General features: G+C 45.4%; 4 protein-coding genes across 4 annotated transcripts; all 4 read right to left on the bottom strand.

Annotated features, from left to right (window-relative positions):
- Positions 1–329: 329 nt before the first annotated feature.
- LOC142837171 (uncharacterized protein C2orf78 homolog) lies at positions 330–6,200 on the bottom strand. The gene is made up of 4 exons (XM_075952133.1): positions 6,194–6,200; positions 3,448–4,209; positions 1,857–2,197; positions 330–1,520 (listed from the first exon to the last, which is right to left on the bottom strand). Exons 1-4 carry the CDS (start codon positions 6,198–6,200, stop codon positions 330–332), a joined length of 2,301 nt encoding a protein of 766 aa, XP_075808248.1.
- Positions 6,201–18,182: 11,982 nt separating this feature from the next.
- On the bottom strand, positions 18,183–24,041 carry LOC142837170 (uncharacterized protein C2orf78 homolog). Its single transcript, XM_075952132.1, has 3 exons — positions 24,035–24,041; positions 21,774–22,049; positions 18,183–20,050 (listed from the first exon to the last, which is right to left on the bottom strand). Exons 1-3 carry the CDS (start codon positions 24,039–24,041, stop codon positions 18,183–18,185), a joined length of 2,151 nt encoding a protein of 716 aa, XP_075808247.1.
- Positions 24,042–36,040: 11,999 nt separating this feature from the next.
- Positions 36,041–41,904, bottom strand: LOC142837169 (uncharacterized protein C2orf78 homolog). The gene is made up of 3 exons (XM_075952131.1): positions 41,898–41,904; positions 39,637–39,912; positions 36,041–37,908 (listed from the first exon to the last, which is right to left on the bottom strand). The coding sequence occupies exons 1-3, from the start codon at positions 41,902–41,904 to the stop codon at positions 36,041–36,043; spliced, it is 2,151 nt and encodes a 716-aa protein (XP_075808246.1).
- Positions 41,905–53,849: 11,945 nt separating this feature from the next.
- LOC142837168 (uncharacterized protein C2orf78 homolog) lies at positions 53,850–59,711 on the bottom strand. Its single transcript, XM_075952130.1, has 3 exons — positions 59,705–59,711; positions 57,446–57,721; positions 53,850–55,717 (listed from the first exon to the last, which is right to left on the bottom strand). Exons 1-3 carry the CDS (start codon positions 59,709–59,711, stop codon positions 53,850–53,852), a joined length of 2,151 nt encoding a protein of 716 aa, XP_075808245.1.
- Between the last annotated feature and the right edge of the window lie 1,237 nt (positions 59,712–60,948).

Raw genomic sequence — 60,948 nt, 5'->3', positions numbered from 1 at the left:
TTATTACATAACTAGGAAACATAAATTAATAATAGTAAAGTTCTAAGGAAGACATCAAAGCCCTCTCTATATACTCATGGATAAAATCACAGTCTTAAGTTTCTACAGTCAATTATAGTGTCTTCAAATATTTATAAATTTATAAACTATGTCTTTCCATTCATATATATGCATATATCTAAATATTATTCTGCATTACTATGTATGTATCTACATATCTACACATTAGGCTAAGCCTCTAAGCTTCATGTATGCATGAATATCTATGTGTATCTACATCTTACCTGTGTATGATGAACAGCGTTGTGTCCCAAAGGTTTGGGCAGCACTTACACTGCATAGCCATAATATCTCGAAATTTCCATATCTTTCTCCCTCTGAAGGAAAAGCTGTGGTTTTCCCAGGGAGGTACACTTGGCAGCATTCTCTCGCTCCTGTTGAGCCCGCCTCTTCATGGCCTCCCTCTCTGGCCTCTGCTCTTCAGTGATGGGCTGTGAGATGACTGGCCCTGGAATGTCCACTTTCCTCCATGGGATGGGTTGGCAACTGAAGTCTAGCAGCAGGTATTGGGTTTTAGCTTTGGGAGATGAGAGGGCCTTGTTGCTGGCAGCAGAAAGAGGCTCCCTGTGGAGTGAAGTGTGAGATGATGCTCTGTAGGGTGCAGGCAAAGAGGCAGCCGGCTGAGGCCCAGGGCAAGACTGGATGGGCTTGGTTATGTTGGCTCGTGTGGCACTGGTGCCGTTTGGCAGAGCTGGCTTGTCAGAGGCCATCAGTGATGTGCTGGCAGGAGCTGGTTGGGATGGCTTGAGCGTGGGAGGCTGAGCTGAGTGGGAGTGAGGCCTCACTGGGTAAGCCACAGTGGGCCTGCGTGAAGCCAGGCAGAGGAGCTTTCTAGAAACAGGTTTGGTTTGAGGCTTGTCCAGGACTGGGAAAGGCAGAGGTACTAACTTGACCTTCCCAGGTTGGGGAAGCTCATACTGGGATGGAGATGGATACCGCTTGGGAGCACTGCTCCCTGGTCTCTGAATCTTGCCCAGGCTTTTGTCAAGGCTTTGGCCCTCACGTGGCATATCCAGCAGTGATGTGGTATCAGGACCCGTCCTGGGATCTTTGTTGCTGCTGAAGTTCAGCAGAGCCCGGGAGGAGGAGATGCCAGTTTTCCTCTCACTCTTCTTCCCCAGTGGGTGAAAGACCTGCACGGACTCCAGCATGTGCATGCCGAGGTGAGTTCGAGGCTTCTTAAAGCTGTCATGGCTGAGCTCAGGTGGATTCCTCTTCCTCTTGGTCTTGGGGATGGCGGGCTTCTCTTTTGCCTTGACTCTGTGACTTGATGGCTTCAGCTCCTGTGTTTTCTTGGAGCCGTTTTCTCTGGTCTCTTTGGCCTTTTCTTTCCCCTGTGCTCTTGCTACGCTGGGCCTCTTGGGTACAAATATCTGAGATTTGCTCTGCACGTGGTTGGCCGTGTTGTCTATGGTCCCAGGATCATCTTCCTTCAGCATATCCTCGTGATGGGTTCTGGCCTGAAGAGTTCCATGAAACACATCAGAGACTTTCTGGCTTTTCTTTTTGCCTAGTTCAGATAGTCCATTAAAGATGCTGGTGCGTGACTGGGCCTGATCCCTCCTGATGTCTTTGGAGTCTTTGGTTTGGCTTGCTGTGTGATCTTCCATTTGGTCAAGGTCAGTGATGGAGTTTAAGAGTTGGGGAAGGTGAATATCTGCCACCAGAGTAGTCATGTCTGTAAAGTCATTGCTAGACTCCATGACACTCTGCAGAGCCTCAGGGTCTTCCAGACCAAGGCCACTGTTTCCCAAAGTGGCATTTTGAGAAGCTAGCTTCTGCCTCAGGCTCCCAACATCACTGTAGTTGAAGGGCTGCTGCATGCCAGGGTGTGCTGAAGGGAGGGGTGATGCGTCTTGGTTGCATTTTGTGCCCTCATAGGAATCCAGAGGTGTTGATTGCTCAGCATTCATCTCATCTGCATTGTTCTTCTGTGTCTTTTCCAGGCTTGGGGCTGGAGGCAAGGCCAGGAATTCAGAAGGACTGTGCATGAGGGCAGTTAATGACCTGTTCCCACTGACAGGTGCTGTCGTTGTCTGGGCATCCTGGGTGCAGGCATTGCCGAGGTCAGGACTCTGTAGCAGACACAGCGTCTGCTCTGAAGGTGTCAATCCCAGGGTCATCTCCCTCTCCACCACTGAAAGAGAGGAAGTTCAATATCAGTGCCTGGTAAGTGAGATGCTACCCCCCCTTTCAGTGCACCTGAGCACTGAGGCTCCTGCAGCAGTGTTACAGGCATTGCTATGAGTTCTGCTGGAGGAGCAGGGAAAGCAGCCCTCTTTGGAGACACATAGTAACTACTCATTTGTTTCTCATGACCGTGTGATATCATGTTTTCTTTTGTGATTGTGTGGTGTGTACATGCTTAGTGATCATGGGGAGGTGGTAGAATTCCTTGGTGTGTGCTCTTCCCTGTCTCCCATATTTTCCTTTGGAACAGTGCCTCTCATTGCCTTGGAAGTTTGCTCTGAGACAGGTTGTGTTGTTCACTATTTCCTAATCTTACTCATCTCTACCAGTTTCTTTCTGTTCATTGTATTACTCATATGGCCTTGAAGCCTGGATTTTTATATGAGTTTAGGTATCCATATCAGTTCCTCAATTCTGAAAGGCAAGCAGTTCAAAAGCCCTGATATTCCTTAAGCTCCACATTTCACAGATTTTTTTGTTAGTGATGCGAAAATGTAAGACTGTAGTAGCTTTTAGCTTCAACTTTGTAACAGAGAACATGTCTACATAGTCTTGGCCTTGGGTCACTGCTGAAGATTCAGAAAGAAAAAGAAAAAGAGAAAGAGAAAGTGGAAGAGAGATCTAGAGGAAGAAAAGAGACAGAGACAAAGACAGAGAGAGGTTGAGCGAGACAGATAGGGCTAGATGCTTCATTCCTACTTATCAATATTACACAGGTCAAAGCAAACTGTCACTACATCTTAAGTGTTAGAGAATGTCACTAGCAGACACTAGGAGTGTGGGAGAAGACCTCCTCTAGGTCAGATTCAGGGTTCCATTTCTCTCGATACTAGTTTCAACTCAGGGGAAACTTAGTGATACAAAAACAGAAAAAATTTTCTAGGTGACATCTAGAAACTGGAGACATAGATTAGGAAGGAGGTGATTTTAGTGAGCTGGTACGTGGGGCTGATTAGCCTTGGCAGTGAAATGCGTTCCTGTGGTGTGGTCCTTGGACATGTCTAATGAAGGTTGAATGTCACTCACTTTCCTGTATTCTCTCTCATTATAGAGACTGAATATAGGGGTAATAAGCCTGAGCCACAGCCAACATGTCAGGACTCCCATTCTTCCTCTGTGTGGACATCCACTTCTGAAAGGTAGAGCTGTGTCTCGTCTGAGGGCTGATCTCACACCTCTCCTCCTGGCTTTACTCACCTTGAAGACTGGTGTCTGGCATGGTTTGAGCAGATGTGGGCCAGTAGATGGGAGAGGTGGAGAAAGGTGTTTGGATGTTCATTGGCTGAATCTCCTGTAGTGCCATCACCATCTCTGGGTGCAGAGAGGAAGCCTGATTCCCAGAGCAGGACACAGAGCCATAGGCCTGCTGGCACTGCCAGAATTCTTCAGCCATCGGAGGACCCAGGCTGTTCTGGTCATAATAATAGACCTGACTTCCATGCAGGTAGCAAGGTGCCAGGATATATCGTTGATCTGGTAGATTTGATGGCGTTGCCTGTACAAGGCAGGCAGACAGTGTTGGATAGGATGGTGGTAATGCATTGATATGGAAAGTGTTATCACACTGGGCTGTTATAGACCGAGACGAGGGGGTGGTATTCTCGTCAATGACAGTTAAAGGGGCATCCAGGAACGGAGCTTCCCTTCTGGTGGTGCTTTCTCTGAGATCCCAGTGGAGAACACTTGGATAGAAAAATGTCGAAGTAGAGATCTGGTTCTGGTCAGTTGGCTTAGTCAGCATGGTCGTGCCAACTCGTTGGTAAAGACAGGCACTGTCCGTGAGCTGCTGGCAGCATGTGCTGGAGTCTGATGACAGGAGCCATGCTGAGCTCACAGCTGGGGTACAGACCCCATAGAAATTGCACACACTTCCTGCTGAGGGTGTGGCATTCCTCAGCACAGGCACAGAGGGCTGCAGAGCACATTCTGTCCCAGTGAAAGGTGCACTTTGGCAATTTTCTGTAGGAAGCAAGAAGAGAGTTGGAAAAATTTGAGATGGAAGCTTTCTATCCCCTGGGAGGGACTGTGTTATCTCCAGGTTGTACTGAGTGGGAGAGTCTAGCACCTATGTTCCCTTACATATCTCAAGCAAATGGGTTAAGATCGATCGGTGGTGCTATGTAGGATGACAATCACTAGATGAACTGTCTGCTTTTTCCTGTGTGGGCATGGAAATCCTGGTCAATCTGCCTTAATCCTCACTCAGATCTAGACACGATGCTCCTTTTTCCTGATTGTAATATAATAATGCCTGTTGGGACACTTCCTTGCAAATATATTCTACAACAGAGGTTATTATTGGGAAGAGACCCATAGGCATATTCCATACCTGGAACTTTGTCCTGTTCTCTGCAGATCTTACAGTATAGAGTGACCTAAACTCACTCTACGTTGATCAGTCTGGCTTTGAAATCACAGAGACAGGTCTGCTGCTGCCTCTAAAGTGCTGGTGCTGGAGCCCCTGCCATGACCACCAGGCCAATCTCTATTTTATTGAGTTTTTTTTCTGAAATGATGTTTAACAAATGTGTAAGGAATTTAGGTAATTATTCCTTTCCCCTCTCTCTTTTTTCCCCCTTGGATTTCTTGTATAAATAGGATCTCTTATAATTTCATAACTTTCAAGCATTATTCAAATATGATTTCAGAAATACAACCTACTGACAACATTTCTTCTTGTTTGCACCAGTTTAGTGTGTCCTCTTGAGAATGCTAATGTTTTATGGGGTTCATCTCTGAATATGATTGCTTCTCAATTTAATATCTGTTGATTAAATTGTTTTCTTAACAGCTCCTCAGTAACTGTTAATTTTTATATCTCTTCTAAGGGGGAATCCTTGTGAGAATCCCCTCCCCCACAACAGCGTGTCAGTTGCCATGGTCAGACTCTAACTGACTGGACTTCGCAGCCCCAGTTGATCCTATCCAACACCACCAGTGCACATGAGACATGGGGAACTGGGCAGAAAGTGGTCTGGATGGAGTGCAAGAGTAGGGACCAGATCAGGATATTCTTTCTATATGTGCCAGGGAACCTTTGTACAGACTAATCTGAACAGTTACGTTTGGTTAAACATGGCTTGGGAAATGACAATGCCTTGTCTGTTTTGATTATAATCTGGTCGTCTTCAACATTGTGTTCTAAACTACCATTGTTGACCACCAGGGTCCCCTCTGCAGTGTGCCTTCATATATTTATATACTTTTAGACCCGTACTGTGTTTGCCCCCTTCCCTGACTTCCTGTGGGTCTGTCCTTCCAGCAACACTGTCAATATTTCTTTCAGTACAACAACTGCCTTCTCAGATTCCACAATCGTCTTATTCTCTTCCACTCTCCATGTTTAATCCAGGGAAGTCCAAGTAACTGCACACCATGGCAGTCGCCATTTTGTCCATAGTCAATATTCATTTGGTGAGTATAGAGAGAGGCCAGTGTAGAGCTAGTTAGACTTGAACTGACCTCCATCCCACCCAGTTCTCTCTATGTTGTGATTATAGTTGTGTGCCACCATCCGTGGTGTGACCGATACTGTTAGAGTTGCCCTGAATTTTAAACTAAGACTGGAAACAGTAGTGGGGGGAGACTGTCTCATCAGTGGTGTGGAGTGCTAGATCTCTGCGTGCCTTGTTCATTTTCCTGTGTCTCTGTAGTTTAATACCATCCAAAAGGGCCTGATTTTATTCCCTGGTCACTTTCCTCTGAAAACCCAACAGTACAGACCCCAAGCATAGTGACACTGTTCACTCCTTGAGGTGGATGGAAAACACTTGAGAATAAACTTTCTGTCTAAAATCACATACTTAGTAAGAACCAAAGGTAAATGTGACATTCAAATCTAGATATCTATATCAACATCAATACTATCCACATTCAGCAAAGATTTACTAGTATAGTAAAAGTCAGTGGAGAGGATCACATGTTTTAAAGTCTCTTTCCTTACCTGACATGGTCAAGGGGAGAGGATTAGCAATCCAAAGAACAATGGAGCAAGATAATCGGTCGGCTTTGTCTGATCAGCTGACCTCAGTGGCAAGTGTGTCCAGTATCAGACAGCACTCACTGGTCACTGGTCACCTGGACCTGTGATGATCCAAATTTGTTTACAGTCATCACCATGGAAACACCAAGATTCTACCAGGTGCTGGTAGGGTTGGAGGGAGAATGATGTCATAAATGAGGCAACAGCCAATGGGAAGGCTCGATTCCTAACTAGAAGATGGGATTGGTTGGAGAAGATGCCAGGAGACCAACAGTAGCCTTGGAGGCTGGGGTGTGGGCTACTGAAAGAGGCAATCAAGGCATGGACGTGCCACTTCCCATGGCGTTTAGTCTAGGCTATCATGGCAGTGCTCTTATATGGTTCACTGATGAAGCAGTGTATAATGTACATATAATGGGTCACCTTCCAACAGAAAGTGTCCCATCAGCCAACACTTACATACAGTGAGTAGTCTTGGGCAGGAGGGAGAACTGCTGTTGAGGGAACTCAGGTGATAGGCCATTCCAGTCCGTCTGGCTTTTGTGCCATCAGCATCTGTCCATGACCCAAGGAAGAGATCAAAGTGTTCCTTTGTGACTATGTGCAAGGTCAGGGCTCGGTGTGCTGCGTGCATGTTGATGAACACTAAGACACTTGTCTTCTTGTTGCTTCTGTTATTCTTTTTTGTCTTGTTTGTCTGTCTGCGGGATTAGAGAGTGGAGACTTTACGCGAGACACCCGGCGATGCGGGGTTAGGACGGAGACACAGACACGCGACCGTCCCACGTGGGTGCACTTTAATGTTGGGGTAACAACAAGTAAGGGACAGGTGTGCAGAGACGAAAGGAGAGAGGGGCAGAGAGAGAGAGAGAGCTCGTGGTGACCCCTGTTTTTAACGGGGAACACACGGGCTTCTGGGAGAAATGCCCTGCGCCTTTGCGGCTTCCAGTCCAGGGGGATGCTGGGAGCTGTAGTCTGCAAAAGGAACAACATTTCACCCTTTTGGTTTTATTAAAAAAAATTGTGGGGGGTCTTAAAGGGTAGGGAATGGGGGCGTAGCCCGGTCTCTCATGACTGCTTCCTGCTGGCTTTGGGCGTCGAGGGATCCAGGGAGTGTCCAGTTATTCTGACGATGTCCTTTGGGCGTCGAGGGATCCAGGGAGTGTCCGATTATTCTGGCGATGTCCTGTTGGTTATGTCCTGTTTGCAGGCTTTTAAAGGTGGCTGACTGAAGAAATCACATCTGTCTGGCTCCTCCTGAGTATCTGGGTCATAGTTATGTTGCTGGAAGACAAAAGTCGCATTAGTAGAGAGAAAAAATTTAAAGGGGAGAGGAGGTTTGGGAGGAGGTTTGGAAAAATTAAAGGGGAAATTTGGGGTGGAGGAGTTTTTGGAGGTCTGGGGTTAAGAATGATAAAAAAATTAAATGATACTTATTCCGTTAATGATCCGCTTGTGTTTGATTTGTTTAGGTGGGTCGGGCTGGCTTCCTAGAGCTTAAAGAAAGTGTCTTAAAAGAAAATAGCTTTTAACCGTATACTCCTTAACATTTCAGGGGTCACTGCTGCAGTCAGCGACTGACCTGTTATGTCAAGGAACTTTGTTAAGAATCTGCTTACCGCCTGAGCCCTTGACTCCGTACTTGATGATGATATCTGTAACGGCAGCTGGATGGTTATTTAGGAATTTAAAGAAGGGAGGGCGTGTTAACACAGGAGGATTAAGTGACGGATGGGACCACTGTTTCCCTTAGACTGGAGTTGAGGGGGCTGAACCTGGTATCCTTTGGAACTTAAGAGAACAAGGTCCTGTCTGAGTTACCGTGTATGAAGGATTATCTTGAGCCATGGAGATGAACAGTTTAAGATGTGACAGGTGAATCCAATGGGGAATTCCTTCAAGCTTGGCAGCTGTGGGGGTTAGAAGAATTTCTCTGAGAGAACCCTGCCATTTAGGGGAAAGAGGTGAGGGACGTTGGCCTGGAGGTGAGAGTAATACCTTATCTCCTATTTTAACCGGCGTTGGACATGTATTAGCACATGGTTGAGGTAATGAGTGATCTGTGAAGTCCCACAGTAGCGAAGGTAAGTGGAAAAGGAGGGGAGTGAGCAGGTGATCAGGAAGGGGAGAGAGAGGTTCCCGATGAGAGGCTGGGGGTTAAAACCGGCCGCCCATACATGAGTTCAAAGGGTGAAATGAAAAGGGGGCCCTTTGTGAGAGCCCAAAGCCTGAGAAGAGCAAGGGACAGAAGGCTTACCCAGTCGAGGTGGAGTTCCTTTGACATCTTAACGAGAGCTTCCTTTAAAGAGCAGTTAGTCCGTTCTACCTTACCTGAAGACTGAGGGTGGTACAGTGTGTGGAAGTTCCAGGGGATTACAAGTGCCCTAGACAGATTTTGAGAAATCTGGGAAGTAAACTCTGGGCCATTATCTTTTGGCAGATCTGACAGGGGGCCGCTGTGGCCTTTAGGAACCTGATATCCTTTGGTGTGGTTGTTTTAACAACGGGAGAATGGTGATCAGTGACAGCGGGAGCCTAGAGGGGCTTTGGAAGATCGAGGGGGCGGAGCAGGGTGGGGAGGAGACTGAGAGGAGTCTGAAGATGCTTTTGTCTGTCTGTGTGACCTGTGGCAGGGGGAAGCCTCCAGCTGCTTGCATGACCTGTTGGATGAATATTTATGAGGGACTCTATCGGAGGGGCTATGCGAAGTCCTTGTAGATCTGGAATGGGACTTTCTTGGGTATCTGGAAGGGGAACGTTTAGAGGTGTTAGGTGCATCCTTCCTGTGCCTAGAAGAGACCTTGGAGGAAAGAGGGATGGGTAAGCTGTTGCTGTCACTCGACTGGGGAGAGCGAGAGCGAGTGGCCCCTCGAGGCCGGGGGTGGTGGTGGTGGAGGTTTGTCCGCGGGATCCATGGCGGGAGCAGAGGGTTCCTGGAGGGATGGCATTGATAAGAACATGTGTGCAGGTGAACAGTGAGAGGCAACGGAGGGGTCAATCTTAATGGCCATGTAGAAAAATGCCATAATGTACATCATTTCTTTCCATTTAGCCGAACGGTGACAGAAGTTAGCCAATTCCTGTAAAATATCGGGGTCAAATGAACCCTGAGAAGGCCACCTGAAGGAACCCTGTAAATTGTACTTTGGCCAAGTTTTAGAGCAAAGACGGATTAATGTATATCACGGAGGGAATTAGGGCATGAGGTTTCAGAGCTTCCAGCAGCTGCCCCAATGGGGAGGCCAGGGGAACCGTTTGAGAAGGCTTAGCACCCATGGCTATTACCGTGAAACTATCCGCAGATGGCACAGGGAGGTGCCACGAACAAAGCAGCCCTAATTACAGGCGTCCGAGCAACCAGGGGGCCTTGCTATAGCCTAACTGACCCGAACCGAGCTTCCGATGGGGAACAATCCCGGCTAGGAGGAGGCAGTTAAGCCTTTGGGGGCTGCCTGTTGCAGCCGAGAGGCGCTCGCCCCGTAGGGAGCCCGTAAAGAGGACAGAAAAGCGATCAGAAAGAAAACAGAAAAAGATAGAACTGGGAGCTCCGAGCTCCCAGGTGCGGATAAAAAAACAGGTCTAGCTAGCCAAGGGTGGAAGGCCGGGTGGAGGGGGGAGGAGTCGCCAACCTTACCCACTATGCACCAAAGAGAGCCGGGACCTCTCTGGGCTTAATGGGAAGGCGATCCAACCCAGGTGAACTCACGAATTAGTCGCTCTTGGTTCCAGATGGCTGCATTGAACACGTGGGGGAGGTCACAGGTTGTTGGTCCTGACCTTGTCCCGGGGGAGGCCCCGAGCTCTGGGAGGTGCCAAAAGCCCAGAGTAAAGGCCTCAGGCGAGGGCACCGCGACAGAAAGGTTACCGTGTCGAAGATGGCACCAAAAACATGTTATTCTTTTGATCTTAGTCATTCTGACAGGTGTAAGATGGTATCTCAGAGTTATTTTGATTTTCATTTCCCTGACTGCTAAGGATGTTGAACATTCATATTTATCCCCAAGCACAAAACTCAAGTCTAAATGGATCAAAGACCTTAATATAAATCTGACCACACACAACCAAATAGAAGAGAAAGTGGGAAGTAGTCTTCAATGCATGGGCACGTGAGACCACTTCCTAAATATTACCCCAGTAGCACAGACCCTGAGAGCAACAATAAATAAATGGAACTTCCTGAAACTGAGAAACTTCTGTAAAGCAAAGGACACAGTCAATAAGAGGGAAAGGCAGCCTACTGAATGGGAAAAGATCTTCACCAACCCCACATCAGACAAAGGACTGATGTCCAAAATATGTAAAGAACTCAAGAAATTAGACATCAACATTTCAAATAACCCAATTAAAAAATGAGATACAGACCTAAACAGAGAAATCTCAGCTAACTTGGTGCAGGATCAAGTGTCTTTCATGTTATCCTTTACAGACCATTGTCTAAGCAATCCAGAACAGGAGACCAAAGCAGTACATTGAGGTAAGAGGTAAATCAGAGACCACAGGGGATTTCTCCTTCCTGGTACTCTCTAGATTTGCTCAGCCAACATTCTTATATATTCCAAGTCAACTGTGTTTGTATAGTATTGCCGAGCATAGACTAGGTCCTTCTGTGCCATTTAATGATAAAGATCATGTTCTAGGGGCTAGAGAAATGGCTCAGAGTTTAAGAGCATTGCCTGCTCTTCCAAAGGTCCTGAGTTCAATTCCCAGCAACCACGTGTTGGCTCACAACCATCGGTAATGGGGTCTGGTGCCCTCTTCTGGCCTGCAGGCATACACACAGACAGAATATTGTATACATAATAAATAAATATTAAAAAAAGATCATGTTTCACAATCAGTCTGAGAGGCTACTCCAGGGAGGCAACCACTGAATTGAACTCTCCTCTTTCCTTAGGATCCTGGTTTGTTTTATGCTATATAAGCTAAATAGGAGTGTGTGCATTGGTACTTGCAGTCGTCACTATTGCCCCTTTGTTGTATCTCAGTTGTGCTCCAAGTAGCATCGCAAAGTAAGCATTTTTCTGACCAATTGTTTATTATTATCCAATTTTGGGGTTCCCATGAATAACATGGTCCAGAGGTGTCAATGGAATAGTGCATTGTGGGTGATCTCTGATGTCTTTCTTGTGCCTTGCCCCATTACTAGGGGAGCACTTTACATAGCTGTGTTGCTGGCTTCCATTAATGAAAGAGCCCTAGGGACTTTGATTTCCTGTCCCATATACCATATCCATGTGAGTTTTTGCTTTATTTTACATATCTACGTATATAAATGATGTCCAGTGCTTGTAACCCACCATTCCTTCACTTTCAAGTAACGTGGGCAATCCCACAAGATCATTACTGTTGACGTGGGTGAGAAGGTGATTGTTCTCTTATTCTGTAGGAATGTACATTGTTAGGGAGACACACATGTGACATTACTTACGCTGACTGCATTTTATGAAAGAAATTAACTGAAATCCACATACCCTGTCAATGAACTCCTGAAGTCTTTAACTCAAAATGACAAAAGTCTTAGTTGTGCCAAGTGTATAGGTGAGAGCAAACTAAAACATAGACCATGCTGTGTTCAATAATACACTCAAGTAAATTCAATAATACATTCAAGTGGATGGGTATATGGTGGCCAAGTTCTTGTCTTTGAGTCAGTGTAAAGAGATTGGTTTGATACTACCAGATGCGTAAGAGCTGTTATGATGTGCGCTGGCCCCATGAGAATCCTAAAAACTAGGAGCTGAAGGGACTTGTTGTATTATCTAGATTACAAAATTCCATGTGAGGGGATCTTTGCAAGCTGCAGCGGAATAGACTGCCCTCCCTATTTAGAGAATCTTCTTAGTGTGTGACTTTGCACAAAGGCTATCCCCTGATAGAATTGGCATTGGCAGGTCTGCCCAGAGACTGCTCACATGTGTACGAAACATTTCTTATCGTCGGTGGTACCGTGGTATCGTCACAGTGCCTGAAAATTATGGATAGCATCTCCAAGGAGAGCAAAAGTAAGTTAGAGAAGTTGAGAAATGGGACCCTGAGTGAGTGGAATATGGCACTCACTGAAGCCATATGCCTGCTATATTCTATGTCCCAGAAATGATCTTAAGACTCAGGAGATGCTGGTCAAGAAACTCTTCAAGACCTCCCAAAAGATGAAGCTCTTTGGATCCTTTTATTTGGTATGAGTAAGAAGTAGATGATTGTCCCTCTGTTTCAGTTGTAGGATATCTAGAAGTCAGACTTGGACTGAACTGTAACCTCCCTTTCTGCTAGCAGGCTGGCTTTCATAGAAGGGAATTTTTATGTTGTGCCGTGACGTACAACAGAATCTCCTGTGGCTCAGAGGATCACAGGTCACAGTGGGAAGGGAACTCCTACTGTTTTATTGAAGGGAATGGATGGGCCTTTGTATTTCCCTTCTAAACCTTTGTGCTTCTGCGTGAGATTAGTGCAGCTGCAGGTGTCCATGGAACTGCTCCAGTCTGTCTCCTTTCTCGACTTCCTTTTCTGTGTGCTTTTGGTGCTGATAGAAAAACTGTAAAAGTTTTGGCTGCTGATACTCAGTGGCTGTGGCTGCTGTTGTGGTGAGATGATTGCCTCTTATGCCAAAATGGATCATGCAGAATGCAGTCCATCCAAATATCAGGGACTGTCATGCAAGCAGGAGTGCAGTGGTTTGTATGTAAGAGCTAATGCACTCAGGTAGAGCAGTGTAGCCTGGTATTTTACCCCATAATAACATGACTATCCCATAGAGATATGTTAGCTAAGATCAGTTGGACTTGATCTTTCTAGATGGTACAGAATATAAGAAGTGGAGAGTTATCTGAAAGTTGGGGACTTGCAAGTATTGCTCCCGTAGGAGCAGCAAATCAGTTGGTGGGTGTAATGTGAAGTATTGTACCCTCCGTGTATTTCAATATACAGTGTCTTTAAACACCAAAGCAGGTCTACCACTCCTCCTGTCCATGCTGTTCCAAGGCGTTGGATGGATTATTGCTCTGCACATTGCTGTATATTGCAGTTTGTTCAGGATTAGGATATCTGTGTTAGGGCCTGGACTTGGTATCCAGTAGCAGAGCAAATGATAAGAAATTTGTGATGTTGCACACAGTGGAACTCGTTACAGTAAAAACAATGAATGCAGTCAAGGTGATTGCAGGAGAATCCTTTGAACTCGAGATAATTATATTGTACCAAAATGTATCCAGTCCCACAGAAACATCTTCTTATCCTGTCTCACTATGTGGATCCTTGGCGACACATCTCTACCTATAGACATTCATGAAATTGTAAGCAGTCCTATAAAGCAGAAGAACATTTCCTAAGATATTTGGTGAGAGCTAAGGAATGGCCAGGTAGTGGGAACTGAGTGCTGTTGTCAGTATACAATATACAGAATAAAATCTGTTCATTGAATAAATAGTACAGTGAGACTTAAAGTCCATGAGAAGAATTCAGTACATCTTTTTGTTAATTGCTTTAATATGTAAAATAATTCCTGAGCTTTGTTCAACAAGTGTTATTCTACAAGACACTTAATTTGAAAACATAAAGATTAAAATAATAATCTTAACATGAATGTATATCCATTCAAATGCCTTTCTGTTTTTCTGAGGAGTACAGTGAAGCCCAGTAGACTCATGGAGTCTCAAGTTCTGTAGTTAAAAAACACAGAAAGAGTGATCAAACAAGAGACCTCCCTAAACTATTGCTTTCCTTCATTCTCTTGTAGTCAATTGTGCCCCTGTCAGGATGCTTGGATACAGGCTGTGGGATCCTTTCGTGCTGGCTTTGTTATATTTATCTAGACCAGTGACTCTTGACAGCACATAGGCTTTGTTAGAATGGACAGTATTGTGTCTACACAGTAGCTGGGGATTGCCTATTGAGAAAATACAAACACCATAAATATCTAGGGACTGGTTGAATACATTCCTTGAGTCAATCCAGACGTTGTACTATCTGGAAGTAGATAGGCATTGTCAGAAGTCCAGCCTACAAGTGAAACACAGGTACTGTCAGAAAAAAGAATCTGAGTTGAGTTGCAGTTGTAAATCCATGCAGCTAAGTCAATACATTCAGTTAAGTCTCTTGTGATTTTAGGTCAGTAGCAAGAATTGCCTTGGCCTACACATGGACTCTTCATCAAATCATGCTGGGAAACCTGGTGATCCACATGTACAGAAAGAATCTTGATTCTACCTGGATTGTTGAAGCATATTTTTAGTTCCAGCACTCTTGAGACAGGGACTCAAAAGACAGAGGAAGCGGCAGAGGCAGAGTCTAGCAGATCACTGAGTTCAAGGCCAACCTGGTCTATGATGTTATTACCAGGACATAGAGATCTTTGGAGAGAACTCTCTCTCAAGGAACTAAAAGAAAGTGAATAAATGTCACCCTGCGAATATCCAATGCCACTTCCCCAGAGATCAAAGTTAAATAAACTCTTGTAATAATAGAGGACAGAGTAGCAGGAAGAGTTGACAGAGTTCAGGGGAGGCCAGTTTTCTTCTCTCACTTCCCCCACAAGAGGTGAAAGCCCTTCCAGGACTCCCGCGTGTGCCTGCTGGGGTGGGTTCTAGGCTTAAAGCTGTGGTGGCTGAGCACAGGTGGATTCCTTCTCCTTTTCGTCCTGGGATGGTGTGCTTCTCTTCTGACTTGACTTCCTAAATTGCTTCAGCTCCTCTGTTTTCTTGAAGCTGTTTTCTCTGGTCTTCTTGGTATTGTCTTGCTCATGAGCCCCAGCTTATTCCCTCCTGATGACTATGGAGTCTTTGCATAAGGATGCTGTGCATCTCTGAATATGTTTAATACATTGAGTTATTTGAAAAATTGTGGAAGGTGAATATCTGGCCCCGGTGTAGTCATGTCAGCAAAGTCTATGCTGGAGACCATCACAGTGTGCATGTCCAGGCTCATGATGGCCAAAGGTGCTGCTTCTCAAGGAGACATGGTCAACAGCCAGCTTCTGCCTCAGGGTGTTAGTGTCAGTAAAGCACAGCGTGTGCTGCAAGTTGGGGTGTGCTAAAGGGAGAAGTGATGGGACTAGGTTTCCCGTGTGCCTTTAAGTAATTCATAAGCATTGATAGATTGGCTGTCATCTCATTTAAATTATTTTCCATCCCCCCCCCAGGATTAGAGCTGTTGGCAAGAACAGGAATTCTGGAGACCTTTGGATGGGGGCAGTCAATGACCTGTCCCTATCAACAGGTGGCGTCCTCATCTGTGAATGCAGGGTGGAATACTAGCAATATTGTGGACTGCAACTGATGGACTGTCTGTCCTGAGGTGTCAGTCCCACGGACACCCCCTTCTCCAACACTGAAAAAGAGTCAAGGAAGAAGTTAGTGACTGGTAAGTGAGATGCTCCCCTCCTTCTGTGCCCTCTCCACTTAGGTCCTTATAGTGATGAGGAAGGCGTTCCTATGATCTCTGTTTGAGTAGCAATTTTTCAGAACAATGAATCTGTGTGGAATGACAGTTGTAAGCGCAAGCAGTTCAGCCTCTGTGACTCTTGGTAGCTATCAAAAAATGTACTGTTGCTAACATACATCCTCACATAATCATGGTGGGGAAATCGGTGACCCACATATTCAGAAAGGAAGGTGCTTTCCCCTGTGATTTTGGTGCATTCCTTTAGTCCCAGCACTCTTGAGGCAGGGACACAGGCAAAGGCATTACAAAGGCAGTGTCAGGCATATCTTTGTGATTTCAAGGCTAGCCTGATTAGTGAGGTCAGTTCCCAAATATTCAGTGATATGAAGAGAAACATTGTCTCAAGAAACTAAACTTATAAATAAATTAATTCTATTTCTTATGTGTCACCCCATACAAGGTTAATGGCATATGCCTCAGAGGACAATGTGTTACAAACTCTGAAACAGTTAGAGCACAGAATAGTGCAAGGAGGTTAAGATTCAGGGACAGGTCAGGATGGAGGAAAATATCAGGCGATCAAATGTCAGTTGATCAATGGTTGCTCAGGGAAGTAAAGGATTCTTTGCCAGCAAGAGAAGCCATTATTTGAGGGTTTTTTCTTGAAAACCAAGTGAAATCTTTGCTACTGATAGCTCAGTTAGAAGATTAATATCTAGATGATTTAGAATTAAATAAGTAAATCATAAGAAAGAAGACAACACAGGTATTAAAGGGGATAGAAAAAGACTGTTCTCATAGATTTTGGAAAAACTGAGGGTGAGTACATCCAAATGTTCTGATTCAGGAGGAATCAGGGAAATGCATAGTGAACCTCCAGTGGATGCCATTCAAGGCCGACTAGAAAAAGTGACCAATGCTGCTAATGGGAATTCACAGTGAGGAATGCTATCTACTGCTGCTGGGGATTGGACGTTTTCCATCCTGACTGGCTGTCAGTGTTCCGGGACCACCAAAGCCTGCATCTGGACCACCCCATGGTTCATGTGCACCTTCCCAAAGAACTCGGGACATTAGAGAGGCACTTGCCCGTCAGTGTTGATTGCAGCACTGTCTACAGTACATCAGGGAACCAGGCGTGGTGTCCAACAGTGTTTCCATGGGTGAAAAACATGTGATGTTCGTAGACAGTCAAGTCTTTGCAGCAATAGAGAGGCTAAGGTTATGTTGTTTGCATTATGTGTACTCAACTTGGGTGTGATGAGATGGCTTCTTAGACAAGAACACTTGATTTTCTCGCAGAGTCCCCAGGTCGAATTCAGAGCACCTCATGATGGTTTTCAGTCTCTCTTAATTCCAGACTCCAGAGACCTGATGCCCAGATTTGGCCTCTGTGAGCACTCCACACATTTGTTACACAGTAGCTCATGTGGACAACACACACACACACACACACACACACACACACACAAGAGAAATGAACATGTTAAATGGATAATTTCAAAGATTGATACAATTTGAGATAAACCCAGTAATCCAAATCAACCCATATCAGAAAGATACTTGCCTTGAAGAATTTCTTTCAAGGTAGGATCTTGATTATGCATACATGGACTCTATGTTTCATATCATGAAAATGCAGGCAGATCTCTATGGCAGAGTACTGATGTTTAAAGGGCTCGTGTTTGAGGTTCATAATGGGAGAAAGTGTGGTGACAGCAGGAGTGTGTTCAGTTTACAGTATACACTCTAGGAAACCTACCATGTTTATTAACTCTGACCCGGATAATCACACAGAAACCACATTAATTACAGTACTGTTCGGCCAATGACCCCAGCATATTCCTGGCTAACTCTAACATCTTAATAAAGCCAAGTAATATTAATCTGTTCTCACCGTGAGTCTGTGACCTATTGGCAATGTTCTGGCATTCAGGCATCTTTCTCCTTCGGCAGCTACATGGCATCTTTTTGAGTTTGCCTGCTTTCTCTCTATATCTCAGCTCGAATTTCCTACCTAGCTTTGACCTGCTCAGTCATTGGCTGAAACAGCTTTACTCATTAATGACCAATGGTAATAAAACATATTCACAGCATACAGAGGGGACTTCCACATCATCCTAGGATCCTGAAAATTAAAGTCCAGGAAAATAATCTTATTGCCACTAGAGCTTTTTGCTACAGCTTTAACATTAAATAAGTAGTACCACTGACTTATAGCATATGTTGTATCTATGTAACATGTATTATTACATAACTAGGAAACATAAATTAATAATAGTAAAGTTCTAAGGAAGACATCAAAGCCCTCTCTATATACTCATGGATAAAATCACAGTCTTAAGTTTCTACAGTCAATTATAGTGTCTTCAAATATTTATAAATTTATAAACTATGTCTTTCCATTCATATATATGCATATATCTAAATATTATTCTGCATTACTATGTATGTATCTACATATCTACACATTAGGCTAAGCCTCTAAACTTCATGTATGCATGAATATCTATGTGTATCTACATCTTACCTGTGTATGATGAACAGCGTTGTGTCCCAAAGGTTTGGGCAGCACTTACACTGCATAGCCATAATATCTCGAAATTTCCATATCTTTCTCCCTCTGAAGGAAAAGCTGTGGTTTTCCCAGGGAGGTACCCTTGGCAGCATTCTCTCGCTCTTGTTGAGCCCGCCTCTTCATGGCCTCCCTCTCTGGCCTCTGCTCTTCAGTGATGGGCTGTGAGATGACTGGCCCTGGAATGTCCACTTTCCTCCATGGGATGGGTTGGCAACTGAAGTCTAGCAGCAGGTATTGGGTTTTAGCTTTGGGAGATGAGAGGGCCTTGTTGCTGGCAGCAGAAAGAGGCTCCCTGTGGAGTGAAGTGTGAGATGATGCTCTGTAGGGTGCAGGCAAAGAGGCAGCCGGCTGAGGCCCAGGGCAAGACTGGATGGGCTTGGTTATGTTGGCTCGTGTGGCACTGGTGCCGTTTGGCAGAGCTGGCTTGTCAGAGGCCATCAGTGATGTGCTGGCAGGAGCTGGTTGGGATGGCTTGAGCGTGGGAGGCTGAGCTGAGTGGGAGTGAGGCCTCACTGGGTAAGCCACAGTGGGCCTGCGTGAAGCCAGGCAGAGGAGCTTTCTAGAAACAGGTTTGGTTTGAGGCTTGTCCAGGACTGGGAAAGGCAGAGGTACTAACTTGACCTTCCCAGGTTGGGGAAGCTCATACTGGGATGGAGATGGACACCGCTTGGGAGCACTGCTCCCTGGTCTCTGAATCTTGCCCAGGCTTTTGTCAAGGCTTTGGCCCTCACGTGGCATATCCAGCAGTGATGTGGTATCAGGACCCGTCCTGGGATCTTTGTTGCTGCTGAAGTTCAGCAGAGCCCGGGAGGAGGAGATGCCAGTTTTCCTCTCACTCTTCTTCCCCAGTGGGTGAAAGACCTGCACGGACTCCAGCATGTGCATGCCGAGGTGAGTTCGAGGCTTCTTAAAGCTGTCATGGCTGAGCTCAGGTGGATTCCTCTTCCTCTTGGTCTTGGGGATGGCGGGCTTCTCTTTTGCCTTGACTCTGTGACTTGATGGCTTCAGCTCCTGTGTTTTCTTGGAGCCGTTTTCTCTGGTCTCTTTGGCCTTTTCTTTCCCCTGTGCTCTTGCTACGCTGGGCCTCTTGGGTACAAATATCTGAGATTTGCTCTGCACGTGGTTGGCCGTGTTGTCTATGGTCCCAGGATCATCTTCCTTCAGCATATCCTCGTGATGGGTTCTGGCCTGAAGAGCTCCATGAAACACATCAGAGACTTTCTGGCTTTTCTTTTTGCCTAGTTCAGATAGTCCATTAAAGATGCTGGTGCGTGACTGGGCCTGATCCCTCCTGATGTCTTTGGAGTCTTTGGTTTGGCTTGCTGTGTGATCTTCCATTTGGTCAAGGTCAGTGATGGAGTTTAAGAGTTGGGGAAGGTGAATATCTGCCACCAGAGTAGTCATGTCTGTAAAGTCATTGCTAGACTCCATGATACTCTGCAGAGCCTCAGGGTCTTCCAGACCAAGGCCACTGTTTCCCAAAGTGGCATTTTGAGAAGCTAGCTTCTGCCTCAGGCTCCCAATATCACTGTAGTTGAAGGGCTGCTGCATGCCGGGGTGTGCTGAAGGGGGGGGAGATGCGTCTTGGTTGCATTTTGTGCCCTCATAGGAATCCAGAGGTGTTGATTGCTCAGCATTCATCTCATCTGCATTGTTCTTCTGTGTCTTTTCCAGGCTTGGGGCTGGAGGCAAGGCCAGGAATTCAGAAGGACTGTGCATGAGGGCAGTTAATGACCTGTTCCCACTGACAGGTGCTATCGTCATCTGGGCATCCTGGGTGCAGGCATTGCCGAGGTCTGGATTCTGTAGCAGACACAGTGTCTGCTCTGAAGGTGTCAATCCCAGGGTCATCTCCCTCTCCACCACTGAAAGAGAGGAAGTTCAAAGTCAGTGTCTGGTAAGTGAGATGCTACCCCCCCCTTTCAGTGCACCTGAGCACTGAGGCTCCTGCAGCAGTGTTACAGGCATTGCTATGAGTTCTGCTGGAGGAGCAGGGAAAGCAGCCCTCTTTGGAGACACATAGTAACTACTCATTTGTTTCTCATGACCGTGTGATATCATGTTTTCTTTTGTGATTGTGTGGTGTGTACATGCTTAGTGATCATGGGGAGGTGGTAGAATTCCTTGGTGTGTGCTCTTCCCTGTCTCCCATATTTTCCTTTGGAACAGTGCCTCTCATTGCCTTGGAAGTTTGCTCTGAGACAGGTTGTGTTGTTCACTATTTCCTAATCTTACTCATCTCTACCAGTTTCTTTCTGTTCATTGTATTACTCATATGGCCTTGAAGCCTGGATTTTTATATGAGTTTAGGTATCCATATCAGTTCCTCAATTCTGAAAGGCAAGCAGTTCAAAAGCCCTGATATTCCTTAAGCTCCACATTTCACAGATTTTTTTGTTAGTGATGTGAAAATGTAAGACTCTAGTAGGTTTTAGCTTCAACTTTGTAACAGAGAACATGTCTACATAGTCTTGGCCTTGGGTCACTGCTGAAGATTCAGAAAGAAAAGAGAAAGAGAAAGTGGAAGAGAGATCTAGAGGAAGAAAAGAGACAGAGACAAAGACAGAGAGAGGTTGAGCGAGACAGATAGGGCTAGATGCTTCATTCCTACTTATCAATATTACACAGGTCAAAGCAAACTGTCACTACATCTTAAGTGTTAGAGAATGTCACAGCAGACACTAGGAGTGTGGGAGAAGACCTCCTCTAGGTCAGATTCAGGGTTCCATTTCTCTCGATACTAGTTTCAACTCAGGGGAAACTTAGTGATACAAAAACAGAAAAAAAATTCTTGGTGACATCTAGAAACTGGAGACATAGATTAGGAAGGAGGTGATTTTAGTGAGCTGGTACGTGGGGCTGATTAGCCTTGGCAGTGAAATGCGTTCCTGTGGTGTGGTCCTTGGACATGTCTAATGAAGGTTGAATGTCACTCACTTTCCTGTATTCTCTCTCATTATAGAGACTGAATATAGGGGTAATAAGCCTGAGCCACAGCCAACATGTCAGGACTCCCATTCTTCCTCTGTGTGGACATCCACTTCTGAAAGGTAGAGCTGTGTCTCGTCTGAGGGCTGATCTCACACCTCTCCTCCTGGCTTTACTCACCTTGAAGACTGGTGTCTGGCATGGTTTGAGCAGATGTGGGCCAGTAGATGGGAGAGGTGGAGAAAGGTGTTTGGATGTTCATTGGCTGAATCTCCTGTAGTGCCATCACCATCTCTGGGTGCAGAGAGGAAGCCTGATTCCCAGAGCAGGACACAGAGCCATAGGCCTGCTGGCACTGCCAGAATTCTTCAGCCATTGGAGGACCCAGGCTGTTCTGGTCATAATAATAGACCTGACTTCCATGCAGGTAGCAAGGTGCCAGGATATATCGTTGATCTGGTAGATTTGATGGCGTTGCCTGTACAAGGCAGGCAGACAGTGTTGGATAGGATGGTGGTAATGCATTGATATGGAAAGTGTTATCACACTGGGCTGTTATAGACGAGGGGGTGGTGTTCTGGTCAATGACAGTTAAAGGGGCATCCAGGAACGGAGCTTCCCTTCTGGTGGTGCTTTCTCTGAGATCCCAGTGGAGAACACTTGGATAGAAAAATGTCGAAGTAGAGATCTGGTTCTGGTCAGTTGGCTTAGTCAGCATGGTCGTGCCAGCGCGTTGGTAAAGACAGGCACTGTCCGTGAGCTGCTGGCAGCATGTACTGGAGTCTGATGACAGGAGCCATGCTGAGCTCACAGCTGGGGTACAGACCCCATAGAAATTGCACACACTTCCTGCTGAGGGTGTGGCATTCCTAAGCACAGGCACAGAGGGCTGCAGAGCACATTCTGTCCCAGTGAAAGGTGCACTTTGGCAATTTTCTGTAGGAAGCAAGAAGAGAGTTGGAAAAATTTGAGATGGAAGCTTTCTATCCCCTGGGAGGGACTGTGTTATCTCCAGGTTGTACTGAGTGGGAGAGTCTAGCATCTATGTTCCCTTACACATCTCAAGCAAATGGGTTAAGATCGATCGGTGGTGCTATGTAGGATGACAATCACTAGATGAACTGTCTGCTTTTTCCTGTGTGGGCATGGAAATCCTGGTCAATCTGCCTTAATCCTCACTCAGATCTAGACACGATGCTCCTTTTTCCTGATTGTAATATAATAATGCCTGTTGGGACACTTCCTTGCAAATATATTCTACAACAGAGGTTATTATTGGGAAGAGACCCATAGGCATATTCCATACCTGGAACTTTGTCCTGTTCTCTGCAGATCTTACAGTATAGAATGACCTAAACTCACTCTACGTTGATCAGTCTGGCTTTGAAATCACAGAGACAGGTCTGCTGCTGCCTCTAAAGTGCTGGTGCTGGAGCCCCTGCCATGACCACCAGGCCAATCTCTATTTTATTGCGTTTTTTTTTCTGAAATGATGTTTAACAAATGTGTAAGGAATTTAGGTAATTATTCCTTTCCCCTCTCTCTTTTTTCCCCCTTGGATTTCTTGTATAAATAGGATCTCTTATAATTTCATAACTTTCAAGCATTATTCAAATATGATTTCAGAAATACAACCTACTGACAACATTTCTTCTTGTTTGCACCAGTTTAGTGTGTCCTCTTGAGACTGCTAATGTTTTATGGGGTTCATCTCTGAATATGATTGCTTCTCAATTTAATATCTGTTGATTAAATTGTTTTCTTAACAGCTCCTCAGTAACTGTTAATTTTTATATCTCTTCTAAGGGGGAATCCTTGTGAGAATCCCCTCCCCCACAACAGCGTGTCAGTTGCCATGGTCAGACTCTAACTGACTGGACTTCGCAGCCCCAGTTGATCCTATCCAACACCACCAGTGCACATGAGACATGGGGAACTGGGCAGAAAGTGGTCTGGATGGAGTGCAAGAGTAGGGACCAGATCAGGATATTCTTTCTATATGTGCCAGGGAACCTTTGTACAGACTAATCTGAACAGTTACGTTTGGTTAAACATGGCTTGGGAAATGACAATGCCTTGTCTGTTTTGATTATAATCTGGTCGTCTTCAACATTGTGTTCTAAACTACCATTGTTGACCACCAGGGTCCCCTCTGCAGTGTGCCTTCATATATTTATATACTTTTAGACCCGTACTGTGTTTGCCCCCTTCCCTGACTGCCTGTGGGTCTGTCCTTCCAGCAACACTGTCAATATTTCTTTCAGTACAACAACTGCCTTCTCAGATTCCACAATCGTCTTATTCTCTTCCACTCTCCATGTTTAATCCAGGGAAGTCCAAGTAACTGCACACCATGGCAGTCGCCATTTTGTCCATAGTCAATATTCATTTGGTGAGTATAGAGAGAGGCCAGTGTAGAGCCAGTTAGACTTGAACTGACCTCCATCCCACCCAGTTCTCTCTATGTTGTGATTATAGTTGTGTGCCACCATCCGTGGTGTGACCGATACTGTTAGAGTCGCCCTGAATTTTAAACTAAGACTGGAAACAGTAGTGGGGGGAGACTGTCTCATCAGTGGTGTGGAGTGCTAGATCTCTGCGTGCCTTGTTCATTTTCCTGTGTCTCTGTAGTTTAATACCATCCAAAAGGGCCTGATTTTATTCCCTGGTCACTTTCCTCTGAAAACCCAACAGTACAGACCCCAAGCATAGTGACACTGTTCACTCCTTGAGGTGGATGGAAAACACTTGAGAATAAACTTTCTGTCTAAAATCACATACTTAGTAAGAACCAAAGCTAAATGTGACATTCAAATCTAGATATCTATATCAACATCAATACTATCCACATTCAGCAAAGATTTACTAGTATAGTAAAAGTCAGTGGAGAGGATCACATGTTTTAAAGTCTCTTTCCTTACCTGACATGGTCAAGGGGAGAGGATTAGCAATCCAAAGAACAATGGAGCAAGATAATCGGTCGGCTTTGTCTGATCAGCTGACCTCAGTGGCAAGTGTGTCCAGTATCAGAGAGCACTCACTGGTCACTGGTCACCTGGACCTGTGATGATCCAAATTTGTTTACATTCATCACCATGGAAACACCAAGATTCTACCAGGTGCTGGTAGGGTTGGAGGGAGAATGATGTCATAAATGAGGCAACAGCCAATGGGAAGGCTCGATTCCTAACTAGAAGATGGGATTGGTTGGAGAAGATGCCAGGAGACCAACAGTAGCCTTGGAGGCTGGGGTGTGGGCTACTGAAAGAGGCAATCAAGGCATGGACGTGCCACTTCCCATGGCGTTTAGTCTAGGCTATCATGGCAGTGCTCTTATAAGGTTCACTGATGAAGCAGTGTATAATGTACATATAATGGGTCACCTTCCAACAGAAAGTGTCCCATCAGCCAACACTTACATACAGTGAGTAGTCTTGGGCAGGAGGGAGAACTGCTGTTGAGGGAACTCAGGTGATAGGCCATTCCAGTCCGTCTGGCTTTTGTGCCATCAGCATCTGTCCATGACCCAAGGAAGAGATCAAAGTGTTCCTTTGTGACTATGTGCAAGGTCAGGGCTCGGTGTGCTGCGTGCATGTTGATGAACTCTAAGACACTTGTCTTCTTGTTGGTTCTGTTATTCTTTTTTGTCTTGTTTGTCTGTCTGCGGGATTAGAGAGTGGAGACTTTACGTGAGACACCCGGCGATGCGGGGTTAGGACGGAGACACAGACACGCGACCGTCCCACGTGGGTGCACTTTAATGTTGGGGTAACAACAAGTAAGGGACAGGTGTGCAGAGACAAAAGGAGAGAGGGGCAGAGAGAGAGAGAGCTCGTGGTGACCCTGTTTTTAACGGGGAACACACGGGCATCTGGCAGAAATGCCCTGCGCCTTTGCGGCTTCCAGTCCAGGGGGATGCTGGGAGCTGTAGTCTGCAAAAGGAACAACATTTCACCCTTTTGGTTTTATTAAAAAAATTGTGGGGGGTCTTAAAGGGTAGGGAATGGGGGCGTAGCCCGGTCTCTCATGACTGCTTCCTGCTGGCTTTGGGCGTCGAGGGATCCAGGGAGTGTCCAGTTATTCTGATGATGTCCTTTGGGCGTCGAGGGATCCAGGGAGTGTCCGATTATTCTGGCGATGTCCTGTTGGTTATGTCCTGTTTGCAGGCTTTTAAAGGTGGCTGACTGAAGAAATCACATCTGTCTGGCTCCTCCTGAGTATCTGGGTCATAGTTATGTTGCTGGAAGACAAAAGTCGCATTAGTAGAGAGAAAAAAATTAAAGGGGAGAGGAGGTTTGGGAGGAGGTTTGGAAAATTAAAGGGGAAATTTGGGGTGGAGGAGTTTTTGGAGGTCTGGGGTTAAGAATGATAAAAAATTAAATGATACTTATTCCGTTAATGATCCGCTTGTGTTTGATTTGTTTAGGTGGGTCGGGCTGGCTTCCTAGAGCTTAAAGAAAGTGTCTTAAAAGAAAATAGCTTTTAACCGTATACTCCTTAACATTTCAGGGGTCACTGCTGCAGTCAGCGACTGACCTGTTATGTCAAGGAACTTTGTTAAGAATCTGCTTACCGCCTGAGCCCTTGACTCCGTACTTGATGATGATATCTGTAACGGCAGCTGGATGGTTATTTAGGAATTTAAAGAAGGGAGGGCGTGTTAACACAGGAGGATAAGTGACGGATGGGACCACTATTTCCCTTAGACTGGAGTCGAGGGGGCTGAACCTGGTATCCTTTGGAACTTAAGAGAACAAGGTCCTGTCTGAGTTACCGTGTATGGAGGATTATCTTGAGCCGTGGAGATGAACAGTTTAAGATGTGACAGGTGAATCCAATGGGGAATTCCTTCAAGCTTGGCAGCTGTGGGGGTTAGAAGAATTTCTCTGAGAGAACCCTGCCATTTAGGGGAAAGAGGTGAGGGACGTTGGCCTGGAGGTGAGAGTAATACCTTATCTCCTATTTTAACCGGCGTTGGACATGTATTAGCACATGGTTGAGGTAATGAGTGATCTGTGAAGTCCCACAGTAGCGAAGGTAAGTGGAAAAGGAGGGGAGTGAGCAGGTGATCAGGAAGGGGAGAGAGAGGTTCCCGATGAGAGGCTGGGGGTTAAAACCGGCCGCCCATATATGAGTTCAAAGGGTGAAATGAAAAGGGGGCCCTTTGTGAGAGCCCAAAGCCTGAGAAGAGCAAGGGACAGAAGGCTTACCCAGTCGAGGTGAAGTTCCTTTGACATCTTAACGAGAGCTTCCTTTAAAGAGCAGTTAGTCCGTTCTACCTTACCTGAAGACTGAGGGTGGTACAGTGTGTGGAAGTTCCAGGGGATTACAAGTGCCCTAGACAGATTTTGAGAAATCTGGGAAGTAAACTCTGGGCCATTATCTTTTGGCAGATCTGACAGGGGGCCGCTGTGGCCTTTAGGAACCTGATATCCTTAGGTGTGGGTGTTTTAACAACGGGAGGATGGTGATCAGTGACAGTGGGAGCCTAGAGGGGCGTTGGAAGATCGAGGGGGCGGAGCAGGGTGGGGAGGAGACTGAGAGGAGTCTGAAGATGCTTTTGTCTGTCTGTGTGACCTGTGGCAGGGGGAAGCCTCCAGCTGTTTGCATGACCTGTTGGACGAATATTTATGAGGGACTCTATCGGAGGGGCTATGCGAAGTCCTTGTAGATCTGGAATGGGACTTTCTTGGGGATCTGGAAGGGGAACGTTTAGAGGTGTTAGGTGCATCCTTCCTGTGCCTAGAAGAGACCTTGGAGGAAAGAGGGATGGGTAAGCTGTTGCTGTCACTCGACTGGGGAGAGCGAGAGCGAGTGGCCCCTCGAGGCCGGGGGTGGTGGTGGTGGAGGTTTGTCCGCGGGATCCATGGCGGGAGCAGAGGGTTCCTGGAGGGATGGCATTGATAAGAACATGTGTGCAGGTGAACAGTGAGAGGCAACGGAGGGGTCAATCTTAATGGCCATGTAGAAAAATGCCATAATGTACATCATTTCTTTCCATTTAGCCGAACGGTGACAGAAGTTAGCCAATTCCTGTAAAATATCGGGGTCAAATGAACCCTGAGAAGGCCACCTGAAGGAACCCTGTAAATTGTACTTTGGCCAAGTTTTAGAGCAAAGACGGATTAATGTATATCACGGAGGGAATTAGGGCATGAGGTTTCAGAGCTTCCAGCAGCTGCCCCAATGGGGAGGCCAGGGGAACCGTTTGAGAAGGCTTAGCACCCATGGCTATTACCGTGAAACTATCCGCAGATGGCACAGGGAGGTGCCACGAACAAAGCAGCCCTAATTACAGGCGTCCGAGCAACCAGGGGGCCTTGCTATAGCCTAACTGACCCGAACCGAGCTTCCGATGGGGAACAATCCCGGCTAGGAGGAGGCAGTTAAGCCTTTGGGGGCTGCCTGTTGCAGCCGAGAGGCGCTCGCCCCGTAGGGAGCCCGTAAAGAGGACAGAAAAGCGATCAGAAAGAAAACAGAAAAAGATAGAACTGGGAGCTCCGAGCTCCCAGGTGCAGATAAAAAAAACAGGTCTACCTAGCCAAGGGTGGAAGGCCGGGTGGAGGGGGGAGGAGTCGGCAACCTTACCCACTATGCACCAAAGAGAGCCGGGACCTCTCTGGGCTTAATGGGAAGGCGATCCAACCCAGGTGAACTCACGAATTAGTCGCTCTTGGTTCCAGATGGCTGCATTGAACACGTGGGGGAGGTCACAGGTTGTTGGTCCTGACCTTGTCCCGGGGGAGGCCCCAAGCTCTGGGAGGCGCCAAAAGCCCAGAGTAAAGGCCTCAGGCGAGGGCACCGGGACAGAAAGGTTACCGTGTCGAAGATGGCACCAAAAACATGATATTCTTTTGATCTTAGTCATTCTGACAGGTGTAAGATGGTATCTCAGAGTTATTTTGATTTTCATTTCCCTGACTGCTAAGGATGTTGAACATTCATATTTATCCCCAAGCACAAAACTCAAGTCTAAATGGATCAAAGACCTTAATATAAATCTGACCACACACAACCAAATAGAAGAGAAAGTGGGAAGTAGTCTTCAATGCATGGGCACGTGAGACCACTTCCTAAATATTACCCCAGTAGCACAGACCCTGAGAGCAACAATAAATAAATGGAACTTCCTGAAACTGAGAAACTTCTGTAAAGCAAAGGACACAGTCAATAAGAGGAAAAGGCAGCCTACTGAATGGGAAAAGATCTTCACCAACCCCACATCAGACAAAGGACTGATGTCCAAAATATGTAAAGAACTCAAGAAATTAGACATCAACATTTCAAATAACCCAATTAAAAAATGAGATACAGACCTAAACAGAGAAATCTCAGCTAACTTGGTGCAGGATCAAGTGTCTTTCATGTTATCCTTTACAGACCATTGTCTAAGCAATCCAGAACAGGAGACCAAAGCAGTACATTGAGGTAAAAGGTAAATCAGAGACCACAGGGGATTTCTCCTTCCTGGTACTCTCTAGATTTGCTCAGCCAACATTCTTATATATTCCAAGTCAACTGTGTTTGTATAGTATTGCCGAGCATAGACTAGGTCCTTCTGTGCCATTTAATGATAAAGATCATGTTCTAGGGGCTAGAGAAATGGCTCAGAGTTTAAGAGCATTGCCTGCTCTTCCAAAGGTCCTGAGTTCAATTCCCAGCAACCACGTGTTGGCTCACAACCATCGGTAATGGGGTCTGGTGCCCTCTTCTGGCCTGCAGGCATACACACAGACAGAATATTGTATACATAATAAATAAATATTAAAAAGAGATCATGTTTCACAATCAGTCTGAGAGGCTACTCCAGGGAGGCAACCACTGAATTGAACTCTCCTCTTTCCTTAGGATCCTGGTTTGTTTTATGCTATATAAGCTAAATAGGAGTGTGTGCATTGGTACTTGCAGTCGTCACTATTGCCCCTTTGTTGTATCTCAGTTGTGCTCCAAGTAGCATCGCAAAGTAAGCATTTTTCTGACCAATTGTTTATTATTATCCAATTTTGGGGTTCCCATGAATAACATGGTCCAGAGGTGTCAATGGAATAGTGCATTGTGGGTGATCTCTGATGTCTTTCTTGTGCCTTGCCCCATTACTAGGGGAGCACTTTACATAGCTGTGTTGCTGGCTTCCATTAATGAAAGAGCCCTAGGGACTTTGATTTCCTGTCCCATATACCATATCCATGTGAGTTTTTGCTTTATTTTACATATCTACATATATAAATGATGTCCAGTGCTTGTAACCCACCATTCCTTCACTTTCAAGTAACGTGGGCAATCCCACAAGATCATTACTGTTGACGTGGGTGAGAAGGTGTTTGTTCTCTTATTCTGTAGGAATGTACATTGTTAGGGAGACACACATGTGACATTACTTACGCTGACTGCATTTTATGAAAGAAATTAACTGAAATCCACATACCCTGTCAATGAACTCCTGAAGTCTTTAACTCAAAATGACAAAAGTCTTAGTTGTGCCAAGTGTATAGGTGAGAGCAAACTAAAACATAGACCATGCTGTGTTCAATAATACACTCAAGTAAATTCAATAATACATTCAAGTGGATGGGTATATGATGGCCATGTTCTTGTCTTTGAGTCAGTGTAAAGAGATTGGTTTGATACTACCAGATGCGTAAGAGCTGTTATGATGTGCGCTGGCCCCATGAGAATCCTGAAAACTAGGAGCTGAAGGGACTTGTTGTATTATCTAGATTACAAAATTCCATGTGAGGGGATCTTTGCAAGCTGCAGCGGAATAGACTGCCCTCCCTATTTAGAGAATCTTCTTAGTGTGTGACTTTGCACAAAGGCTATCCCCTGATAGAATTGGCATTGGCAGGTCTGCCCAGAGACTGCTCACATGTGTACGAAACATTTCTTATCGTCGGTGGTACCGTGGTATCGTCACAGTGCCTGAAAATTATGGATAGCATCTCCAAGGAGAGCAAAAGTAAGTTAGAGAAGTTGAGAATTGGGACCCTGAATGAGTGGAATATGGCACTCACTGAAGCCATATGCCTGCTATATTCTATGTCCCAGAAATGATCTTAAGACTCAGGAGATGCTGGTCAAGAAACTCTTCAAGACCTCCCAAAAGATGAAGCTCTTTGGATCCTTTTATTTGGTATGAGTAAGAAGTAGATGATTGTCCCTCTGTTTCAGTTGTAGGATATCTAGAAGTCAGACTTGGACTGAACTGTAACCTCCCTTTCTGCTAGCAGGCTGGCTTTCATAGAAGGGAATTTTTATGTTGTGCCGTGACGTACAACAGAATCTCCTGTGGCTCAGAGGATCACAGGTCACAGTGGGAAGGGAACTCCTACTGTTTTATTGAAGGGAATGGATGGGCCTTTGTATTTCCCTTCTAAAGCTTTGTGCTTCTGCGTGAGATTAGTGCAGCTGCAGGTGTCCATGGAACTGCTCCAGTCTGTCTCCTTTCTCGACTTCCTTTTCTGTGTGCTTTTGGTGCTGATGGAAAAACTGTAAAAGTTTTGGCTGCTGATACTCAGTGGCTGTGGCTGCTGTTGTGGTGAGATGATTGCCTCTTATGCCAAAATGGATCATGCAGAATGCAGTCCATCCAAATATCAGGCACTGTCATGCAAGCAGGAGTGCAGTGGTTTGTATGTAAGAGCTAATGCACTCAGGTAGAGCAGTGTAGCCTGGTATTTTACCCCATAATAAAATGACTATCCCATAGAGATATGTTAGCTAAGATCAGTTGGACTTGATCTTTCTAGATGGTACAGAATATAAGAAGTAGAGAGTTATCTGAAAGTTGGGGACTTGCAAGTATTGCTCCCGTAGGAGCAGCAAATCAGTTGGTGGGTGTAATGTGAAGTATTGTACCCTCCGTGTATTTCAATATACAGTGTCTTTAAACACCAAAGCAGGTCTACCACTCCTCCTGTCCATGCTGTTCCAAGGCGTTGGATGGATTATTGCTCTGCACATTGCTGTATATTGCAGTTTGTTCAGGATTAGGATATCTGTGTTAGGGCCTGGACTTGGTATCCAGTAGCAGAGCAAATGATAAGAAATTTGTGATGTTGCACACAGTGGAACTCGTTACAGTAAAAACAATGAATGCAGTCAAGGTGATTGCAGGAGAATCCTTGGAACTCGAGATAATTATATTGTACCAAATGTATCCAGTCCCACAGAAACATCTTCTTATCCTCTCTCACTATGTGGATCCTTGGCGACACATCTCTACCTATAGACATTCATGAAATTGTAAGCAGTCCTATAAAGCAGAAGAACATTTCCTAAGATATTTGGTGAGAGCTAAGGAATGGCCAGGTAGTGGGAACTGAGTGCTGTTGTCAGTATACAATATACAGAATAAAATCTGTTCATTGAATAAATAGTACAGTGAGACTTAAAGTCCATGAGAAGAATTCAGTACATCTTTTTGTTAATTGCTTTAATATGTAAAATAATTCCTGAGCTTTGTTCAACAAGTGTTATTCTACAAGACACTTAATTTGAAAACATAAAGATTAAAATAATAATCTTAACATGAATGTATATCCATTCAAATGCCTTTCTGTTTTTCTGAGGAGTACAGTGAAGCCCAATAGACTCATGGAGTCCAAGTTCTGTAATTAAAAAACACAGAGAGAGTGATCAAACAAGAGACCTCCCTAAACTATTGCTTTCCTTCATTCTCTTGTAGTCAATTGTGCCCCTGTCAGGATGCTTGGATACAGGTTGTGGGATCCTTTCGTGCTGGCTTTGTTATATTTATCTAGACCAGTGACTCTGGACAGCAAATAGGCTTTGTTAGAATGGACAGTATTGTGTCTACACAGTAGCTGTGGATTGCCTATTGAGAAAATACAAACACCATAAATATCTAGGAACTGGTTGAATACATTCCTTGAGTCAATCCAGATGTTGTACTATCTGGAAGTAGATAGGCATTGTCAGAAGTCCAGCCTACAAGTGAAACAAAAGTACTGTCAGAAAAAAGAATCTGAGTTGAGTTGCAGTTGTAAATCCATGCAGCTAAGTAAATACATTCAGTTAAGTCTCTTGTGATTTTAGGTCAGTAGCAAGAATTGCCTTGGCCTACACATGGACTCTTCATCAAATCATGCTGGGAAACCTGGTGATCCACATGTACAGAAAGAATCTTGATTCTACCTGGATCGTTGAAGCATATTTTCAGTTCCAGCACTCTTGAGACAGGGACTCAAAAGACAGAGGAAGCGGCAGAGGCAGAGTCTAGCAGATCACTGAGTTCAAGGCTAACCTGGTCTATGATGTTATTACCAGGACATAGAGCGCTTTGGAGAGAACTCTCTCTAAAGGAAATAAAAGAAAGTGAATAAATGTCACCCTGCGAATATCCAATGCCACTTCCCCAGAGATCAAAGTTCAATAAACTCTTGTAATAATAGAGGACAGAGTAGCAGGAAGAGTTGACAGAGTTCAGGGGAGGCCAGTTTTCTTCTCTCACTTCCCCCACAAGAGGTGAAAGCCCTTCCCGGACTCCCGTGTGTGCATGCTGGGGTGGTTTCGAGGCTTTTTAAAGCTGTGGTGGCTGAGCACAGGTGGATTCCTCCTCCTTTTGGTCCTGGGATGGTGTGCTTCTCTTCTGACTTGACTCTTCCTAAACTGCTTCAGCTCCTCTGTTTTCTTGAAGCTGTTTTCTCTGGTCTTCTTGGTATTGTCTTGCTCATGAGCCCCAGCTTATTCCCTCCTGATGACTATGGAGTCTTTGCATAAGGATGCTGTGCATCTCTGAATATGTTTAATACATTGAGTTATTTGAAAAATTGTGGAAGGTGAATATCTGGCCCCGGTGTAGTCATGTCAGCAAAGTCTATGCTGGAGACCATCACAGTGTACATGTCCAGGCTCATGATGGCCAAAGGTGCTGCTTCTCAAGGAGACATGGTCAACAGCCAGCTTCTGCCTCAGGGTGTTAGTGTCAGTAAAGCACAGCGTGTGCTGCAAGTTGGGGTGTGCTAAAGGGAGAAGTGATGGGACTAGGTTTCCCATGTGCCTTTAAGTAATTCATAAGCATTGATAGATTGGCTGTCATCTCATTCAAATTCTTTTCCATCCCCCCCACCCCCAGGATTAGAGCTGTTGGCAAGAACAGGAATTCTGGAGACCTTTGGATGGGGGCAGTCAATGACCTGTCCCTATCAACAGGTGGCGTCCTCATCTGTGAATGCAGGGTGGAATACTAGCAATATTGTGGACTGCAACTGATGGACTGTCTGTCCTGAGGTGTCAGTCCCACGGACACCCCCTTCTCCAACACTGAAAAAGAGTCAAGGAAGAAGTTAGTGACTGGTAAGTGAGATGCTCCCCTCCTTCTGTGCCCTCTCCACTGAGGCCCTTATAGTGATGAGGAAGGCATTCCTATGATCTCTGTTTGAGTAGCAATTTTTCAGAACAATGAATCTGTGTGGAATTACAGTTGTAAGCGCAAGCAGTTCAGCCTCCGTGACTCTTGGTAGCTATCAAAAAATGTACTGTTGCTAACATACATCCTCACATAATCATGGTGGGGAAATCGGTGACCCACATATTCAGAAAGGAAGGTGCTTTCCCCTGTGATTTTGGTGCATTCCTTTAGTCCCAGCACTCTTGAGGCAGGGACACAGGCAAAGGCATTACAAAGGCAGTGTCAGGCATATCTTTGTGATTTCAAGGCTAGCCTGATTAGTGAGGTCAGTTCCCAAATATTCAGTGATATGAAGAGAAACATTGTCTCAAGAAACTAAACTTATAAATAAATTAATTCTATTTCTTATGTGTCACCCCATACAAGGTTAATGGCATATGCCTCAGAGGACAATGTGTTACAAACTCTGAAACAGTTAGAGCACAGAATAGTGCAAGGAGGTTAAGATTCAGGGACAGGTCAGGATGGAGGAAAATATCAGGCGATCAAATGTCAGTTGATCAATGGTTGCTCAGGGAAGTAAAGGATTCTTTGCCAGCAAGAGAAGCCATTATTTGAGGTTTTTTTCTTGAAAACCAAGTGAAATCTTTGCTACTGATAGCTCAGTTAGAAGATTAATATCTAGATGATTTAGAATTAAATAAGTAAATCATAAGAAAGAAGACAACACAGGTATTAAAGGGGATAGAAAAAGACTGTTCTCACAGATTTTGGAAAAACTGAGGGTGAGTACATCCAAATGTTCTGATTCAGGAGGAATCAGGGAAATGCATAGTGAACCTCCAGTGGATGCCATTCAAGGCCGACTAGAAAAAGTGACCAATGCTGCTAATGGGAATTCACAGTGAGGAATGCTATCTACTGCTGCTGGGGATTGGACGTTTTCCATCCTGACTGGCTGTCAGTGTTCCGGGACAACCAAAGCCTGCATCTGGCCCACCCCATGGTTCATGTGCACCTTCCCAAAGAACTCGGGACATTAGAGAGGCACTTGCCCGTCAGTGTTGATTGCAGCACTGTCTACAGTACATCAGGGAACCAGGCGTGGTGTCCAACAGTGTTTCCATGGGTGAAAAACATGTGATGTTCGTAGACAGTCAAGTCTTTGCAGCAATAGAGAGGCTAAGGTTATGTTGTTTGCATTATGTGTACTCAACTTGGGTGTGATGAGATGGCTTCTTAGACAAGAACACTTGATTTTCTCGCAGAGTCCCCAGGTCGAATTCAGAGCACCTCATGATGGTTTTCAGTCTCTCTTAATTCCAGACTCCAGAGACCTGATGCCCAGATTTGGCCTCTGTGAGCACTCCACACATTTGTTACACAGTAGCTCATGTGGACAACACACACACACACACACACACACACACACACACACACACACACACACACAAGAGAAATGAACATGTTAAATGGATAATTTCAAAGATTGATACAATTTGAGATAAACCCAGTAATCCAAATCAACCCATATCAGAAAGATACTTGCCTTGAAGAATTTCTTTCAAGGTAGGATCTTGATTATGCATACATGGACTCTATGTTTCATATCATGAAAATGCAGGCAGATCTCTATGGCAGAGTACTGATGTTTAAAGGGCTCGTGTTTGAGGTTCATAATGGGAGAAAGTGTGGTGACAGCAGGAGTGTGTTCAGTTTACAGTATACACTCTAGGAAACCTACCATGTTTAGTAACTCTGACCCGGATAATCACACAGAAACCACATTAATTACAGTACTGTTCGGCCAATGACCCCAGCATATTCCTGGCTAACTCTAACATCTTAATAAAGCCAAGTAATATTAATCTGTTCTCACCGTGAGTCTGTGACCTATTGGCAATGTTCTGGCATTCAGGCATCTTTCTCCTTCGGCAGCTACATGGCATCTTTTTGAGTTTGCCTGCTTTCTCTCTATATCTCAGCTCGAATTTCCCACCTAGCTTTGACCTGCTCAGTCATTGGCTGAAACAGCTTTACTCATTAATGACCAATGGTAATAAAACATATTCACAGCATACAGAGGGGACTTCCACATCATCCTAGGATCCTGAAAATTAAAGTCCAGGAAAATAATCTTATTGCCACTAGAGCTTTTTGCTACAGCTTTAACATTAAATAAGTAGTACCACTGACTTATAGCGTATGTTGTATCTATGTAACATGTATTATTACATAACTAGGAAACATAAATTAATAATAGTAAAGTTCTAAGGAAGACATCAAAGCCCTCTCTATATACTCATGGATAAAATCACAGTCTTAAGTTTCTACAGTCAATTATAGTGTCTTCAAATATTTATAAATTTATAAACTATGTCTTTCCATTCATATATATGCATATATCTAAATATTATTCTGCATTACTATGTATGTATCTACATATCTACACATTAGGCTAAGCCTCTAAACTTCATGTATGCATGAATATCTATGTGTATCTACATCTTACCTGTGTATGATGAACAGCGTTGTGTCCCAAAGGTTTGGGCAGCACTTACACTGCATAGCCATAATATCTCGAAATTTCCATATCTTTCTCCCTCTGAAGGAAAAGCTGTGGTTTTCCCAGGGAGGTACACTTGGCAGCATTCTCTCGCTCCTGTTGAGCCCGCCTCTTCATGGCCTCCCTCTCTGGCCTCTGCTCTTCAGTGATGGGCTGTGAGATGACTGGCCCTGGAATGTCCACTTTCCTCCATGGGATGGGTTGGCAACTGAAGTCTAGCAGCAGGTATTGGGTTTTAGCTTTGGGAGATGAGAGGGCCTTGTTGCTGGCAGCAGAAAGAGGCTCCCTGTGGAGTGAAGTGTGAGATGATGCTCTGTAGGGTGCAGGCAAAGAGGCAGCCGGCTGAGGCCCAGGGCAAGACTGGATGGGCTTGGTTATGTTGGCTCGTGTGGCACTGGTGCCGTTTGGCAGAGCTGGCTTGTCAGAGGCCATCAGTGATGTGCTGGCAGGAGCTGGTTGGGATGGCTTGAGCGTGGGAGGCTGAGCTGAGTGGGAGTGAGGCCTCACTGGGTAAGCCACAGTGGGCCTGCGTGAAGCCAGGCAGAGGAGCTTTCTAGAAACAGGTTTGGTTTGAGGCTTGTCCAGGACTGGGAAAGGCAGAGGTACTAACTTGACCTTCCCAGGTTGGGGAAGCTCATACTGGGATGGAGATGGATACCGCTTGGGAGCACTGCTCCCTGGTCTCTGAATCTTGCCCAGGCTTTTGTCAAGGCTTTGGCCCTCACGTGGCATATCCAGCAGTGATGTGGTATCAGGACCCGTCCTGGGATCTTTGTTGCTGCTGAAGTTCAGCAGAGCCCGGGAGGAGGAGATGCCAGTTTTCCTCTCACTCTTCTTCCCCAGTGGGTGAAAGACCTGCACGGACTCCAGCATGTGCATGCCGAGGTGAGTTCGAGGCTTCTTAAAGCTGTCATGGCTGAGCTCAGGTGGATTCCTCTTCCTCTTGGTCTTGGGGATGGCGGGCTTCTCTTTTGCCTTGACTCTGTGACTTGATGGCTTCAGCTCCTGTGTTTTCTTGGAGCCGTTTTCTCTGGTCTCTTTGGCCTTTTCTTTCCCCTGTGCTCTTGCTACGCTGGGCCTCTTGGGTACAAATATCTGAGATTTGCTCTGCACGTGGTTGGCCGTGTTGTCTATGGTCCCAGGATCATCTTCCTTCAGCATATCCTCGTGATGGGTTCTGGCCTGAAGAGCTCCATGAAACACATCAGAGACTTTCTGGCTTTTCTTTTTGCCTAGTTCAGATAGTCCATTAAAGATGCTGGTGCGTGACTGGGCCTGATCCCTCCTGATGTCTTTGGAGACTTTGGTTTGGCTTGCTGTGTGATCTTCCATTTGGTCAAGGTCAGGGATGGAGTTTAAGAGTTGGGGAAGGTGAATATCTGCCACCAGAGTAGTCATGTCTGTAAAGTCATTGCTAGACTCCATGACACTCTGCAGAGCCTCAGGGTCTTCCAGACCAAGGCCACTGTTTCCCAAAGTGGCATTTTGAGAAGCTAGCTTCTGCCTCAGGCTCCCAACATCACTGTAGTTGAAGGGCTGCTGCATGCCGGGGTGTGCTGAAGGGAGGGGTGATGCGTCTTGGTTGCATTTTGTGCCCTCATAGGAATCCAGAGGTGTTGATTGCTCAGCATTCATCTCATCTGCATTGTTCTTCTGTGTCTTTTCCAGGCTTGGGGCTGGAGGCAAGGCCAGGAATTCAGAAGGACTGTGCATGAGGGCAGTTAATGACCTGTTCCCACTGACAGGTGCTGTCGTCATCTGGGCATCCTGGGTGCAGGCATTGCCGAGGTCTGGACTCTGTAGCAGACACAGTGTCTGCTCTGAAGGTGTCAATCCCAGGGTCATCTCCCTCTCCACCACTGAAAGAGAGGAAGTTCAAAGTCAGTGTCTGGTAAGTGAGATGCTACCCCCCCTTTCAGTGCACCTGAGCACTGAGGCTCCTGCAGCAGTGTTACAGGCATTGCTATGAGTTCTGCTGGAGGAGCAGGGAAAGCAGCCCTCTTTGGAGACACATAGTAACTACTCATTTGTTTCTCATGACCGTGTGATATCATGTTTTCTTTTGTGATTGTGTGGTGTGTACATGCTTAGTGATCATGGGGAGGTGGTAGAATTCCTTGGTGTGTGCTCTTCCCTGTCTCCCATATTTTCCTTTGGAACAGTGCCTCTCATTGCCTTGGAAGTTTGCTCTGAGACAGGTTGTGTTGTTCACTATTTCCTAATCTTACTCATCTCTACCAGTTTCTTTCTGTTCATTGTATTACTCATATGGCCTTGAAGCCTGGATTTTTATATGAGTTTAGGTATCCATATCAGTTCCTCAATTCTGAAAGGCAAGCAGTTCAAAAGCCCTGACATTCCTTAAGCTCCACATTTCACAGATTTTTTTGTTAGTGATGCGAAAATGTAAGACTGTAGTAGCTTTTAGCTTCAACTTTGTAACAGAGAACATGTCTACATAGTCTTGGCCTTGGGTCACTGCTGAAGATTCAGAAAGAAAAGAAAAAGAGAAAGTGGAAGAGAGATCTAGAGGAAGAAAAGAGACAGAGACAAAGACAGAGAGAGGTTGAGCGAGACAGATAGGGCTAGATGCTTCATTCCTACTTATCAATATTACACAGGTCAAAGCAAACTGTCACTACATCTTAAGTGTTAGAGAATGTCACAGCAGACACTAGGAGTGTGGGAGAAGACCTCCTCTAGGTCAGATTCAGGGTTCCATTTCTCTCGATACTAGTTTCAACTCAGGGGAAACTTAGTGATACAAAAACAGAAAAAAAATTCTTGGTGACATCTAGAAACTGGAGACATAGATTAGGAAGGAGGTGATTTTAGTGAGCTGGTACGTGGGGCTGATTAGCCTTGGCAGTGAAATGCGTTCCTGTGGTGTGGTCCTTGGACATGTCTAATGAAGGTTGAATGTCACTCACTTTCCTGTATTCTCTCTCATTATAGAGACTGAATATAGGGGTAATAAGCCTGAGCCACAGCCAACATGTCAGGACTCCCATTCTTCCTCTGTGTGGACATCCACTTCTGAAAGGTAGAGCTGTGTCTCGTCTGAGGGCTGATCTCACACCTCTCCTCCTGGCTTTACTCACCTTGAAGACTGGTGTCTGGCATGGTTTGAGCAGATGTGGGCCAGTAGATGGGAGAGGTGGAGAAAGGTGTTTGGATGTTCATTGGCTGAATCTCCTGTAGTGCCATCACCATCTCTGGGTGCAGAGAGGAAGCCTGATTCCCAGAGCAGGACACAGAGCCATAGGCCTGCTGGCACTGCCAGAATTCTTCAGCCATTGGAGGACCCAGGCTGTTCTGGTCATAATAATAGACCTGACTTCCATGCAGGTAGCAAGGTGCCAGGATATATCGTTGATCTGGTAGATTTGATGGCGTTGCCTGTACAAGGCAGGCAGACAGTGTTGGATAGGATGGTGGTAATGCATTGATATGGAAAGTGTTATCACACTGGGCCGTTATAGACCGAGACGAGGGGGTGGTATTCTGGTCAATGACAGTTAAAGGGGCATCCAGGAACGGAGCTTCCCTTCTGGTGGTGCTTTCTCTGAGATCCCAGTGGAGAACACTTGGATAGAAAAATGTCGAAGTAGAGATCTGGTTCTGGTCAGTTGGCTTAGTCAGCATGGTCGTGCCAACTCGTTGGTAAAGACAGGCACTGTCCGTGAGCTGCTGGCAGCATGTGCTGGAGTCTGATGACAGGAGCCATGCTGAGCTCACAGCTGGGGTACAGACCCCATAGAAATTGCACACACTTCCTGCTGAGGGTGTGGCATTCCTCAGCACAGGCACAGAGGGCTGCAGAGCACATTCTGTCCCAGTGAAAGGTGCACTTTGGCAATTTTCTGTAGGAAGCAAGAAGAGAGTTGGAAAAATTTGAGATGGAAGCTTTCTATCCCCTGGGAGAGACTGTGTTATCTCCAGGTTGTACTGAGTGGGAGAGTCTAGCACCTATGTTCCCTTACATATCTCAAGCAAATGGGTTAAGATCGATCGGTGGTGCTATGTAGGATGACAATCACTAGATGAACTGTCTGCTTTTTCCTGTGTGGGCATGGAAATCCTGGTCAATCTGCCTTAATCCTCACTCAGATCTAGACACGATGCTCCTTTTTCCTGATTGTAATATAATAATGCCTGTTGGGACACTTCCTTGCAAATATATTCTACAACAGAGGTTATTATTGGGAAGAGACCCATAGGCATATTCCATACCTGGAACTTTGTCCTGTTCTCTGCAGATCTTACAGTATAGAGTGACCTAAACTCACTCTACGTTGATCAGTCTGGCTTTGAAATCACAGAGACAGGTCTGCTGCTGCCTCTAAAGTGCTGGTGCTGGAGCCCCTGCCATGACCACCAGGCCAATCTCTATTTTATTGAGTTTTTTTTTCTGAAATGATGTTTAACAAATGTGTAAGGAATTTAGGTAATTATTCCTTTCCCCTCTCTCTTTTTTCCCCCTTGGATTTCTTGTATAAATAGGATCTCTTATAATTTCATAACTTTCAAGCATTATTCAAATATGATTTCAGAAATACAACCTACTGACAACATTTCTTCTTGTTTGCACCAGTTTAGTGTGTCCTCTTGAGACTGCTAATGTTTTATGGGGTTCATCTCTGAATATGATTGCTTCTCAATTTAATATCTGTTGATTAAATTGTTTTCTTAACAGCTCCTCAGTAACTGTTAATTTTTATATCTCTTCTAAGGGGGAATCCTTGTGAGAATCCCCTCCCCCACAACAGCGTGTCAGTTGCCATGGTCAGACTCTAACTGACTGGACTTCGCAGCCCCAGTTGATCCTATCCAACACCACCAGTGCACATGAGACATGGGGAACTGGGCAGAAAGTGGTCTGGATGGAGTGCAAGAGTAGGGACCAGATCAGGATATTCTTTCTATATGTGCCAGGGAACCTTTGTACAGACTAATCTGAACAGTTACGTTTGGTCAAACATGGCTTGGGAAATGACAATGCCTTGTCTGTTTTGATTATAATCTGGTCGTCTTCAACATTGTGTTCTAAACTACCATTGTTGACCACCAGGGTCCCCTCTGCAGTGTGCCTTCATATATTTATATACTTTTAGACCCGTACTGTGTTTGCCCCCTTCCCTGACTGCCTGTGGGTCTGTCCTTCCAGCAACACTGTCAATATTTCTTTCAGTACAACAACTGCCTTCTCAGATTCCACAATCGTCTTATTCTCTTCCACTCTCCATGTTTAATCCAGGGAAGTCCAAGTAATTGCACACCATGGCAGTCACCATTTTGTCCATAGTCAATATTCATTTGGTGAGTATAGAGAGAGGCCAGTGTAGAGCTAGTTAGACTTGAACTGACCTCCATCCCACCCAGTTCTCTCTATGTTGTGATTATAGTTGTGTGCCACCATCCGTGGTGTGACCGATACTGTTAGAGTCGCCCTGAATTTTAAACTAAGACTGGAAACAGTAGTGGGGGGAGACTGTCTTATCAGTGGTGTGGAGTGCTAGATCTCTGCGTGCCTTGTTCATTTTCCTGTGTCTCTGTAGTTTAATACCATCCAAAAGGGCCTGATTTTATTCCCTGGTCACTTTCCTCTGAAAACCCAACAGTACAGACCCCAAGCATAGTGACACTGTTCACTCCTTGAGGTGGATGGAAAACACTTGAGAATAAACTTTCTGTCTAAAATCACATACTTAGTAAGAACCAAAGCTAAATGTGACATTCAAATCTAGATATCTATATCAACATCAATACTATCCACATTCAGCAAAGATTTACTAGTATAGTAAAAGTCAGTGGAGAGGATCACATGTTTTAAAGTCTCTTTCCTTACCTGACATGGTCAAGGGGAGAGGATTAGCAATCCAAAGAACAATGGAGCAAGATAATCGGTCGGCTTTGTCTGATCAGCTGACCTCAGTGGCAAGTGTGTCCAGTATCAGACAGCACTCACTGGTCACTGGTCACCTGGACCTGTGATGATCCAAATTTGTTTACAGTCATCACCATGGAAACACCAAGATTCTACCAGGTGCTGGTAGGGTTGGAGGGAGAATGATGTCATAAATGAGGCAACAGCCAATGGGAAGGCTCGATTCCTAACTAGAAGATGGGATTGGTTGGAGAAGATGCCAGGAGACCAACAGTAGCCTTGGAGGCTGGGGTGTGGGCTACTGAAAGAGGCAATCAAGGCATGGGCGCGCCACTTCCCATGGCGTTTAGTCTAGGCTATCATGGCAGTGCTCTTATAAGGTTCACTGATGAAGCAGTGTATAATGTACATATAATGGGTCACCTTCCAACAGAAAGTGTCCCATCAGCCAACACTTACATACAGTGAGTAGTCTTGGGCAGGAGGGAGAACTGCTGTTGAGGGAACTCAGGTGATAGGCCATTCCAGTCCGTCTGGCTTTTGTGCCATCAGCATCTGTCCATGACCCAAGGAAGAGATCAAAGTGTTCCTTTATGACTATGTGCAAGGTCAGGGCTCAGTGTCCTGCGTGCATGTTGATGAACTCTAAGACGCTTGTCTTCTTGTTGCTTCTGTTATTCTTTTTTGTCTTGTTTGTCTGTCTGCGGGATTAGAGAGTGGAGACTTTACGCGAGACACCCGGCGATGCGGGGTTAGGACGGAGACACAGACACGCGACCGTCCCACGTGGGTGCACTTTAGTGTTGGGGTAACAACAAGTAAGGGACAGGTGTGCAGAGACAAAAGGAGAGAGGGGCAGAGAGAGAGAGAGCTCGTGGTGACCCCTGTTTTTAACGGGGAACACACGGGCTTCTGGGAGAAATGCCCTGCGCCTTTGCGGCTTCCAGTCCAGGGGGATGCTGGGAGCTGTAGTCTGCAAAAGGAACAACATTTCACCCTTTTGGTTTTATTAAAAAAAATTGTGGGGGGTCTTAAAGGGTAGGGAATGGGGGCGTAGCCCGGTCTCTCATGACTGCTTCCTGCTGGTTTTGGGCGTCGAGGGATCCAGGGAGTGTCCGATTATTCTGGCGATGTCCTGTTGGTTATGTCCTGTTTGCAGGCTTTTAAAGGTGGCTGACTGAAGAAATCACATCTGTCTGGCTCCTCCTGAGTATCTGGGTCATAGTTATGTTGCTGGAAGACAAAAGTCGCATTAGTAGAGAGAAAAAAATTAAAGGGGAGAGGAGGTTTGGGAGGAGGTTTGGAAAATTAAAGGGGAAATTTGGGGTGGAGGAGTTTTTGGAGGTCTGGGGTTAAGAATGATAAAAAATTAAATGATACTTATTCCGTTAATGTCTGCTTGTGTTTGATTTGTTTAGGTGGGTCGGGCTGGCTTCCTAGAGCTTAAAGAAAGTGTCTTAAAAGAAAATAGCTTTTAACCGTATACTCCTTAACATTTCAGGGGTCACTGCTGCAGTCAGCGACTGACCTGTTATGTCAAGGAACTTTGTTAAGAATCTGCTTACCGCCTGAGCCCTTGACTCCGTACTTGATGATGATATCTGTAACGGCAGCTGGATGGTTATTTAGGAATTTAAAGAAGGGAGGGTGTGTTAACACAGGAGGATTAAGTGACGGATGGGACCACTGTTTCCCTTAGACTGGAGTCGAGGGGGCTGAACCTGATATCCTTTGGAACTTAAGAGAACAAGGTCCTGTCTGAGTTACCGTGTATGAAGGATTATCTTGAGCCGTGGAGATGAACAGTTTAAGATGTGACAGGTGAATCCAATGGGGAATTCCTTCAAGCTTGGCAGCTGTGGGGGTTAGAAGAATTTCTCTGAGAGAACCCTGCCATTTAGGGGAAAGAGGTGAGGGACGTTGGCCTGGAGGTGAGAGTAATACCTTATCTCCTATTTTAACTGGCGTTGGACATGTATTAGCACATGGTTGAGGTAATGAGTGATCTGTGAAGTCCCACAGTAGCGAAGGTAAGTGGAAAAGGAGGGGAGTGAGCAGGTGATCAGGAAGGGGAGAGAGAGGTTCCCGATGAGAGGCTGGGGGTTAAAACCGGCCGCCCATACATGAGTTCAAAGGGTGAAATGAAAAGGGGGCCCTTTGTGAGAGCCCAAAGCCTGAGAAGAGCAAGGGACAGAAGGCTTACCCAGTCGAGGTGCAGTTCCTGTGACATCTTAACGAGAGCTTCCTTTAAAGAGCAGTTAGTCCGTTCTACCTTACCTGAAGACTGAGGGTGGTACAGTGTGTGGAAGTTCCAGGGGATTACAAGTGCCCTAGACAGATTTTGAGAAATCTGGGAAGTAAACTCTGGGCCATTATCTTTTGGCAGATCTGACAGGGGGCTGCTGTGGCTTTTAAGAACCTGATATCCTTAGGTGTGGGTGTTTTAACAACGGGAGAATGGTGATCAGTGACAGCGGGAGCCTAGAGGGGCTTTGGCAGATCGAGGGGGCGGAGCAGGGTGGGGAGGAGACTGAGAGGAGTCTGAAGATGCTTTTGTCTGTCTGTGTGACCTGTGGCAGGGGGAAGCCTCCAGCTGCTTGCATGACCTGTTGGACGAATATTTATGAGGGACTCTATTGGAGGGGCTATGCGAAGTCCTTGTAGATCTGGAATGGTACTTTCTTGGGGATCTGGAAGGGGAACGTTTAGAGATGTTAGGTGCGTCCTTCCTGTGCCTAGAAGAGACCTTGGAGGAAAGAGGGATGGGTAAGCTGTTGCTGTCACTCGACTGGGGAGAGCGAGAGCGAGTGGCCCCTCGAGGCCGGGGGTGGTGGTGGTGGAGGTTTGTCCGCGGGATCCATGGCGGGAGCAGAGGGTTCCTGGAGGGATGGCATTGATAAGAACATGTGTGCAGGTGAACAGTGAGAGGCAACGGAGGGGTCAATCTTAATGGCCATGTAGAAAAATGCCATAATGTACATCATTTCTTTCCATTTAGCTGAACGGTGACAGAAGTTAGCCAATTCCTGTAAAATATCGGGGTCAAATGAACCCTGAGAAGGCCACCTGAAGGAACCCTGTAAATTGTACTTTGGCCAAGTTTTAGAGCAAAGATGGATTAATGTATATCACGGAGGGAATTAGGGCATGAGGTTTCAGAGCTTCCAGCAGCTGCCCCAATGGGGAGGCCAGGGGAACCGTTTGAGAAGGCTTAGCACCCATGGCTATTACCGTGAAACTATCCGCAGATGGCACAGGGAGGTGCCACGAACAAAGCAGCCCTAATTACAGGCGTCCGAGCAACCAGGGGGCCTTGCTATAGCCTAACTGACCCGAACCGAGCTTCCGATGGGGAACAATCCCGGCTAGGAGGAGGCAGTTAAGCCTTTGGGGGCTGCCTGTTGCAGCTGAGAGGCGCTCGCCCCGTAGGGAGCCCGTAAAGAGGACAGAAAAGCGATCAGAAAGAAAACAGAAAAAGATAGAACTGGGAGCTCCGAGCTCCCAGGTGCAGATAAAAAAAACAGGTCTACCTAGCCAAGGGTGGAAGGCCGGGTGGAGGGGGGAGGAGTCGGCAACCTTACCCACTATGCACCAAAGAGAGCCGGGACCTCTCTGGGCTTAATGGGAAGGCGATCCAACCCAGGTGAACTCACGAATTAGTCGCTCTTGGTTCCAGATGGCTGCATTGAACACGTGGGGGAGGTCACAGGTTGTTGGTCCTGACCTTGTCCCGGGGGAGGCCCCAAGCTCTGGGAGGCGCCAAAAGCCCAGAGTAAAGGCCTCAGGCGAGGGCACCGGGACAGAAAGGTTACCGTGTCGAAGATGGCACCAAAAACATGATATTCTTTTGATCTTAGTCATTCTGACAGGTGTAAGATGGTATCTCAGAGTTATTTTGATTTTCATTTCCCTGACTGCTAAGGATGTTGAACATTCATATTTATCCCCAAGCACAAAACTCAAGTCTAAATGGATCAAAGACCTTAATATAAATCTGACCACACACAACCAAATAGAAGAGAAAGTGGGAAGTAGTCTTCAATGCATGGGCACGTGAGACCACTTCCTAAATATTACCCCAGTAGCACAGACCCTGAGAGCAACAATAAATAAATGGAACTTCCTGAAACTGAGAAACTTCTGTAAAGCAAAGGACACAGTCAATAAGAGGAAAAGGCAGCCTACTGAATGGGAAAAGATCTTCACCAACCCCACATCAGACAAAGGACTGATGTCCAAAATATGTAACGAACTCAAGAAATTAGACATCAACATTTCAAATAACCCAATTAAAAAATGAGATACAGACCTAAACAGAGAAATCTCAGCTAACTTGGTGCAGGATCAAGTGTCTTTCATGTTATCCTTTACAGACCATTGTCTAAGCAATCCAGAACAGGAGACCAAAGCAGTACATTGAGGTAAGAGGTAAATCAGAGACCACAGGGGATTTCTCCTTCCTGGTACTCTCTAGATTTGCTCAGCCAACATTCTTATATATTCCAAGTCAACTGAGTTTGTATAGTATTGCCGAGCATAGACTAGGTCCTTCTGTGCCATTTAATGATAAAGATCATGTTCTAGGGGCTAGAGAAATGGCTCAGAGTTTAAGAGCATTGCCTGCTCTTCCAAAGGTCCTGAGTTCAATTCCCAGCAACCACGTGTTGGCTCACAACCATCGGTAATGGGGTCTGGTGCCCTCTTCTGGCCTGCAGGCATACACACAGACAGAATATTGTATACATAATAAATAAATATTAAAAAAAGATCATGTTTCACAATCAGTCTGAGAGGCTACTCCAGGGAGGCAACCACTGAATTGAACTCTCCTCTTTCCTTAGGATCCTGGTTTGTTTTATGCTATATAAGCTAAATAGGAGTGTGTGCATTGGTACTTGCAGTCGTCACTATTGCCCCTTTGTTGTATCTCAGTTGTGCTCCAAGTAGCATCGCAAAGTAAGCATTTTTCTGACCAATTGTTTATTATTATCCAATTTTGGGGTTCCCATGAATAACATGGTCCAGAGGTGTCAATGGAATAGTGCATTGTGGGTGATCTCTGATGTCTTTCTTGTGCCTTGCCCCATTACTAGGGGAGCACTTTACATAGCTGTGTTGCTGGATTCCATTAATGAAAGAGCCCTAGGGACTTTGATTTCCTGTCCCATATACCATATCCATGTGAGTTTTTGCTTTATTTTACATATCTACGTATATAAATGATGTCCAGTGCTTGTAACCCACCATTCCTTCACTTTCAAGTAACGTGGGCAATCCCACAAGATCATTACTGTTGACGTGGGTGAGAAGGTGTTTGTTCTCTTATTCTGTAGGAATGGACATTGTTAGGGAGACACACATGTGACATTACTTACGCTGACTGCATTTTATGAAAGAAATTAACTGAAATCCACATACCCTGTCAATGAACTCCTGAAGTCTTTAACTCAAAATGACAAAAGTCTTAGTTGTGCCAAGTGTATAGGTGAGAGCAAACTAAAACATAGACCATGCTGTGTTCAATAATATACACTCAAGTAAATTCAATAATACATTCAAGTGGATGGGTATATGACGGCCATGTTCTTGTCTTCGAGTCAGTGTAAAGAGATTGGTTTGATACTACCAGATGCGTAAGAGCTGTTATGATGTGCCCTGGCCCCATGAGAATCCTGAAAACTAGGAGCTGAAGGGACTTGTTGTATTATCTAGATTACAAAATTCCATGTGAGGGGATCTTTGCAAGCTGCAGCGGAATAGACTGCCCTCCCTATTTAGAGAATCTTCTTAGTGTGTGACTTTGCACAAAGGCTATCCCCTGATAGAATTGGCATTGGCAGGTCTGCCCAGAGACTGCTCACATGTGTACGAAACATTTCTTATCGTCGGTGGTACCGTGGTATCGTTACAGTGCCTGAAAATTATGGATAGCATCTCCAAGGAGAGCAAAAGTAAGTTAGAGAAGTTGAGAAATGGGACCCTGAATGAGTGGAATATGGCACTCACTGAAGCCATATGCCTGCTATATTCTATGTCCCAGAAATGATCTTAAGACTCAGGAGATGGTGGTCAAGAAACTCTTCAAGACCTCCCAAAAGATGAAGCTCTTTGGATCCTTTTATTTGGTATGAGTAAGAAGTAGATGATTGTCCCTCTGTTTCAGTTGTAGGATATCTAGAAGTCAGACTTGGACTGAACTGTAACCTCCCTTTCTGCTAGCAGGCTGGCTTTCATAGAAGGGAATTTTTATGTTGTGCCGTGACGTACAACAGAATCTCCTGTGGCTCAGAGGATCACAGGTCACAGTGGGAAGGGAACTCCTACTGTTTTATTGAAGGGAATGGATGGGCCTTTGTATTTCCCTTCTAAACCTTTGTGCTTCTGTGTGAGATTAGTGCAGCTGCAGGTGTCCATGGAACTGCTCCAGTCTGTCTCCTTTCTCGACTTCCTTTTCTGTGTGCTTTTGGTGCTGATGGAAAAACTGTAAAAGTTTTGGCTGCTGATACTCAGTGGCTGTGGCTGCTGTTGTGGTGAGATGATTGCCTCTTATGCCAAAATGGATCATGCAGAATGCAGTCCATCCAAATATCAGGCACTGTCATGCAAGCAGGAGTGCAGTGGTTTGTATGTAAGAGCTAATGCACTCAGGTAGAGCAGTGTAGCCTGGTATTTTACCCCATAATAAAATGACTATCCCATAGAGATATGTTAGCTAAGATCAGTTGGACTTGATCTTTCTAGATGGTACAGAATATAAGAAGTAGAGAGTTATCTGAAAGTTGGGGACTTGCAAGTATTGCTCCCGTAGGAGCAGCAAATCAGTTGGTGGGTGTAATGTGAAGTATTGTACCCTCCGTGTATTTCAATATACAGTGTCTTTAAACACCAAAGCAGGTCTACCACTCCTCCTGTCCATGCTGTTCCAAGGTGTTGGATGGATTATTGCTCTGCACATTGCTGTATATTGCAGTTTGTTCAGGATTAGGATATCTGTGTTAGGGCCTGGACTTGGTATCCAGTAGCAGAGCAAATGATAAGAAATTTGTGATGTTGCACACAGTGGAACTCGTTACAGTAAAAACAATGAATGCAGTCAAGGTGATTGCAGGAGAATCCTTGGAACTCGAGATAATTATATTGTACCAAATGTATCCAGTCCCACAGAAACATCTTCTTATCCTGTCTCACTATGTGGATCCTTGGCGACACATCTCTACCTATAGACATTCATGAAATTGTAAGCAGTCCTATAAAGCAGAAGAACATTTCCTAAGATATTTGGTGAGAGCTAAGGAATGGCCAGGTAGTGGGAACTGAGTGCTGTTGTCAGTATACAATATACAGAATAAAATCTGTTCATTGAATAAATAGTACAGTGAGACTTAAAGTCCATGAGAAGAATTCAGTACATCTTTTTGTTAATTGCTTTAATATGTAAAATAATTCCTGAGCTTTGTTCAACAAGTGTTATTCTACAAGACACTTAATTTGAAAACATAAAGATTAAAATAATAATCTTAACATGAATGTATATCCATTCAAATGCCTTTCTGTTTTTCTGAGGAGTACAGTGAAGCCCAGTAGACTCATGGAGTCCCAAGTTCTGTAACTAAAAAACACAGAGAGAGTGATCAAACAAGAGACCTCCCTAAACTATTGCTTTCCTTCATTCTCTTGTAGTCAATTGTGCCCCTGTCAGGATGCTTGGATACAGGTTGTGGGATCCTTTCGTGCTGGCTTTGTTATATTTATCTAGACCAGTGACTCTGGACAGCAAATAGGCTTTGTTAGAATGGACAGTATTGTGTCTACACAGTAGCTGGGGATTGCCTATTGAGAAAATACAAACACCATAAATATCTAGGGACTGGTTGAATACATTCCTTGAGTCAAATCCAGATGTTGTACTATCTGGAAGTAGATAGGCATTGTCAGAAGTCCAGCCTACAAGTGAAACAAAGGTACTGTCAGAAAAAAGAATCTGAGTTGAGTTGCAGTTGTAAATCCATGCAGCTAAGTCAATACATTCAGTTAAGTCTCTTGTGATTTTAGGTCAGTAGCAAGAATTGCCTTGGCCTACACATGGACTCTTCATCAAATCATGCTGGGAAACCTGGTGATCCACATGTACAGAAAGAATCTTGATTCTACCTGGATCGTTGAAGCATATTTTCAGTTCCAGCACTCTTGAGACAGGGACTCAAAAGACAGAGGAAGCGGCAGAGGCAGAGTCTAGCAGATCACTGAGTTCAAGGCTAACCTGGTCTATGATGTTATTACCAGGACATAGAGCGCTTTGGAGAGAACTCTCTCTAAAGGAAATAAAAGAAAGTGAATCAATGTCATCCTGCGAATATCCAATGCCACTTCCCCAGAGATCAAAGTTCAATAAACTCTTGTAATAATAGAGGACAGAGTAGCAGGAAGAGTTGACAGAGTTCAGGGGAGGCCAGTTTTCTTCTCTCACTTCCCCCACAAGAGGTGAAAGTCCTTCCCGGACTCCCGTGTGTGCATGCTGGGGTGGGTTCGAGGCTTCTTGAAGCTGTGGTGGCTGAGCACAGGTGGATTCCTCCTCCTTTTGGTCCTGGGATGGTGTGCTTCTCTTCTGACTTGACTCTTCCTAAACTGCTTCAGCTCCTCTGTTTTCTTGAAGCTGTTTTCTCTGGTCTTCTTGGTATTGTCTTGCTCATGAGCCCCAGCTTATTCCCTCCTGATGACTATGGAGTCTTTGCATAAGGATGCTGTGCATCTCTGAATATGTTTAATACATTGAGTTATTTGAAAAATTGTGGAAGGTGAATATCTGGCCCCGGTGTAGTCATGTCAGCAAAGTCTATGCTGGAGACCATCACAGTGTGCATGTCCAGGCTCATGATGGCCAAAGGTGCTGCTTCTCAAGGAGACATGGTCAACAGCCAGCTTCTGCCTCAGGGTGTTAGTGTCAGTAAAGCACAGCGTGTGCTGCAAGTTGGGGTGTGCTAAAGGGAGAAGTGATGGGACTAGGTTTCCCGTGTGCCTTTAAGTAATTCATAAGCATTGATAGATTGGCTGTCATCTCATTTAAATTATTTTCCATCCCCCCCCAGGATTAGAGCTGTTGGCAAGAACAGGAATTCTGGAGACCTTTGGATGGGGGCAGTCAATGACCTGTCCCTATCAACAGGTGGCGTCCTCATCTGTGAATGCAGGGTGGAATACTAGCAATATTGTGGACTGCAACTGATGGACTGTCTGTCCTGAGGTGTCAGTCCCACGGACACCCCCTTCTCCAACACTGAAAAAGAGTCAAGGAAGAAGTTAGTGACTGGTAAGTGAGATGCTCCCCTCCTTCTGTGCCCTCTCCACTTAGGTCCTTATAGTGATGAGGAAGGCGTTCCTATGATCTCTGTTTGAGTAGCAATTTTTCAGAACAATGAATCTGTGTGGAATGACAGTTGTAAGCGCAAGCAGTTCAGCCTCTGTGACTCTTGGTAGCTATCAAAAAATGTACTGTTGCTAACATACATCCTCACATAATCATGGTGGGGAAATCGGTGACCCACATATTCAGAAAGGAAGGTGCTTTCCCCTGTGATTTTGGTGCATTCCTTTAGTCCCAGCACTCTTGAGGCAGGGACACAGGCAAAGGCATTACAAAGGCAGTGTCAGGCATATCTTTGTGATTTCAAGGCTAGCCTGATTAGTGAGGTCAGTTCCCAAATATTCAGTGATATGAAGAGAAACATTGTCTCAAGAAACTAAACTTATAAATAAATTAATTCTATTTCTTATGTGTCACCCCATACAAGGTTAATGGCATATGCCTCAGAGGACAATGTGTTACAAACTCTGAAACAGTTAGAGCACAGAATAGTGCAAGGAGGTTAAGATTCAGGGACAGGTCAGGATGGAGGAAAATATCAGGCGATCAAATGTCAGTTGATCAATGGTTGCTCAGGGAAGTAAAGGATTCTTTGCCAGCAAGAGAAGCCATTATTTGAGGGTTTTTTCTTGAAAACCAAGTGAAATCTTTGCTACTGATAGCTCAGTTAGAAGATTAATATCTAGATGATTTAGAATTAAATAAGTAAATCATAAGAAAGAAGACAACACAGGTATTAAAGGGGATAGAAAAAGACTGTTCTCATAGATTTTGGAAAAACTGAGGGTGAGTACATCCAAATGTTCTGATTCAGGAGGAATCAGGGAAATGCATAGTGAACCTCCAGTGGATGCCATTCAAGGCCGACTAGAAAAAGTGACCAATGCTGCTAATGGGAATTCACAGTGAGGAATGCTATCTACTGCTGCTGGGGATTGGACATTTTCCATCCTGACTGGCTGTCAGTGTTCCGGGACCACCAAAGCCTGCATCTGGCCCACCCCATGGTTCATGTGCACCTTCCCAAAGAACTCGGGACATTAGAGAGGCACTTGCCCGTCAGTGTTGATTGCAGCACTGTCTACAGTACATCAGGGAACCAGGCGTGGTGTCCAACAGTGTTTCCATGGGTGAAAAACATGTGATGTTCGTAGACAGTCAAGTCTTTGCAGCAATAGAGAGGCTAAGGTTATGTTGTTTGCATTATGTGTACTCAACTTGGGTGTGATGAGATGGCTTCTTAGACAAGAACACTTGATTTTCTCGCAGAGTCCCCAGGTCGAATTCAGAGCACCTCATGATGGTTTTCAGTCTCTCTTAATTCCAGACTCCAGAGACCTGATGCCCAGATTTGGCCTCTGTGAGCACTCCACACATTTGTTACACAGTAGCTCATGTGGACAACACACACACACACACACACACACACACACACACACACACACACACGAGAAATGAACATGTTAAATGGATAATTTCAAAGATTGATACAATTTGAGATAAACCCAGTAATCCAAATCAACCCATATCAGAAAGATACTTGCCTTGAAGAATTTCTTTCAAGGTAGGATCTTGATTATGCATACATGGACTCTATGTTTCATATCATGAAAATGCAGGCAGATCTCTATGGCAGAGTACTGATGTTTAAAGGGCTCGTGTTTGAGGTTCATAATGGGAGAAAGTGTGGTGACAGCAGGAGTGTGTTCAGTTTACAGTATACACTCTAGGAAACCTACCATGTTTATTAACTCTGACCCGGATAATCACACAGAAACCACATTAATTACAGTACTGTTCGGCCAATGACCCCAGCATATTCCTGGCTAACTCTAACATCTTAATAAAGCCAAGTAATATTAATCTGTTCTCACCGTGAGTCTGTGACCTATTGGCAATGTTCTGGCATTCAGGCATCTTTCTCCTTCGGCAGCTACATGGCATCTTTTTGAGTTTGCCTGCTTTCTCTCTATATCTCAGCTCGAATTTCCTACCTAGCTTTGACCTGCTCAGTCATTGGCTGAAACAGCTTTACTCATTAATGACCAATGGTAATAAAACATATTCACAGCATACAGAGGGGACTTCCACATCATCCTAGGATCCTGAAAATTAAAGTCCAGGAAAATAATCTTATTGCCACTAGAGCTTTTTGCTACAGCTTTAACATTAAATAAGTAGTACCACTGACTTATAGCATATGTTGTATCTATGTAACATGTATTATTACATAACTAGGAAACATAAATTAATAATAGTAAAGTTCTAAGGAAGACATCAAAGCCCTCTCTATATACTCATGGATAAAATCACAGCCTTAAGTTTCTACAGTCAATTATAGTGTCTTCAAATATTTATAAATTTATAAACTATGTCTTTCCATTCATATATATGCATATATCTAAATATTATTCTGCATTACTATGTATGTATCTACATATCTACACATTAGGCTAAGCCTCTAAACTTCATGTATGCATGAATATCTATGTGTATCTACATCTTACCTGTGTATGATGAACAGCGTTGTGTCCCAAAGGTTTGGGCAGCACTTACACTGCATAGCCATAATATCTCGAAATTTCCATATCTTTCTCCCTCTGAAGGAAAAGCTGTGGTTTTCCCAGGGAGGTACACTTGGCAGCATTCTCTCGCTCCTGTTGGGCCCGCCTCTTCATGGCCTCCCTCTCTGGCCTCTGCTCTTCAGTGATGGGCTGTGAGATGACTGGCCCTGGAATGTCCACTTTCCTCCATGGGATGGGTTGGCAACTGAAGTCTAGCAGCAGGTATTGGGTTTTAGCTTTGGGAGATGAGAGGGCCTTGTTGCTGGCAGCAGAAAGAGGCTCCCTGTGGAGTGAAGTGTGAGATGATGCTCTGTAGGGTGCAGGCAAAGAGGCAGCCGGCTGAGGCCCAGGGCAAGACTGGATGGGCTTGGTTATGTTGGCTCGTGTGGCACTGGTGCCGTTTGGCAGAGCTGGCTTGTCAGAGGCCATCAGTGATGTGCTGGCAGGAGCTGGTTGGGATGGCTTGAGCGTGGGAGGCTGAGCTGAGTGGGAGTGAGGCCTCACTGGGTAAGCCACAGTGGGCCTGCGTGAAGCCAGGCAGAGGAGCTTTCTAGAAACAGGTTTGGTTTGAGGCTTGTCCAGGACTGGGAAAGGCAGAGGTAGTAACTTGACCTTCCCAGGTTGGGGAAGCTCATACTGGGATGGAGATGGACACCGCTTGGGAGCACTGCTCCCTGGTCTCTGAATCTTGCCCAGGCTTTTGTCAAGGCTTTGGCCCTCACGTGGCATATCCAGCAGTGATGTGGTATCAGGACCCGTCCTGGGATCTTTGTTGCTGCTGAAGTTCAGCAGAGCCCGGGAGGAGGAGATGCCAGTTTTCCTCTCACTCTTCTTCCCCAGTGGGTGAAAGACCTGCACGGACTCCAGCATGTGCATGCCGAGGTGAGTTCGAGGCTTCTTAAAGCTGTCATGGCTGAGCTCAGGTGGATTCCTCTTCCTCTTGGTCTTGGGGATGGCGGGCTTCTCTTTTGCCTTGACTCTGTGACTTGATGGCTTCAGCTCCTGTGTTTTCTTGGAGCCGTTTTCTCTGGTCTCTTTGGCCTTTTCTTTCCCCTGTGCTCTTGCTACGCTGGGCCTCTTGGGTACAAATATCTGAGATTTGCTCTGCACGTGGTTGGCCGTGTTGTCTATGGTCCCAGGATCATCTTCCTTCAGCATATCCTCGTGATGGGTTCTGGCCTGAAGAGCTCCATGAAACACATCAGAGACTTTCTGGCTTTTCTTTTTGCCTAGTTCAGATAGTCCATTAAAGATGCTGGTGCGTGACTGGGCCTGATCCCTCCTGATGTCTTTGGAGTCTTTGGTTTGGCTTGCTGTGTGATCTTCCATTTGGTCAAGATCAGGGATGGAGTTTAAGAGTTGGGGAAGGTGAATATCTGCCACCAGAGTAGTCATGTCTGTAAAGTCATTGCTAGACTCCATGACATTCTGCAGAGCCTCAGGGTCTTCCAGACCAAGGCCACTGTTTCCCAAAGTGGCATTTTGAGAAGCTAGCTTCTGCCTCAGGCTCCCAACATCACTGTAGTTGAAGGGCTGCTGCATGCCAGGGTGTGCTGAAGGGAGGGGTGATACGTCTTGGTTGCATTTTGTGCCCTCATAGGAATCCAGAGGTGTTGATTGCTCAGCATTCATCTCATCTGCATTGTTCTTCTGTGTCTTTTCCAGGCTTGGGGCTGGAGGCAAGGCCAGGAATTCAGAAGGACTGTGCATGAGGGCAGTTAATGACCTGTTCCCACTGACAGGTGCTGTCGTCATCTGGGCATCCTGGGTGCAGGCATTGCCGAGGTCTGGACTCTGTAGCAGACACAGTGTCTGCTCTGAAGGTGTCAATCCCAGGGTCATCTCCCTCTCCACCACTGAAAGAGAGGAAGTTCAAAGTCAGTGTCTGGTAAGTGAGATGCTACCCCCCCCTTTCAGTGCACCTGAGCACTGAGGCTCCTGCAGCAGTGTTACAGGCATTGCTATGAGTTCTGCTGGAGGAGCAGGGAAAGCAGCCCTCTTTGGAGACACATAGTAACTACTCATTTGTTTCTCATGTCCGTGTGATATCATGTTTTCTTTTGTGATTGTGTGGTGTGTACATGCTTAGTGATCATGGGGAGGTGGTAGAATTCCTTGGTGTGTGCTCTTTCCTGTCTCCCATATTTTCCTTTGGAACAGTGCCTCTCATTGCCTTGGAAGTTTGCTCTGAGACAGGTTGTGTTGTTCACTATTTCCTAATCTTACTCATCTCTACCAGTTTCTTTCTGTTCATTGTATTACTCATATGGCCTTGAAGCCTGGATTTTTATATGAGTTTAGGTATCCATATCAGTTCCTCAATTCTGAAAGGCAAGCAGTTCAAAAGCCCTGATATTCCTTAAGCTCCACATTTCACAGATTTTTTTGTTAGTGATGTGAAAATGTAAGACTGTAGTAGCTTTTAGCTTCAACTTTGTAACAGAGAACATGTCTACATAGTCTTGGCCTTGGGTCACTGCTGAAGATTCAGAAAGAAAAGAAAAAGAAAAAGTGGAAGAGAGATCTAGAGGAAGAAAAGAGACAGAGACAAAGACAGAGAGAGGTTGAGCGAGACAGATAGGGCTAGATGCTTCATTCCTACTTATCAATATTACACAGGTCAAAGCAAACTGTCACTACATCTTAAGTGTTAGAGAATGTCACAGCAGACACTAGGAGTGTGGGAGAAGACCTCCTCTAGGTCAGATTCAGGGTTCCATTTCTCTCGATACTAGTTTCAACTCAGGGGAAACTTAGTGATACAAAAACAGAAAAAAAATTCTTGGTGACATCTAGAAACTGGAGACATAGATTAGGAAGGAGGTGATTTTAGTGAGCTGGTACGTGGGCTGATTAGCCTTGGCAGTGAAATGCGTTCCTGTGGTGTGGTCCTTGGACATGTCTAATGAAGGTTGAATGTCACTCACTTTCCTGTATTCTCTCTCATTATAGAGACTGAATATAGGGGTAATAAGCCTGAGCCACAGCCAACATGTCAGGACTCCCATTCTTCCTCTGTGTGGACATCCACTTCTGAAAGGTAGAGCTGTGTCTCGTCTGAGGGCTGATCTCACACCTCTCCTCCTGGCTTTACTCACCTTGAAGACTGGTGTCTGGCATGGTTTGAGCAGATGTGGGCCAGTAGATGGGAGAGGTGGAGAAAGGTGTTTGGATGTTCATTGGCTGAATCTCCTGTAGTGCCATCACCATCTCTGGGTGCAGAGAGGAAGCCTGATTCCCAGAGCAGGACACAGAGCCATAGGCCTGCTGGCACTGCCAGAATTCTTCAGCCATCGGAGGACCCAGGCTGTTCTGGTCATAATAATAGACCTGACTTCCATGCAGGTAGCAAGGTGCCAGGATATATCGTTGATCTGGTAGATTTGATGGCGTTGCCTGTACAAGGCAGGCAGACAGTGTTGGATAGGATGGTGGTAATGCATTGATATGGAAAGTGTTATCACACTGGGCTGTTATAGACCGAGACGAGGGGGTGGTATTCTGGTCAATGACAGTTAAAGGGGCATCCAGGAACGGAGCTTCCCTTCTGGTGGTGCTTTCTCTGAGATCCCAGTGGAGAACACTTGGATAGAAAAATGTCGAAGTAGAGATCTGGTTCTGGTCAGTTGGCTTAGTCAGCATGGTCGTGCCAGCGCGTTGGTAAAGACAGGCACTGTCCTTGAGCTGCTGGCAGCATGTGCTGGAGTCTGATGACAGGAGCCATGCTGAGCTCACAGCTGGGGTACAGACCCCATAGAAATTGCACACACTTCCTGCTGAGGGTGTGGCATTCCTCAGCACAGGCACAGAGGGCTGCAGAGCACATTCTGTCCCAGTGAAAGGTGCACTTTGGCAATTTTCTGTAGGAAGCAAGAAGAGAGTTGGAAAAATTTGAGATGGAAGCTTTCTATCCCCTGGGAGGGACTGTGTTATCTCCAGGTTGTACTGAGTGGGAGAGTCTAGCACCTATGTTCCCTTACATATCTCAAGCAAATGGGTTAAGATCGATCGGTGGTGCTATGTAGGATGACAATCACTAGATGAACTGTCTGCTTTTTCCTGTGTGGGCATGGAAATCCTGGTCAATCTGCCTTAATCCTCACTCAGATCTAGACACGATGCTCCTTTTTCCTGATTGTAATATAATAATGCCTGTTGGGACACTTCCTTGCAAATATATTCTACAACAGAGGTTATTATTGGGAAGAGACCCATAGGCATATTCCATACCTGGAACTTTGTCCTGTTCTCTGCAGATCTTACAGTATAGAATGACCTAAACTCACTCTACGTTGATCAGTCTGGGTTTGAAATCACACAGACAGGTCTGCTGCTGCCTCTAAAGTGCTGGTGCTGGAGCCCCTGCCATGACCACCAGGCCAATCTCTATTTTATTGAGTTTTTTTCTGAAATGATGTTTAACATATGTGTAAGGAATTTAGGTAATTATTCCTTTCCCCTCTCTCTTTTTTCCCCCTTGGATTTCTTGTATAAATAGGATCTCTTATAATTTCATAACTTTCAAGCATTATTCAAATATGATTTCAGAAATACAACCTACTGACAACATTTCTTCTTGTTTGCACCAGTTTAGTGTGTCCTCTTGAGAATGCTAATGTTTTATGGGGTTCATCTCTGAATATGATTGCTTCTCAATTTAATATCTGTTGATTAAATTGTTTTCTTAACAGCTCCTCCTTAACTGTTAATTTTTATATCTCTTCTAAGGGGGAATCCTTGTGAGAATCCCCTCCGCCACAACAGTGTGTCAGTTGCCATGGTCAGACTCTAACTGACTGGACTTCGCAGCCCCAGTTGATCCTATCCAACACCACCAGTGCACATGAGACATGGGGAACTGGGCAGAAAGTGGTCTGGATAGAGTGCAAGAGTAGGGACCAGATCAGGATATTCTTTCTATATGTGCCAGGGAACCTTTGTACAGACTAATCTGAACAGTTACGTTTGGTTAAACATGGCTTGGGAAATGACAATGCCTTGTCTGTTTTGATTATAATCTGGTCGTCTTCAACATTGTGTTCTAAACTACCATTGTTGACCACCAGGGTCCCCTCTGCAGTGTGCCTTCATATATTTATATACTTTTAGACCCGTACTGTGTTTGCCCCCTTCCCTGACTTCCTGTGGGTCTGTCCTTCCAGCAACACTGTCAATATTTCTTTCAGTACAACAACTGCCTTCTCAGATTCCACAATCGTCTTATTCTCTTCCACTCTCCATGTTTAATCCAGGGAAGTCCAAGTAATTGCACACCATGGCAGTTGCCATTTTGTCCATAGTCAATATTCATTTGGTGAGTATAGAGAGAGGCCAGTGTAGAGCTAGTTAGACTTGAACTGACCTCCATCCCACCCAGTTCTCTCTATGTTGTGATTATAGTTGTGTGCCACCATCCGTGGTGTGACCGATACTGTTAGAGTCACCCTGAATTTTAAACTAAGACTGGAAACAGTAGTGGGGGGAGACTGTCTCATCAGTGGTGTGGAGTGCTAGATCTCTGCGTGCCTTGTTCATTTTCCTGTGTCTCTGTAGTTTAATACCATCCAAAAGGGCCTGATTTTATTCCCTGGTCACTTTCCTCTGAAAACCCAACAGTACAGACCCCAAGCATAGTGACACTGTTCACTCCTTGAGGTGGATGGAAAACACTTGAGAATAAACTTTCTGTCTAAAATCACATACTTAGTAAGAACCAAAGGTAAATGTGACATTCAAATCTAGATATCTATATCAACATCAATACTATCCACATTCAGCAAAGATTTACTAGTATAGTAAAAGTCAGTGGAGAGGATCACATGTTTTAAAGTCTCTTTCCTTACCTGACATGGTCAAGGGGAGAGGATTAGCAATCCAAAGAACAATGGAGCAAGATAATCGGTCGGCTTTGTCTGATCAGCTGACCTCAGTGGCAAGTGTGTCCAGTATCAGACAGCACTCACTGGTCACTGGTCACCTGGACCTGTGATGATCCAAATTTGTTTACAGTCATCACCATGGAAACACCAAGATTCTACCAGGTGCTGGTAGGGTTGGAGGGAGAATGATGTCATAAATGAGGCAACAGCCAATGGGAAGGCTCGATTCCTAACTAGAAGATGGGATTGGTTGGAGAAGATGCCAGGAGACCAACAGTAGCCTTGGAGGCTGGGGTGTGGGCTACTGAAAGAGGCAATCAAGGCCTAGACATGCCACTTCCCATGGCGTTTAGTCTAGGCTATCATGGCAGTGCTCTTATAAGGTTCACTGATGAAGCAGTGTATAATGTACATATAATGGGTCACCTTCCAACAGAAAGTGTCCCATCAGCCAACACTTACATACAGTGAGTAGTCTTGGGCAGGAGGGAGAACTGCTGTTGAGGGAACTCAGGTGATAGGCCATTCCAGTCCGTCTGGCTTTTGTGCCATCAGCATCTGTCCTTGACCCAAGGAAGAGATCAAAGTGTTCCTTTGTGACTATGTGCAAGGTCAGGGCTCGGTGTGCTGCGTGCATGTTGATGAACTCTAAGACACTTGTCTTCTTGTTGCTTCTGTTATTCTTTTTTGTCTTGTTTGTCTGTCTGCGGGATTAGAGAGTGGAGACTTTACGCGAGACACCCGGCGATGCGGGGTTAGGACGGAGACACAGACACGCGACCGTCCCACGTGGGTGCACTTTAATGTTGGGGTAACAACAAGTAAGGGACAGGTGTGCAGAGACAAAAGGAGAGAGGGGCAGAGAGAGAGAGAGCTCGTGGTGACCCTGTTTTTAACGGGGAACACACGGGCATGGTGACCCCTGTTTTTAACGGGGAACACACGGGCGTCTGGCAGAAATGCCCTGCGCCTTTGCGGCTTCCAGTCCAGGGGGATGCTGGGAGCTGTAGTCTGCAAAAGGAACAACATTTCACCCTTTTGGTTTTATTAAAGAAATTGTGGGGGGTCTTAAAGGGTAGGGAATGGGGGCGTAGCCCGGTCTCTCATGACTGCTTCCTGCTGGCTTTGGGCGTCGAGGGATCCAGGGAGTGTCCAGTTATTCTGACGATGTCCTTTGGGCATCGAGGGATCCAGGGAGTGTCCGATTA

The sequence above is a fragment of the Microtus pennsylvanicus genome, chromosome 17, assembly GCF_037038515.1.
Source record: "Microtus pennsylvanicus isolate mMicPen1 chromosome 17, mMicPen1.hap1, whole genome shotgun sequence".
In the NCBI taxonomy this organism is placed as follows: Eukaryota; Metazoa; Chordata; class Mammalia; order Rodentia; family Cricetidae; genus Microtus; species Microtus pennsylvanicus.
This window is presented reverse-complemented; position numbering and strand designations above follow the sequence as displayed.

Coding starts and splice junctions, on each gene's coding strand:
- LOC142837171 (XM_075952133.1), bottom strand. Junction 2,198..3,447: donor GCCAGACACCAGTCTTCAAG/GTGAGTAAAGCC, acceptor CCTCTCTTTCAG/TGGTGGAGAGGGAGATGACC. Junction 1,521..1,856: donor AGCCCTTCAACTACAGTGAT/GTTGGGAGCCTG, acceptor GGAACTCTTCAG/GCCAGAACCCATCACGAGGA.
- LOC142837170 (XM_075952132.1), bottom strand. Junction 20,051..21,773: donor TTCGACATTTTTCTATCCAA/GTGTTCTCCACT, acceptor CCTCTCTTTCAG/TGGTGGAGAGGGAGATGACC.
- LOC142837169 (XM_075952131.1), bottom strand. Junction 37,909..39,636: donor TTCGACATTTTTCTATCCAA/GTGTTCTCCACT, acceptor CCTCTCTTTCAG/TGGTGGAGAGGGAGATGACC.
- LOC142837168 (XM_075952130.1), bottom strand. Junction 55,718..57,445: donor TTCGACATTTTTCTATCCAA/GTGTTCTCCACT, acceptor CCTCTCTTTCAG/TGGTGGAGAGGGAGATGACC.